Source organism: Coregonus lavaretus, assembly GCF_964263955.1.
Source record: "Coregonus lavaretus genome assembly, chromosome: 24".
Classification (NCBI taxonomy): Eukaryota; Metazoa; Chordata; class Actinopteri; order Salmoniformes; family Salmonidae; genus Coregonus; species Coregonus lavaretus.
Genome location: NC_140011.1, coordinates 46,921,520 through 46,993,608, shown reverse-complemented (window position 1 = coordinate 46,993,608; position 72,089 = coordinate 46,921,520). Strand labels below are relative to the sequence as shown.

The window sequence follows — 72,089 nt, the reverse complement described above, 5'->3', positions numbered from 1 at the left end:
CCCTGATAGAACAAAACTATCTAGTAGATACCCTGATAGTTGTGTCCAACTAGTAGATACCCTGATGGTTGTGTTCTATCCAGTAGATACCCTGATGGTTGTGTTCTATATAGTATATACCCTGATAGTTGTGTTCTATATATTGTAGATACCCTAATAGTTGTGTTCTATTTAGTAGATACCCTGATAGTATAGGTATCTACATTTTACATTTACATTTACGTCATTTAGCAGACACTCTTATCCAGAGCGACTTACAAATGGATGCAGTCACCTTATAGCTAGTGGGATAACCACTTTACAATATGTTTTTTTTTTTTTTTGGGGGGGGGGGGGGGGGGTAGAAGGATTACTTTATCCTATCCCAGGTATTCCTTAAAGAGGTGGAGTTTCAAGTGTCTCCGGAAGGTGGTGATTGACTCCGCTGTCCTGGCGTCGTGAGGGAGCTTGTTCCACCATTGGGGTGCCAGAGCAGCGAACAGTTTTGACTGGGCTGAGCGGGAACTGTGCTTCCGCAGAGGTAGGGGGGCCAGCAGGCCAGAGGTGGATGAACGGAATGCCCTCGTTTGGGTGTAGGGACTGATCAGAGCCTGAAGGTACGGAGGTGCCGTTCCCCTCACAGCTCCGTAGGCAAGCACCATGTCTTGTGGCAGATGTGAGCTTCAACTGGAAGTCAGTGGAGTGTGCGGAGGAGCGGGGTGACGTGAGAGAACTTGAACACCAGACGGGCTGCGGCATTCTGGATGAGTTGTAGGGGTTTAATGGCACAGGCAGGGAGCCCAGCCAACAGCGAGTTGCAGTAATCCAGACGGGAGATGACAAGTGCCTGGATTAGGACCTGTGCCACTTCCTGTGTAAGGCAGGGTCGTACTCTCCGAATGTTGTAGAGCATGAACCTACAGGATCGGGTCACTGCCTTGATGTTAGCGGAGAACGACAAGGTGTTGTCCAGGGTCACGCCAAGGCTCTTCGCACTCTGGGAGGAGGACACAACGGAGTTGTCAACCGTGATGGTCAGATCATGGAACGGGCAGTCCTTCCCCGGGAGGAAGAGCAGCTCCGTCTTGCCGAGGTTCAGCTTGAGGTGGTGATCCGTCATCCACACTGATATGTCTGCCAGATATGCAGAGATGCGATTCGCCACCTGGTTATTTTTTACATTTTACGTCATTTAGCAGACGCTCTTATCCAGAGCGACTTACAGTTAGCATACATTATTCTTTTTTTTTTCATTTTTTTTTTTCATACCCCATGGGAATCGAACCCACAACCCTGGCGTTGCAAACGCCATGCTCTACCAACTGAGCTACCTCCCTGCCGGCCATTCCCTCCCCTACCCTGGACGACGCTGGGCCAATTGTGCGCCACCCCATTGGTCTCCCGGTTGCGGCCGGCTACAGCAGAGTCTGGATTCGAACCAGGATCTCTAGTGGCACAGCTAGCACTGCGATGCAGTGCCTTAGACCACTGCGCCACTCGGGGGAAAGGAGAAGATTAGTTGTGTGTCGTCTGCGTAGCAATGATAGGAGAGGCCATGTGAGGATATGACAGAGCCAAGTGACTTGGTGTATAGCGAGAATAGGAGAGGGCCTAGAACTGAGCCCTGGGGGACACCAGTGGTGAGAGCACGTGGTGCGGAGACAGATTCTCGCCACGCCACTTGGTAGGAGCGACCGGTCAGGTAGGACGCAATCCAAGAGTGAGCCGCGCCGGAGATGCCCAGCTCGGAGAGGGTGGAGAGGAGGATCTGATGGTTCACAGTATCAAAGGCAGCAGACAGGTCTAGAAGGACAAGAGTAGAGGAGAGAGAGTTAGCTTTAGCAGTGCGGAGAGCCTCCGTGACACAGAGAAGAGCAGTCTCAGTTGAATGACCAGTCTTGAAACCTGACTGGTTTGGATCAAGAAGGTCATTCTGAGAGAGATAGCAAGAGAGTTGGCTAAAGACGGCATGGTCAAGAGTTTTGGAGAGAAAAGAAAGAAGGGATACTGGTCTGTAGTTGTTGACATCAGAGGGATCGAGTGTTGGTTTTTTGAGAAGGGGTGCAACTCTCGCTCTCTTGAAGATGGAAGGGACATAGCCAGCGGTCAAGGATGAGTTGATGAGCGAGGTGAGGTAAGGGAGAAGGTCACCGGAGATGGTCTGGAGAAGAGAGGAGGGGATAGGGTCAAGCGGGCAGGTTGTTGGGCGGCCGGCCGTCACAAGTCGCAAGATTTCATCTGGAGAGAGAGGGGAAAAATAAGTCAAAGCACAGGGTAGGGCAGTGTGAGCAGGACCAGCAGTGTCATTTGACTTAACAAACGAGGATCGGATTTCGTCAACCTTCTTTTCAAAATGGTTGACGAAGTCATCCACAGAGAGGGAGGAGGGGGGAGGGGGAGGAGGATTCAGCAGGGAGGAGAAGGTGGCAAAGAGCTTCCTAGGGTTAGAGGCAGATGCTTGGAATTTAGAGTGGTATAAAATGGCTTTAGCAGCAGAAACAGATGAAGAAAATGTAGAGAGGAGGGAATGAAAAGATGCCAGGTCCGCAGGGAGTCTAGTTTTCCTCCATTTCCGCTCGGCTGCCCGGAGCCCTGTTCTGTGAGCTCGCAATGAGTCGTCAAGCCACGGAGCAGGAGGGGAGGACCGAGCCAGCCGAGAGGATAGGGGACATAGAGAGTCAAAGGATGCAGAAAGGGAGGAGAGGAGGGTTGAGGAGGCAGAATCAGGAGATTGGAGGGAGAAGGATTGAGCAGAGGGAAGAGATGATGGGATGGAAGAGGAGAGAGTAGCGGGAGAGAGAGAGTGAAGGTTGCGACGGCGCATTACCATCTGAGTAGGGGCAGAGTGAGTAGTGTTGGAGGAGAGCGAGAGAGAAAAGGATACAAAGTAGTGGTCGGAAACATGGAGGGGAGTTGCAGTGAGATTAGTAGAATAACAGCATCTAGTAAAGATGAGGTCAAGCGTATTGCCTGCCTTGTGAGTAGGTGGGGACGGTGAGAGGGTGAGGTCAAAAGAGGAGAGGAGTGGAAAGAAGGAGGCAGAGAGAAATGAGTCAAAGGTAGACGTAGGGAGGTTGAAATCACCCAGAACTGTGAGGGGTGAGCCATCCTCAGGAAAGGAACTTATCAAGGCGTCAAGCTCATTGATGAACTCTCCAAGGGAACCTGGAGGGCGATAAATGACAAGGATGTTAAGCTTGAAAGGGCTAGTGACTGTGACAGCATGGAATTCAAATGAGGAGATAGACAGATGGGTCAGGGGAAAAAGAGAGAATGTCCACTTGGGAGAGATGAGGATTCCTGTGCCACCGCCGCGCTGACCAGATGCTCTCGGGGTATGCGAGAACACATGGTCAGACGAGGAGAGAGCAGTAGGAGTAGCAGTGTTTTCAGTGGTAATCCATGTCATATCTGTATTCCCAGTCATGTGAAATCCATAGATTAGGGCCTAATGAATTTATTTCAATTGACTGATTTCCTTGTATGAACTGTAACTCAGTAAAATCTTAGAAATTGTTGCATGTTGTATTTATTTTTGTTCAGTGTAGATATTAATATAGTTTTGTTGTTGAAGGAGCAGCGACAGGAAAAAAGGAGTAGTTTCTCTCCATGGAAGCAGGTGGCGGTATTGGGAGCCGGGGAGAGTGTCCACACGCTGGGCAACATGACCCCAACAGACACCTACCAGATACGCATCACAGCTGTCAATCACAGAACTCTCGGACATCCCTCCCCTCCAAAAACACCAGGTGAGTGAAACATATTATTACTGTTATTATTGTTACTAATATTATATTATTATACAGTGAGGGAAAAAAGTATTTGATCCCCTGCTGATTTTGTACGTTTGCCACTGACAAAGAAATGATCAGTCTATATTTTTAATGGTAGGTTTATTTGAACAGTGAGAGACAGAATAACAACAAAATAATCCAGTAAAACGTTATAAATTGATTTGCATTTTAATGAGGGAAATAAGTATTTGAACCCCTCTCAATCAGGGGGTCAAAAAGATTTCTGGCTCCCAGGTGTCTTTTATACAGGTAACGAGCTGAGATTAGGAGCACACTCTTAAAGGGAGTGCTCCTAATCTCAGCTTGTAACCTGTATAAAAGACACCTGTCCACAGAAGCAATCAATCAATCAGATTTCAAGCTCTCCACCATGGCCAAGACCAAAGAGCTCTCCAAGGATGTCAGGGACAAGATTGTAGACCTACACAAGGCTGGAATGGGCTACAAGACCATCGCCAAGCAGCTTGGTGAGAAGGTGACAACAGTTGGTGCGATTATTCTCAAATGGAAGAAACACAAATTATCTGTCAATCTCCCTCGGCCTGGGGCTCCATGCAAGATCTCACCTCGTGGAGTTGCAATGATCATGAGCACGGTGAGAAATCAGCCCAGAACTACACGGGAGGATCTTGTCAATGATCTCAAGGCAGCTGGGACCATAGTCACCAAGAAAACAATTGGTAACACACTACGACGTGAAGGACTGAAATCCTGCAGCGCCTGCAAGGTCCCACTGCTCAAGAAAGAACATATACAGGCCCGTCTAAAGTTGCAGAACTGCTTTAACTCAGTGACGTGTGGGTTTTCAAGCATGAACTGCTCGTTTCAAGTCCTGCCACAACATCTCAATTCGGATTAGGTCTGGACTTTGACTAGGCCATTCCAAAACATCAAATTTGTTGCTTTTTAGCTATTTTCATGTAGACTTGATTGTGTGTTTTGGATCATTGTCTTGCTGCATGACCCAGCTGCGCTTCAGCTTCAGCTCACAGACAGATGGTCTGACATTCTCCTGTAGAATTCTCTGATACAGAGCAGAATTCATGGTTCCTTCTATTAAGGCAAGTCGTCCAGGTCCTGAGGAAGCAAAGCATCCCCAAAGCAACACACCACCACCACCATGCTTGACCTTTGGTATGATGTTCTTACTGTGGAATGCAGTGTTTGGTTTTCGCCAGGCATAATGGGACCCATCTCTTCCAAAAAGTTGACTCAAGTTTGCCAAAAAGCACCTGGATGATCATCAAGACTCTTGGAAGAACGTTCTATGGACAGATGATTCAAAAGTATAACTTTTTGGACGACATGGTTCCAGTAATGCCTGGCGAAAACCAAACTCTGTACTAGTCTGTGGCGACCTAAACGCCAGAACTGGACAAGAACCTGACACTCTTAGCACACAGGGGGACAAACACCTACCTAGAGGTGACAGCATTCCCTCCCAAATATTCCCCCCTAGGCACAACTGTGGCAACCTTACCGTGAAATGCTTACTTTCAAGCCCTTAACAAACAATGCAGTTCAAGAAATAGAGTTAAGAAAATATTTACTAAATAAACTAAAGTAAAAAAGAAAAGAAAAGGTTACACAAACAATGATGAGGCTATATACAGTAGAGAGGCTATATACTGGGGGTACCGGTACCGAGTCAATGTGCGGGGGTACAGGTTAGTCCAGGTAATAACAAGGCTATATACAGGAGGTACCGGTACCGAGTCAATGTGTGGGGGTACAGGTTAGTCGAGGTAGTTTGTACATGTAGGTAGGGGTAAAGTGACTATGCATAGATAATAAACAGCGAGTAGCAGCAGTGTAAAAACAAAAGGGGGGGGGGGTCAATGTAAATAGTCCGGGTGGCCATTTGATTAATTGTTCAGCAGTCTTATGGCTTGGGGGTAGAAGCTGTTAAGGAGCCTTTTGGACCTAGACTTGGTGCTCCGGTACTGATTGCCGTGCGATAGCAGAGAGAACAGTCTATGACTAGGGTCTTTGACAATTTTTTGGGCCTTCCTCTGACACCGCCTGGTATAGAGGTCCTGGATAGCAGGAAGCTTGGCCCCAGTGATGTACTGGGCCATACGCACTATCCACTGTAGCGCCTTACGGTCGGATGCCGAGCAGTTGCCATACCAGGCGGTGATGCAACCGGTCAGGATGCTCTCGATGGTGCAACTGTAGAACTTTTTGAGGATCTGGGGACACATGCCAAATCCTTTCAGTCTCCTGAGGGGGAAAAGGTGTTGTCGTGCCCTCTTCATGACTGTCTTGGTGTGTTTGGACCATGATAGTTTGTTGGTGATGTGGACACCAAGGAACTTCAAACTCTCGACACGCTCCACTACAGCCCCGTCGATGTTAATGGGGGCATGTTCAGCCCTCCTTTTCCTGTAGTCCACGATCATCTCCTTTGTCTTGCTCACATTGAGGGAGAGGTTTTTGTCCTGGCACCACACTGCCAGGTCTCTGACCTCCTCCCTATAGGCTGTCTCATCGTTGTCGGTGAGCAGGCCTACCAGAGTTGTGTCGTCAGCAGACTTAATGATGGTGTTGGAGTCGTGCTTGGCAACGCAGTCGTGGGTGAACAGGGAGTACAGAAGGGAACTAAGCACGCACCCCTTAGGGGCCCCCGTGTTGAGGATCAGTGTGGCAGATGTGTTGTTACCTACCCTTAACACCTGGGGGCGGCCCGTCGGGAAGTCCAGGATCCAGTTGCAGAGGAAGGTGTTTAGACCCAGACTTGTATATTTCCTCAGTGAAAACAATGTACTGAGCAAATGTCAAATTGGCTTTTTACCAAATTACCGTACGACAGACCACGTATTCACCCTGCACACCCTAATTGACAAACAAACAAAACAAAGGAAAGTCATGCTTTGTTGATACTTTATTATTATTATATTATTATTATATTATTTCAAAAAAGCTTTTGACTCAATTTGGCATGAGGGTTGCTATACAAATGATGGAAAGCAGTGTTGGGGGAAAAACATACAACATTATAAAATCCATGTACACAAACAACAAGTGTGCAGATAAAATTGGTAAAAAACACACATTTCTTTCCACGGGGCCGTGGGGTGAGACAGGGATGAAGCTTGAGCTCCACCCTCTTCAACATATATATCAATGAATTGGCGAGGGCACTAGAACAGTCTGCAGCACCCAGCCTCACCCTACTAGAATCTGAAGTCAAATGTCTACTGTTTGCTGATGATCTGGTGCTTCTGTCCCCAACCAAGGAGGGCCTACAGCAGCACCTAGATCTTCTGCACAGATTCTGTCAGACCTGGGCCCTGACAGTAAATCTCAGTAAGACAAAAATAATAGTGTTCCAAAAAAGTTCCAGTTGCCAGGACAACAAATACAAATTCCATCTAGACACCGTTGCCCTAGAGCACACAAAAAACGATACATACCTCGGCTACACATCAGCGCCACAGGTAACTTCCACAAAGCTGTGAACGAATTAGGATATGTCTAAAAATACTTGAATCAGTTATAGAACCCATTGCCCTTTATGGTTGTGAGGTCTGGGGTCCGCTCACCAACCAAGAACTCACAAAATGGGAAAAACACCAACTTGAGACTCTGCATGCAGAATTCTGCAAAAATATCCTCAGTGTACATAGGATAGGAGACTAACCCTAACCCATGATGCAGCTTGTTGACAGACTGATACGAGATTAATCATAACCCATGATGCAGTTTGTTGACAGACTGATACGAGACTAATCCTAACCCATGATGCAGCTTGTTGACAGACTGATACGAGACTAATCCTAACCCATGATGCAGTTTGTTGACAGACTGATGCGAGACTAATCCTAACCCATGATGCAGTTTGTTGACAAACTGATACGAGACTAATCCTAACCCATGATGCAGTTTGTTGACAGACTGATACGAGACTAATCCTAACCCTAACCCATGATGCAGTTTGTTGACAGACTGATACGAGACTAATCCTAACCCTAACCCATGATGCAGTTTGTTGACAGACTGATACGAGACTAATCCTAACCCTAACCCATGATGAAGTTTGTTGACAGACTGATACGAGACTAATCCTAACCCTAACCCATGATGCAGTTTGTTGACAGACTGATACGAGACTAATCCTAACCCTAACCCATGATGCAGTTTGTTGACAGACTGATACGAGACTAATCCTAACCCATGATGAAGTTTGTTGACAGACTGATACGAGACTAATCCTAACCCATGATGCAGCTTGTTGACAGACTGATACAAGACTAATCCTAACCCATGATGCAGTTTGTTGACAGACTGATACGAGACTAATCCTAACCCATGATGCAGTTTGTTGACAGACTGATACGAGACTAATCCTAACCCATGATGCAGTTTGTTGACACACTAATACGAGACTAATCCTAACCCTAACCCATGATGCAGTTTGTTGACAGACTGATACGAGACTAACCCTAACCCATGATGCAGTTTGTTGACAGACTGATACGAGACTAATCCTAACCCTAACCCATGATGAAGTTTGTTGACAGACTGATACGAGACTAATCCTAACCCATGATGAAGTTTGTTGACAGACTGATACGAGACTAATCCTAACCCATGATGCAGCTTGTTGATAGACTGATACGAGACTAATCCTAACCCATGATGCAGTTTGTTGACAGACTGATACGAGACTAATCCTAACCCATGATGCAGTTTGTTGACGAGACTAACACTAACCCTTCTTCTCTTTTTGTTTTTTTCTCTCAGGTGAAACACACACACACACACACACACACACACACACACACACACACACAATAACACAACCACCTTCCAATAACCCTACCCCTCCTTCGTCTCTCCATCCCTTCCTCTCTCCTCCTCTCCCGCTTTGTCCTTCCCTCCCTCTCAGTTGTCCGTCTGTATAGAAACTGTTTTGTCCTGAATAGCTAACCAAATTTCTCAATTGTGATGGCTGACCAATAAGATCTCTCCTGCAGCAAATAGAAAACTCTGATTGGTGTTTCTCATTATTCTCCAGTGTGTAACAGAGAGAATGACAAGGGGAGAAGAGAGGAGAGATATACAAGATGAGAGGAAATATGAGCAGGAGAGGAGAGGAGGAGAGAAACTCCACAAAGAAACCTGGCTTGCTATCAATTAATACGTTAATACCAGTTACATTTCTTCAGTATTTACAGTGAGGGAAAAAAGTATTTGATCCGCTGCTGATTTTGTACGTTTGATCACTGACAAAGAAATGATCAGTCTATAATTTTGACAGAATAACAACAACAAAATCCAGAAAAACGCATGTCAAAAATGTTATAAATTGATTTTTTCATTTTAATAAGGGAAATAAGTATTTGCCCCCTCTCAATCAGAAAGATTTCTGGGTCCCAGGTGTCTTTTATACAGGTACCAAGCTGAGATTAGGAGCACACTCTTAAAGGGAGTGCTCCTAATCTCAGTTTGTTACCTGTATAAAAGACACCTGTCCACAGAAGCAATCAATCAATCAGATTCCAAACTCTCCACCATGGCCAAGACCAAAGAGCTCTCCAAGGATGTCAGGGACAAGATTGTAGACCTACACAAGGCTGGAATGGGCTACAAGACCATTGCCAAGCAGCTTGGTGAGAAGGTGACAACAGTTGGTGCGATTATTCTCAAATGGAAGAAACACAAATTATCTGTCAATCTCCCTCGGCCTGGGGCTCCATGCAAGATCTCACCTCGTGGAGTTGCAATGATCATGAGAACGGTGAGGAATCAGCCCAGAACTACACGGGAGGATCTTGTCAATGATCTCAAGGCAGCTGGGACCATAGTCACCAAGAAAACAATTGGTAACACACTACGCCGTGACGGACTGAAATCCTGCAGCGCCCGCAAGGTCCCCCTGCTCAAGAAAGCACATATACATGCCCGTCTGAAGTTTGCCAATGAACATCTGAATGATTCAGAGGAGAACTGGGTGAAAGTGTTGTGGTCAGATGAGACCAAAATGGAGCTCTTTGGCATCAACTCAACTCACCATGTTTGGAGGAGGAGGAATGCTGCCTATGACCCCAAGAACACCATCCCCACCGTCAAACATGGAGGTGGAAACATTATGCTTTGGGGGTGTTTTTCTGCTAAAGGGACAGGACAACTTCACCGCATCAAAGGGACGATGGACGGGGCCATGTACCGTCAAATCTTGGGTGAGAACCTCCTTCCCTCAGCCAGGGCATTGAAAATGGGTCGTGGAAGGGTATTCCAGCATGACAATGACCCAAAACACATGGCCAAGGCAACAAAGGAGTGGCTCAAGAAGAAGCACATTAAGCTCCTGGAGTGGCCTAGCCAGTCTCCAGACCTTAATCCCATAGAAAATCTGTGGAGGGAGCTGAAGGTTCGAGTTGCCAAACGTCATCCTCGAAACCTTAATGACTTGCAGAGGGGTCAAATACTTATTTCCCTCATTAAAATGCAAATCAATTCATAACATTTTTTACATGTGTTTTTCTGACACAGAGAAGAGCAGTCTCGGTTGAGTGACCCGTCTTGAAGCCTGACTGGTTAGGGTCAAGAAGATCGTTCTGAGAGAGATAATGAGAGAGTTAATCAGAGACAGCATGCTCAAGTGTTTTGGAAGGAAAAGAAAGAAGGGATACAGGTCTGTAGTTTTTGACGTCAAATTGGTCAAGTGTTGGTTTCTTGAGGAGGGGAGCGACTCGGGCCATTTTGAAGTCAGAGAGGACGCAGCAAGTGGATGAGGGAAGTGAGAAGGTCTCCAGAGATGGTCTGAAGTGATGAGGGGATGGTTTCGAGCGGGCAGGTTGTCAGGCGGCCAGACCTCACTAGTCACAGGATGTCATCTGGAGAGAGAGGGGAGAAAGAGGTCAAGGCGTACGGTAGTTCTGTGTGAGTGAGACCAGTGGACTCAATAGGCTGAGTGAATGAGCAGCAGATGTCGTCAACTTTCTTTTCAAAGTGGTTGACAAAGTCGTCCAAGAGAGGGAGGAGGGAGTGGGTGCAGGATTAAGGAGGGAGGAGAAGGTGGAAAGTTTCCTAGGTTTAGAAGCAGAAGCTTGACATGCAGAATGATAGAAAGTGGCTTTAGCAGCAGATACAGAGGAAGACAAGTTAGAGAGGAGGGAGTGGAAGGATGATAGGTCCTCCGGAAGTTAAGTTTTCCTCCATTTTTGCTCAGCCCTGTTCTGTGAGATTGCAGTGAGTCACTCAGCCACAGAGCAGAAGTGGAGGGCCGAGTCAGCCGGGAGGAAAGGGGACAGTGTGAGTCATAGGATGTGTAAAGGGAAGAGAGTAGGATCGAAGAGGCAGAATCAGGAGACAGGAGGGAGAAGGATCGAAGAGGCAGAATCAGGAGACAGGAGGGAGAAGGATTTAGCAGAAGGGAGAGATGATAGGATAGAAGAGGAGAGAGTAGTGGGAGAGAGAGAGAGCAAAGATTGTGATGCCTCATGACCATCTGGGAGGGGCTGAGTGGTTAGGGTTGGAGGAAAGGGAGACAGAAAAGGAAACAAAGTAGTGATCAGAGACCTGGAGGGGGGGTTGCAGTGAGATTAGGAGGCAACAGCCTCTAGTAAAGATGAGGTCAAGTGTATTGCCTGTCTTGTGAGTGGGAGGGGACTGGGAAAGGGTGAGGTCAAAAGAGACAAGGAGGGGAAAGATAGAGTTGGAAAGAAATTAATCGAAGGCAAACGTCGGGAGGTTGAAGTCACCAAGTATGAAGAGCGGTGAGCCATCATCAGGAAATGAGCTTATCAAGATGTCAAGTTCATTGAGGAACTCTCCAAGGGCACCTGGTGCACGATAGATGACAATAATGTTAAGCTTGAGTGGACAAGTGTCAGTGACAGCATGGAATTAAAATGAGATGGACAGGTGATGATGATAAATGAGATGGACAGGTGAGAGAGTGAGAAAAGAGAAAATCTCCACTTAGGAGAAATGAGTAGACCTGTACCACCACCGTGATGACCAGATGCTCTTGGACTATGAGACAAATCGTAGTCAGATGAAGAAAGAGCAGCTGGAAGAACAGTGTTCTCTGGGGTGATCCATGTCTCCGTCAGGGCCAAAAGGTCAAGTGACTGAAGGGCAGCATAGGCTGAGATGAACTCGGCATTCTTGACCACAGATCGGCAGTTCCAAACGCTGCCAGAGACCAGGAATTCCACATGGGTTGTGTGTGCAGGGTACACTAAATTAGAAGGGTTGCAGTCAAGGGGTGGGGAGCATCTGTAAAGCCTACAGGGAGAGGAGCAGCCAAGGGGTGGGGAGCGTCTGTAAAGCCTACAGGGAGAGGAGCAGCCAAGGGGTGGGGAGCGTCTGTAAAGCCTACGGGGAGAGGAGCAGCCAAGGGGTGGGGAGCATCTGTAAAGCCTACAGGGAGAGGAGCATCCAAGGGGTGGGGAGCATCTGTAAAGCCTACAGGGAGAGGAGCAGCCAAGGGGTGGGGAGCGTCTGTAAAGCCTACAGGGAGAGGAGCAGCCAAGGGGTGGGGAGCAGCCAAGGGGTGGGGAGCATCTGTAAAGCCTACAGGGAGAGGAGCAGCCAAGGGGTGGGGAGCATCTGTAAAGCCTACAGGGAGAGGAGCAGCCAAGGGGTGGGGAGCGTCTGTAAAGCCAAGGGGTGGGGAGCGTCTGTAAAGCCTACAGGGAGAGGAGCAGCCAAGGGGTGGGGAGCGTCTGTAAAGCCTACAGGGAGAGGAGCAGCCAAGGGGTGGGGAGCATCTGTAAAGCCAAGGGGTGGGGTGTGAACTAGGATGGAAAACAAACAGATAATGTAGTTGCCAAAGCAACAAAAGAGTAAAAATGAGATAATCAGAAAATAACTAGGTAAGATATTCAAGTGAGAGAGTGGGGTGGAGCCTTCCTCTCTTTCCTTCTTCGAAGAACTCTGCAGAACAACTCGGCAGAACCGTTTTGGCAACGGTCTTAGTTTTGAGACAAAACCGTCGCTTACAGCTGCCGCAGAGAAAACAGGGGAGACTGAAGTACTAATAACAATTGCTAATTGCCTTGCAAAGGTGAAGGGTGAATTAGTACCTCCCAGTACTAATAGGAGAGGAGAAGGACACACCTCCCAGTACTAATAGGAGAGGAGAAGGACACACCTCCCAGTACTAATAGGAGAGGAGAAGGACACACCTCCCAGTACTAATAGGAGAGGAGAGGAGAAGGACACACCTCCCAGTACTAATAGGAGAGGAGAGGAGAAGGACACACCTCCCAGTACTAATAGGAGAGGAGAAGGACACACCTCCCAGTACTAATAGGAGAGGAGAAGGACACACCTCCTAGTACTAATAGGAGAGGAGAGGAGAAGGACACACCTCCCAGTACTAATAGGAGAGGAGAGGAGAAGGACACACCTCCCAGTACTAATAGTAGAGGAGAAGGACACACCTCCCAGTACTAATAGGAGAGGAGAAGGACACACCTCCCAGTACTAATAGGAGAGGAGAAGGACACACCTCCCAGTACTAATAGGATAGGAGAGGAGAAGGACACACCTCCCAGTACTAATAGGAGAGGAGAGGAGAAGGACACACCTCCCAGTACTAATAGGAGAGGAGAAGGACACACCTCCCAGTACTAATAGGAGAGGAGAGGAGAAGGACACACCTCCCAGTACTAATAGGAGAGGAGAGGAGAAGGACACACCTCCCAGTACTAATAGGAGAGGAGAAGGACACACCTCCCAGTACTAATAGGAGAGGAGAAGGACACACCTCCCAGTACTAATAGGAGAGGAGAAGGACACACCTCCCAGTACTAATAGTAGAGGAGAAGGACACACCTCCCAGTACTAATAGGAGAGGAGAGGAGAAGGACACACCTCCCAGTACTAATAGGAGAGGAGAAGGACACACCTCCCAGTACTAATAGTAGAGGAGAAGGACACACCTCCCAGTACTAATAGGAGAGGAGAGGAGAAGGACACACCTCCCAGTACTAATAGGAGAGGAGAGGAGAAGGACACACCTCCCAGTACTAATAGGAGAGGAGAAGGACACACCTCCCAGTACTAATAGGAGAGGAGAAGGACACACCTCCCAGTACTAATAGGAGAGGAGAAGGACACACCTCCCAGTACTAATAGGAGAGGAGAAGGACACACCTCCCAGTACTAATAGGAGAGGAGAAGGACACACCTCCCAGTACTAATAGGAGAGGAGAGGAGAAGGACACACCTCCCAGTACTAATAGGAGAGGAGAAGGACACACCTCCCAGTACTAATAGGAGAGGAGAAGGACACACCTCCCAGTACTAATAGGAGAGGAGAAGGACACACCTCCCAGTACTAATAGGAGAGGATAAGATCACACCTCCCATTACTAATAGGAGAGGAGAAGGACACACCTCCCAGTACTAATAGGAGAGGAGAAGGACACACCTCCCAGTACTAATAGGAGAGGAGAAGGACACACCTCCCAGTACTAATAGGAGAGGAGAAGGACACACCTCCCAGTACTAATAGGAGAGGAGAGGAGAAGGACACACCTCCCAGTACTAATAGGAGAGGAGAAGGACACACCTCCCAGTACTAATAGGAGAGGAGAAGGACACACCTCCCAGTACTAATAGGAGAGGAGAAGGACACACCTCCCAGTACTAATAGGAGAGGAGAAGGACACACCTCCCAGTACTAATAGGAGAGGAGAAGGACACACCTCCCAGTACTAATAGGAGAGGAGAGGAGAAGGACACACCTCCCAGTACTAATAGGAGAGGAGAAGGACACACCTCCCAGTACTAATAGTAGAGGAGAAGGACACACCTCCCAGTACTAATAGGAGAGGAGAAGGACACACCTCCCAGTACTAATAGGAGAGGAGAAGGACACACCTCCCAGTACTAATAGGAGAGGAGAAGGACACACCCCCCAGTACTAATAGGAGAGGAGAGGAGAAGGACACACCTCCCAGTACTAATAGGAGAGGAGAGGAGAAGGACACACCTCCCAGTACTAATAGGAGAGGAGAGGAGGACACACCTCCCAGTACTAATAGGAGAGGAGAGGAGAAGGACACACCTCCCAGTACTAATAGGAGAGGAGAGGAGAAGGACACACCTCCCAGTACTAATAGGAGAGGAGAGGAGAAGGACACACCTCCCAGTACTAATAGTAGAGGAGAAGGACACACCTCCCAGTACTAATAGGAGAGGAGAGGAGAAGGACACACCTCCCAGTACTAATAGGAGAGGAGAAGGACACACCTCCCAGTACTAATAGGAGAGGAGAAGGACACACCTCCCAGTACTAATAGGAGAGGAGAGGAGAAGGACACACCTCCCAGTACTAATAGGAGAGGAGAAGGACACACCTCCCAGTACTAATAGGAGAGGAGAAGGACACACCTCCCAGTACTAATAGGAGAGGAGAAGGACACACCTCCCAGTACTAATAGGAGAGGAGAAGGACACACCTCCCAGTACTAATAGGAGAGGAGAAGGACACACCTCCCAGTACTAATAGGAGAGGAGAAGGACACACCTCCCAGTACTAATAGGAGAGGAGAAGGACACACCTCCCAGTACTAATAGGAGAGGAGAGGAGAAGGACACACCTCCCAGTACTAATAGGAGAGGAGAAGGACACACCTCCCAGTACTAATAGGAGAGGAGAAGGACACACCTCCCAGTACTAATAGGAGAGGAGAAGGACACACCTCCCAGTACTAATAGGAGAGGAGAAGGACACACCTCCCAGTACTAATAGGAGAGGAGAGGAGAAGGACACACCTCCCAGTACTAATAGGAGAGGAGAGGAGAAGGACACACCTCCCAGTACTAATAGGAGAGGAGAAGGACACACCTCCCAGTACTAATTGCCTAGGAGAGGAGAAACCATTCCCCCTCCAATACAGAAACTGATTACCAAAATAACAACAAGTCACAAATTGCCATGCCACTTCATCCTGGTTGATGTGTCAACAATCATCTGCAAGTTAATAGCAGCTAAGTAGGTTACTGGGAAGACAGGCAGCACTTCAAGTAGATGGCCATAGATAGGAAAAAGACAGGACTAGATAAAGTTAACAGGTTCAGAACTAATCTGACAGAATAGATATAGATAACGGGTTCAGAACTAATATCTAACAGAATAGACATAGCTAACGGGTTCAGAACTAATATCTAACAGAATAGACATAGCTAACGGGTTCAGAACTAATATCTAACAGAATAGACATAGCTAACGGGTTCAGAACTAATATCTAACAGAATAGACATAGCTAACGGGTTCAGAACTAATATCTAACAGAATAGACATAGCTAACGGGTTCAGAACTAATATCTAACAGAATAGACATAGCTAACGGGTTCAGAACTAATATCTAACAGAATAGACATAGCTAACGGGTTCAGAACTAATATCTAACAGAATAGACATAGCTAACGGGTTCAGAACTAATATCTAACAGAATAGACAAAGCTAACAGGTTCAGAACTAATATCTAACAGAATAGACATAGCTAACGGGTTCAGAACTAATATCTAACAGAATAGACATTGCTAACGGGTTCAGAACTAATATCTAACAGAATAGACAAAGCTAACGGGTTCAGAACTAATATCTAACAGAATAAACATAGCTAACGGGTTCAGAACTAATATCTAACAGAATAGACATAGCTAACGGGTTCAGAACTAATATCTAACAGAATAGACAGAGCTGCATTCTACAGCTAGAGGACTCCTGATATCTCAAGGAGTGATAAGTATAATTTTTGTCTTTATAAAGACAAAAATTAAACTTCTGTTAGAGATGAGTTCTGAACCCGTTAGCTATGTCTATTCTGTTAGAGATTAGTTCTGAATGTTCATGTTATCAAAGCATCATTGATTCACTAACGTGCTAGCCGACATTAGCCAGGTAGTTTGTATGTTCTGTATGGACATCGTGCACCACAACCCAATGTTGACGATATATCCCACATTTTGTCACAAAACATAGCTAGCTAGTAAAGGCCGGGATCCAATCCAAGCTGTGCTATTGTGTAGGTCACTATGCAGCTAACAATGCACATTTTAAAGGCATTTTCCACAATGTTTGCAGATCCATTAACGTAAAAGTTGCAATGTCGGCTCAATCGGAAATTACCTGTAAATGCCAAGCTCGCTGTAAATGGGAGAGGGAATACAATTCTGACTGTGTGTGTGTGTGTGTGTGTGTGTGTGTGTAAAATGTGTGTGTGTGTGTGTGTAAAATGTGTGTGTGTGTGTGTGTGTGTGTAAAATGTGTGTATTTTGCAGCGGACCCTCCCTTCAGTGCGTACCCTGCTGTGATTGGAGCAGCCATTGGAGGGATGCTCATCGCTGCCATAGCAACCGTTCTGCTGTTCATGTACATCATCCGCAACCGCAACAACAACCCCCGTACGTACACACACCTACACACACACACACACACACACACACACACACACACCTACACACACCTACACACACACCTACACACACACACACACACACACACTACAAACTACATACACACACCTACACACACAAACACTATACACAAACTCAGCTCCATCATTCATTGAATCAGATGGCTAATTCATCATAAAACCCACTGATATTGCCAACTACTTTAATTATTTTTTCATAGGCAAGATTAGCAAATGTAGGATTGACATGCCAGCAACAAACGCTGACACTACACATCCAAGTACATCTGACCAAATTATGAAAGACAAGCATTGTACTTTATAGTACTACATAGAGCCATGACTACATGGAACTATATTCCACATCAGGTAACTGATGCAAGCAGTAGAATAAGATTTAAAAAACAGGTAAAAATACACCTTATGGAACAGTGGGGACTGTGAAGAGACACACACATAGACACATGCAGACACACACACAATAATATACGCACTATACACACACGTACACGTTATTGTATATAACTGCCTTAATGATGCAGGACTCCAGGAAACTCTAACTCTAACCATCCAGTTAATGTCAACTCTAACCCTAACCATCCAGTTAATGTCAACTCTAACCCTAACCATCCAGTTAATGTCAACTCTAACCCTAACCATCCAGTTAATGTCAACTCTAACCCTAACCATCCAGTTAATGTCAACTCTAACCCTAACCATCCAGTTAATGTAAACTCTAACCCTAACCATCCAGTTAATGTCAACTCTAACCCTAACCATCCAGTTAATGTCAACTCTAACCCTAACCATCCAGTTAATGTCAACTCTAACCCTAACCATCCAGTTAATGTCAACTCTAACCCTAACCATCCAGTTAATGTCAACTCTAACCATAACCATCCAGTTAATGTCAACTCTAACCCTAACCATCCAGTTAATGTCAACTCTAACCCTAACCATCCAGTTAATGTCAACTCTAACCCTAACCATCCAGTTAATGTCAACTCTAACCCTAACCATCCAGTTAATGTCAACTCTAACCCTAACCATCCAGTTAATGTCAACTCTAACCCTAACCATCCAGTTAATGTCAACTCTAACCTGACCCTAACTAGCATGCTGACCCTGACTAACATGATGACCCTGACCCTAACTAGCATGATGACCCTGACTAGCATGATGACCCTGACCCTAACTAGCATGATGACCCTGACCCTAACTAGCATGATGACCCTGACCCTAACTAGCATGATGACCCTGACCCTGACTAGCATGCTGACCCTAACTAGCATGCTGACCCTGACTAACATGATGACCCTGACCCTAACTAGCATGATGACCCTGACTAGCATGATGACCCTGACCCTAACTAGCATGATGACCCTGACCTTAACTAACATGCTGACCCTGACCCTAACTAGCATGCTGACCCTGACCCTAACTAGCATGCTGACCCTGACCTTAACTAACATGATGACCCTGACCCTAACTAACATGATGACCCTGACCCTAACTAGCATGATGAACCTGACCCTAACTAGCATGCTGACACTGAACCTAACTAACATGATGACCCTGACCCTAACTAGCATGATGAACCTGACCCTAACTAACATGATGACCCTGACCCTAACTAGCATGATGACCCTGACCCTAACTAACATGATGACCCTGACCCTAACTAGCATGATGACCCTGACCCTAACTAGCATGATGAACCTGACCCTAACTAGTATGATGACCCTGACCCTAACTAGCATGAAGACCCTGACCCTAACCAGCATGATGACCCTGACCCTAACTAACATGATGACCCTGACTCTAACCAGCATGCTGACCCTGACCCTAACTAGTATGCTGACCCTGACCCTAACTAACATGATGACCCTGACCCTAACCAGCATGCTGACCCTGGCCCTAACCAGCATGATGACCTAACCCTAACTAGCATGATGACCCTGGCCCTAACTAGCATGATGACCCTGACCCTAACTAGCATGCTGACCCTGACCCTAACTAGCATGCTGACCCTGACCCTAACTAACATGCTAACCCTGATCCTAACTAGCATGATGACCCTGACCCTAACTAACATGATGACCCTGACCCTAACCAGCATGCTGACCCTGACCCTAACTAGTATGCTGACCCTGACCCTAACTAACATGATGACCCTGACCCTAACCAGTATGCTGACCCTGACCCTAACTAGCATGCTGACCCTGGCCCTAACTAGCATGCTGACCCTGACCATAACTAGCATGATGACCCTGACCCTAACTAGCATGCTAACCCTGACCCTAACTAGCATGATGAGCCTGACCCTAACTAGCATGCTGACCCTGACCAGCATGCTGACCCTGACCCTAACTAGCATGATGACCCTGACCCTAACTAGCATGATGACCCTGACCCTAACTAACATGATGACCCTGACCCTAACTAGAATGCTGACCCTGACCCTAACTAGCATGCTGACCCTAACTAGCATGATGACCCTGACCCTAACTAGCATGATGACCCTGACTAACATGCTGACCCTGACCCTAACCAGCATGCTGACCCTGACCCTAACCAGCATGCTGACCCTGACCCTAACTAGCATGCTGACCCTGACCCTAACTAGCATGCTGACCCTGACCCTAACTAGCATGCTGACCCTGACCCTAACCAGCATGCTGACCCTGACCCTAACCAGCATGCTGACCCTAACTAGCATGATGACCCTAACCCTAACTAACATGATGACCCTGACCCTAACCAGCATGCTGAACAGTTTAATATCTGATCTTAACTCTCCTGTCTCTACATAGGACTCCATGACATGCTGTTTGGAATGTGAGTATATATCATTTGCATATAAAACATGTGTGTATACATGTGTGTATACAGTGCATTCAGACCCTTTCCCTTTTTCCACATTTTGACCCTTTGCCATGAGACTCGAAATTGAGCTCAGGTGCATCCTGTTTCCATTGATCATCCTTGAGATGTTTCTACAAATTGATTGGAGTCCACTTGTGGTAAATTCAATTGATTGGACATGACTTGGAAAGGCACACCCCTGTCTATATAAGGTCCCACAGTTGACAGTGGATGTCAGAGCAAAAACCAAGCCATGAGGTCGAAGGAATTGTCCGTAGAGCTCCGAGACAGGATTGTGTCGAGGCACAGATCTGGGAGAAACTTCCAGAAGGACAACCATCTCTGCAGCACTCCACCAATCAGGCCTTTATGGTAGAGTGGCCAGACAGAAGCCACTCCTCAGTAAAAGGCACATGACAGCCCGCTTGGAGTTTGCCAAAAGGCACCTAAAGACTCTCAGACCATGAGAAACAAGATTCTCTCGTCTGATGAAACCAAGATTGAACTCTTTGGCCTGAATGCCAAGCGTCACATCTGGAGGAAACCTGGCACCATCCCTACGGTGAAGCATGGTGGGGGCAGCATCATGCTGGGGGGATGTTTTGTCATTGTGGGGTATTGTGTGTTGATTTATGAGGAGAAAAAATAATTTAATCAATTTTAGAATAAGGCTGTAACGTAACAAAATGTGGAAAAAGTCAAGGGGTCTGAATACTTTCCCGAATGCACTGTGTGTGTATATATATATATATATATATATATATATATATATATATATATACACAGTACCAGAATAATAGTGAAGACATCAACACTATGAAATAACACATATGGAATCATGTAGTAACCAAAAAAGTGTTAAACAAATCAAAATGTATTTTATATTTGAGATTCTTCAAATAGCCATCCTTTGCCTTGATGACAGCTTTGCACACTCCCTGAAGAATCTCAAATATAAAATGTATTTTGATTTGTTTAACACTTTTCTGGTTACTACATGATTCCATACAGTTGAAGTCGGAAGTTTACATATACTTAGGTTGGAGTCATTAAAACTTGTTTTTCAACCACTCCACAAATGTCTTGTTAACAAACTATAGTTTTGGCAAGTCGGTTAGGACATCTACTTTGTGCATGACACAAGTAATTTTTCCAACAATTGTTTACAGACAGATTATTTCACTGTATCACAATTCCAGTGGGTCAGAAGTTTACATACACTAAGTTGACTGTGCCTTTAAACAGCTTGGAAAATGCCAGAAAATGATGTCATGGCTTTAGAAGCTTCTGATAGGCTAATTGACATCATTTGAGTCAATTGGAGGTGTACCTGTGGATGTATTTCAAGGCCTACCTTCAAACTCTTTGCTTGACATCATGGGAAAATCAAAAGAAATCAGCCAAGACCCCAGAAAGAAGATTGTAGACCTCCACAAGTCTGGTTCATCCTTGGGAGCAATTTCCAAATGCCTGAAGGTACCACGTTCATCTGTACAAACAATAGTACGCAAGTATAAACACCATGGGACCACGCAGCCGTCATACCGCTCAGGAAGGAGACGCTTTCTGTCTCCTTGAGATTAACGTACTTTGGTGCGAAAAGTGCAAATCAATCCCAGAACAACAGCAAAGAACCTTGTGAAGATGCTGGAGGAAACAGGTTCAAAAGTATCTATATCCACAGTAAAACAAGTCCTATATTGACATAACCTGAAAGGCCACTCAGAAAGGAAGAAGCCACTGCTCCAAAACCGCCATAAAAAAGCCAGACTACAGTTTGCAACTGCACATGGGGACAAAGATCGTACTTTTTGAAGAAATGTCCTCTGGTCTGATGAAACAAAAATAGAACTGTTTGGCCATAATGACCATCATTATGTTTGGAGGAAATAGGGGGTTGCTTGAAAGCCGAAGAACACCATCCCAAACGTGAAGCACGGGGGTGGCAGTATCATGCTGTGGGGGTGCTTTGCTGCAGGAGGGACTGGTGCACTTCACAAAATAGATGGCATCATGAAGAAGGAAAAGTATGTGGATATATTGAAGCAACATCTCAAGACATCAGTCAGGAATTTAAAGCTTGGTCGCAAATGGGTCTTCCAAATGGACAATGACCCCAAGCATACTTCCAAAGTTGTGGCAAAATGGTTTAAGGACAACAAAGTCAAGTTATTGGAGTGGCCATCACAAAGCCCTGACCTCAATCCTAGAGAAAATGTGTGGGCAGAACTGAAAAGGCGTGTGCGAGCAAGGAGGCCTACAAACCTGACTCAGTTACACCAGCTCTGTCAGGAGGAATGGGCCAAAATTCACCCAACTTATTGTGGGAAACTTGTGGAAGGCTACCCGAAACGTTTGACCCAAGTTAAACAATTTAAAGGCAATGCTACCAAATACTAATTGAGTGTATGTAAACTTCTGACCCACTGGGAATGTGCTGAAGGAAATAAAAGCTGAAATAAATAATTCTCTCTACTATTATTCTGACATTTCACATTCTTAAAATAAAGTGGTGATCCTAACTGACCTAAAACAGGGAATGTTTACTAGGATTAAATGTCAGGAATTGTGAAAAACTGAGTTTAAATGTATTTGGCTAAGGTGTATGTAAACTTCCGACTTCATCGTTTTGATATCTTCTCTATTATTCTACGATGTAAAAACAAAGAAAAACCCTTGAATGAGTGTCCAAACTTTTGACTGGTACTATATACACTGCTCAAAAAAATAAAGGGAACACTTAAACAACACAATGTAACTCCAAGTCAATCACACTTCTGTGAAATCAAACTGTCCACTTAGGAAGCAACACTGATTGACAATACATTTCACATGCTGTTGTGCAAATGGAATAGACAACAGGTGGAAATTATAGGCAATTAGCAAGACACCCCCAATAAAGGACTGGTTTTGCAGTTGGTGACCACAGACCACTTCTCAGTTCCTATGCTTCCTGATTGATGTTTTGGTCACTTTTGAATGCTGGCGGTGCTTTCACTCTAGTGGTAGCATGAGACGGAGTCTACAACCCACACAATTGGCTCAGGTAATGCTGCTCATCCAGGATGGCACATCAATGCGAGCTGTGGCAAGAAGGTTTGCTGTGTCTGTCAGCGTAGTGTCCAGAGCATGGAGGCGCTACCAGGAGACAGGCCAGTACATCAGGAGACGTGGAGGAGGCCGTAGGAGGGCAACAACCCAGCAGCAGGACTGCTACCTCCGCCTTTGTGCAAGGAGGAGCAAGAGGAGCACTGCCAGAGCCCTGCAAAATGACCTCCAGCAGGCCACAAATGTGCATGTGTCTGCTCAAACGGTCAGAAACAGACTCCATGAGGGTGGTATGAGGGCCCGACGTCCACAGGTGGGTGTTGTGCTTACAGCCCAACACCGTGCAGGACGTTTGGCATTTGCCAGAGAACACCAAGATTGGCAAATTCGCCACTGGCGCCCTGTGCTCTTCACAGATGAAAGCAGGTTCACACTGAGCACGTGACAGACGTGACAGAGTCTGGAGACGCCGTGGAGAACGATCTGCTTCCTGCAACATCCTCCAGCATGACCGGTTTGGCGGTGGGTCAGTCATGGTGTGGGGTGGCATTTCTTTGTGGGGCCGCACAGCCATCCATGTGCTCGCCAGAGGTAGCCTGACTGCCATTAGGTACCGAGATGAGATCCTCAGACCCCTTGTGAGACCATATGCTGGTGCGGTTGGCCCTGGGTTCCTCCTAATGCAAGACAATGCTAGACCTCATGTGGCTGGAGTGTGTCAGCAGTTCCTGCAAGAGGAAGGCATTGATGCTATGGACCGCCCGTTCCCCAGACCTGAATCCAATTGAGCACATCTGGGACATCATGTCTCGCTCCATCCACCAACGCTACGTTGCACCACAGACTGTCCAGGACTTGGCGGATGCTTTAGTCCAGGTCTGGGAGGAGATCCCTCAGGAGACCATCCGCCACCTCATCAGGAGCATGACCAGGCGTTGTAGGGAGGTCATACAGGCACGTGGAGGCCACACACACTACTGAGCCTCATTTTGACTTGTTTTAAGGACATTACATCAAAGGTGGATCAGCCTGTATTGTGGTTTTCCACTTTAATTTTGAGGGTGACTCCAAATCCAGACCTCCATGGGTTGATACATTTGATTTCCATTGATAATTTTTGTGTGATTTTGTTGTCAGCACATTCAACTATGTAAAGAAAAAAGTATTTAATAAGATTATTTCATTCATTCAGATCTAGGATGTGTTATTTTAGTGTTCCCTTTATTTTTTTGAGCAGTGTATATATATATATACACACACACTGTGTATATGTGTGTATAATATGTATATAATGTGTATATAATGTGTGTATAATATGTATATAATATGTATATAATGTGTGTATAATATGTATATAATGTGTATATAATGTGTGTATAATATGTATATAATGTGTGTATAATATGTATATAATGTGTGTATAATGTGTATATAATGTGTGTATAATATGTATATAATGTGTGTATAATATGTATATAATGTGTGTTTGTAGGCAGCACAGCCGGTCCAGGGAGAACATCAACTTCCCTGATGACGAGGTGATGGGAGGAGTTGAGGGAGAGGGAGGAGCCTCAGAACATTTCCCCTCCCCTAGCCCAGGTACGCTAATATCTCATTAACATAATGAGACATAACCTCCCCTCAGGCCCATGTCATTAAAGGAGTAATATGTAGCAATCGCTCCGTGATTGGTTGCCACAATTCTATGTTTGTCTAATTTCAGATTGTGACAAAACAAGTGTGGAATATTTACATTGTAGTCATTTAGCAGATGCTTTTATCCAGAGCATATCATTGTATATCCAAACTGCTGTGAAATATATTTTCAATTAACAAAAAATATTGTGTTTGAAGCCGACGTACAAAACCAAATTGAAGAAAAGGAAGCATATAGAACAGATCTACTGCTTCTTAGACTTGCTTACAATGAGGACGATAGATCTAGAACTCATATTTCTATGTGGATTTTGGTCACGTCACCCAAAAAGTTACATACTGGATCTTTAACATGTTGATAAATGAATCTTCTCTTCTCTAGGTCCGTCCATGTCCTCTCCTAGGGCTGCCTCCCCTGTCTCTCCCCCTCTCCCCACTGAGGACAACGAACCTGTCAACGTCACCATCACCGTCATGGCAACAGGATGAAGAACACACCCATCCATACATACTGGATAATGCTGCATTCATAACCCTAACTCTGAAAATACAATTTGTATTAAAAGTACAGCTATCATGCTCAAAAACAAATTATAGCGTTCAAATACTATACCAATAGATCGTTTTTCATAAATAATGTTTTACTGTTGCATTTAACTTCAGAAAATGCTGTTATCAAGGTAATTTCCTTAGTATGTGATGTCAGTTCAGCATGTGGGAGAAGTCGAAGCTCAGAGATGATAGACGAGTTTCCCACTAGTAATTACCAGTTGAGACGAGTTTCCCACTAGTAATTACCAGTTGAGACAAGTTTCCCACTAGTAATTACCAGTTGAGACGAGTTTCCCACTAGTAATTACCAGTTGAGACGAGTTTCCCACTAGTAATTACCAGTTGAGACGAGTTTCCCACTAGTAATTACCAGTTGAGACGAGTTTCCCACTAGTAATTACCAGTTGGAAGGGCGTGCAAATGTAATTTTCCAAGTCATATGCTGGTATTTAGGAATTTAGGAGATGGTGTGAACGCATCCTAGGCTCCCTCTGTCTGTTCTGGTTTCCAGGTTGAAATAAAGTACAGCTGTTATCACAACTTATTTTATTTGATACACAATAAGAGTTACACACTAACACACAAAACAACACACACTAACACGAGAGAGAGACACACAGACAGACAGACAATCAGAGAGACAGAGACACACAGACAGACAATCAGAGAGACCGACAGACAATCTGAGAGACAGACAGACAATCAGAGAGACAGACAGACAATCAGAGAGACCGACATCTATATCCAGATAAATTGCCTTGAATTGATGAGATAATGATAAAGTATGGATAAGTTTATAACATTGTGCACCACCATTTAAAAAATTATCCTTTAAACTACTACTACTAGTGTGATGGTTGTAGTCATCAATTGTCCCATTGACAATCACCCATATTATCACACTTATTTCATTTCTCTAGTATAGGCTACGTATCATAATGAATCATATCAGCAGAATGCCTGTGATAAGTGATCGGTAAGGTCGGTGTGGATCATCTCCGGTTGATGGTCCCAGCTATAGTTGCTACTACGTCTACACAACACATGTGTTACTATCCTTGTGGGGACCTAAAATGGATTTCCATTCAAAATCCTATTTTCCCTAAACTTAAAATGGTCTGTCTTCCTGGGGACCTGGGAAATGTCCCCACGAGGGAGGATTTTTCTTGTTTTACTGTCCTTGAGGGGACTTTTGGGGATTTGAGGTACCCATGAGGATAGTCACACACACACACACACACACACACACACACACACACACACACACACACACAGACACACACACAAACACACACACACAGCCTGATGTCATCTGGTGTGTGCGTTCCGTGGCGTAGATGGCATCTGATCATGTGACAGGAAGTGGTATTTTCTGGGTGCTGATGATGTCACTTAGCTTCTGTTTGATCTTCAGGAAGAGACGCTTAAACTCCAGACCATCACCCTGTAACACATACGCTATCAGTATCCATGAAAGGTGATGCAGGATACTGCAAAGATCGTCAGAGTCAACTGAGCAGTCCCAGTTGTATTACACACACACGTCCACATCCCTACCTTGGATAGTCTGAAGTCCAGTAAAACTCTCTGGTCCAGCTCCATCAGATGAACCTTAAATATCAACTTATTGTTCCGTCTATCCAGAGTACTGACCGTTACCTGGGAAACAAACACACGCAACAGGGGTCAGAGGAGTGAGCAGCTGGTTAGATGGGATATGAACTAGGGCGGGGCCATATGACCAATATGTCATATAACTGGTGGGATATGAAGTAGGGCGGGGCCATATGACCAACATGTCATATAACTGGTGGGATATGAAGTAGGGCGGGGCCATATGGCCAACATGTCATATAACTGGTGGGATATGAAGTAGGGCGGGGCCATATGACCAACATGTCATATAACTGGTGGGATATGAAGTAGGGCGGGGCCATATGGCCAACATGTCATATAACTGGTGGGATATGAACTAGGGCGGGGCCATATGACCAATATGTCATATAACTGGTGGGATATGAAGTAGGGCGGGGCCATATGGCCAACATGTCATATAACTGGTGGGATATGAAGTAGGGCGGGGCCATATGGCCAACATGTCATATAACTGGTGGGATATGAAGTAGGGCGGGGCCATATGGCCAACATGTCATATAACTGGTGGGATATGAACTAGGGCGGGGCCATATGACCAATATGTCATATAACTGGTGGGATATGAACTAGGGCGGGGCCATATGGCCAACATGTCATATAACTGGTGGGATATGAAGTAGGGCGGGGCCATATGGCCAACATGTCATATAACTGGTGGGATATGAACTAGGGCGGGGCCATATGACCAATATGTCATATAACTGGTGGGATATGAAGTAGGGCTTTACGGTTTGTCCTCATTCAATCACTTCTAGATTAGACTACCGCAATGCTCTACTCTCCGGCTACTCTGAGAAATAAATAAACTTCAGGCTCAGCCTCCAGTATCTATGCTGTACTAGTCTGTGCCGGGGGGTTTGGGTCAGTCTGTCCTCTCTGGTGTTATTCTCCTGTCTTATCTGGTACCCTGTGTGAACTTAAGTATGCTCCCTCTCCTGGAGGACCTGAGCCCTAGGACCATGCCTCAGGACTACCTGGCCTGATGACTCCTGGCTGTCCCCGTCCCCAGTCCACCTGATGACTCCTGGCTGTCCCCGTCCCCAGTCCACCTGATGACTCCTGGCTGTCCCCGTCCCCAGTCCACCTGATGACTCCTGGCTGTCCCCGTCCCCAGTCCACCTGATGACTCCTGGCTGTCCCCGTCCCCAGTCCACCTGTTGACTCCTGGCTGTCCGCGTCCCCAGTCCACCTGATGACTCCTGGCTGTCCCCGTCCCCAGTCCACCTGATGACTCCTGGCTGTCCCCGTCCCCAGTCCACCTGATGACTCCTGGCTGTCCCCGTCCCCAGTCCACCTGATGACTCCTGGCTGTCCCCAGTCCACCTGATGACTCCTGGCTGTCCCCGTCCCCAGTCCACCTGATGACTCCTGGCTGTCCCCGTCCCCAGTCCACCTGATGACTCCTGGCTGTCCCCGTCCCCAGTCCACCTGATGACTCCTGGCTGTCCCCAGTCCACCTGATGACTCCTGGCTGTCCCCAGTCCACCTGATGACTCCTGGCTGTCCCCGTCCCCAGTCCACCTGATGACTCCTGGCTGTCCCCGTCCCCAGTCCACCTGATGACTCCTGGCTGTCCCCGTCCCCAGTCCACCTGATGACTCCTGGCTGTCCCCAGTCCACCTGATGACTCCTGGCTGTCCCCGTCCCCAGTCCACCTGATGACTCCTGGCTGTCCCCAGTCCACCTGGTCGTGTTGCTGCTCCAGTTTCAACTGTTCTGCCTGTGGCTATGGAACCCTGACCTGTTCACCAGACGTGCTACCTTGCCCCGGATCGGCTGTTTTGACCCTCTCTCCCTCCCTCTCCCTACCGCACCTGCTGTCTCAACCTCTGAATGCTCGGCTATGAAAAGCCAACTGACATTTACTCCTGTGGTGCTGACCTGTTGCACCCTCTACAACCACTGTGATTATTATTTCACCCTGCTGGTCATCTATGAACATCTTGAAGAACGATCTGGCGTTAAATGGCCATGTACTCATAAAATCACCCGGCACAGCCAGAAGAGGACTGGCCACCCCTCAGAGCCTGGTTCCTCTCTACCCAGCACAGCCAGTAGAGAACTGGTCACCCCTCAGAGCCTGGTTCCTCTCTACCCAGTACAGCCAGTAGATGACTGGCCACCCCTCAGAGCCTGGTTCCTCTCTACCCAGTACAGCCAGTAGAGGACTGGCCACCCCTCAGAGCCTGGTTCCTCTGGTCTACCCAGTACAGCCAGTAGAGGACTGGCCACCCCTCAGAGCCTGGTTCCTCTGGTCTACCCAGTACAGCCAGTAGAGGACTGGCCACCCCTCAGAGCCTGGTTCCTCTGGTCTACCCAGTACAGCCAGTAGAGGGCTGGCCACCCCTCAGAGCCTGGTTCCTCTCTACCCAGTACAGCCAGTAGAGGACTGGCCACCCCTCAGAGCCTGGTTCCTCTGGTCTACCCAGTACAGCCAGTAGAGGACTGGCCACCCCTCAGAGCCTGGTTCCTCTGGTCTACCCAGTAAAGCCAGTAGAGAACTGGTCACCCCTCAGAGCCTGGTTCCTCTGGTCTACCCAGTACAGCCAGTAGAGGACTGGCCACCCCTCAGAGCCTGGTTCCTCTGGTCTACCCAGTACAGCCAGTAGAGGACTGGTCACCCCTCAGAGCCTGGTTCCTCTGGTCTACCCAGTACAGCCAGTAGAGGACTGGTCACCCCTCAGAGCCTGGTTCCTCTCTACCCAGTACAGCCAGTAGAGGACTGGTCACCCCTCAGAGCCTGGTTCCTCTCTACCCAGTACAGCCAGTAGAGGACTGGCCACCCCTCAGAGCCTGGTTCCTCTCTACCCAGTACAGCCAGTAGAGGACTGGCCACCCCTCAGAGCCTGGTTCCTCTCTACCCAGTACAGCCAGGAGAGGACTGGCCACCCCTCAGAGCCTGGTTCCTCTCTACCCAGTACAGCCAGAAGAGGACTGGCCACCCCTCAGAGCCTGGTTCCTCTGGTCTACCCAGTACAGCCAGTAGAGGACTGGTCACCCCTCAGAGCCTGGTTCCTCTCTACCCAGTACAGCCAGTAGAGGACTGGTCACCCCTCAGAGCCTGGTTCCTCTCTACCCAGTACAGCCAGTAGAGGACTGGCCACCCCTCAGAGCCTGGTTCCTCTCTACCCAGTACAGCCAGTAGAGGACTGGTCACCCCTCAGAGCCTGGTTCCTCTCTACCCAGTACAGCCAGTAGAGGACTGGCCACCCCTCAGAGCCTGGTTCCTCTGGTCTACCCAGTACAGCCAGTAGAGGACTGGCCACCCCTCAGAGCCTGGTTCCTCTGGTCTACCCAGTACAGCCAGTAGAGGACTGGTCACCCCTCAGAGCCTGGTTCCTCTCTACCCAGTACAGCCAGTAGAGGACTGGCCACCCCTCAGAGCCTGGTTCCTCTGGTCTACCCAGTACAGCCAGAAGAGGACTGGTCACCCCTCAGAGCCTGGTTCCTCTGGTCTACCCAGTACAGCCAGTAGAGGACTGGCCACCCCTCAGAGCCTGGTTCCTCTCTACCCAGTACAGCCAGTAGAGGACTGGCCACCCCTCAGAGCCTGGTTCTCTCTACCCAGTACAGCCAGTAGAGGACTGGCCACCCCTCAGAGCCTGGTTCCTCTCTACCCAGTACAGCCAGTAGAGGACTGGCCACCCCTCAGAGCCTGGTTCCTCTCTACCCAGTACAGCCAGGAGAGGACTGGCCACCCCTCAGAGCCTGGTTCCTCTGGTCTACCCAGTACAGCCAGTAGAGGACTGGCCACCCCTCAGAGCCTGGTTCCTCTCTACCCAGTACAGCCAGTAGAGGACTGGCCACCCCTCAGAGCCTGGTTCCTCTCTACCCAGTACAGCCAGTAGAGGACTGGCCACCCCTCAGAGCCTGGTTCCTCTCTACCCAGTACAGCCAGTAGAGGACTGATCACCCCTCAGAGCCTGGTTCCTCTCTACCCAGTACAGCCAGTAGAGAACTGGTCACCCCTCAGAGCCTGGTTCCTCTCTACCCAGTACAGCCAGTAGAGGACTGGCCACCCCTCAGAGCCTGGTTCCTCTCTACCCAGTACAGCCAGTAGAGGACTGGTCACCCCTCAGAGCCTGGTTCCTCTCTACCCAGTACAGCCAGTAGAGGACTGGTCACCCCTCAGAGCCTGGTTCCTCTCTAGGTTTCTCCCTCCACCCCTCAGAGCCCGGTTCCTCCTTAGGTTTCTTCCTGGGTTCCAGCCTTCCTAGAGAGTTTTTCCTAGCCACCATGTGTTTAAATATTTTGCTGTGCGACTTGGAATTTTAATTTGGGAGCATCAGTGGGCCTAGGAAAGAAATCAGTCTGATATTGATTAGGCTTCACTCTACCACTGTTTAATTGCCCAAGAGAAAAAAAACTGTTGAAAAGTTGTAACCCGGAGAGAAAGAATGGAAAAGGGATAGCTTCTTCAGGGGGTTGATTTGTCAATAACAGCTGGTGCGCGATGTCTAATATTAAGGAAGTCTCTAGGTATTGCTCGCCTGAGGTAGAGTATCTTATGATAAGCTGTAGACCACACTATTTACCAAGAGAGTTTTCATCTATATTTTTCATAGCTGTCTATTTACCACCACAAACCGGTGCTGGCACTAAGACCGCACTCAACAAGCTGTATAAGGCTATAAGCAAACAAGAAAATGTTCATCCAGAAGCGGCGCTCCTAGTGGCCGGGAACTTTAATGCAGGCAAACTTAAGTCAGTTTTACCTCATTTCTACCAGCATGTTAAATCTGTGCAACCAGAGGAAAAAAACTCTAGACCACCTTTACTCCACACACAGAGACGCATACAAAGCTCTCCCTCGCCCTCCATTTGGCAAATCTGACCATAATTCTATCCTCCTGATTCCTGTTTACAAGCAAAAACTAAAGCAGGAAGCACCAGTGACTCGCTCAATACGGAAGTGGTCAGATGACGCGGATGCTACGCTACAGGACTGTTTTGCTAGCACAGACTGGAATATATTCCGGGATTCATCCAATGGCATTGAGGAGTATACCACCTCAGTCACCGGCTTCATCAATAAGTGCATCGACTACGTCGTCCCCACAGTGACCGTACGTACATATCCCAACCAGAAGCCATTGATTCCAGGCAACATCCGCACCGAGCTAAAGGCTAGAGCTGCCGCTTTCAAGAAGCGGGACACTCAGACGAACCATCACAGGCAAAGCGTCAATACAGGACTAAGATTGAATCGTACTACACCGGCTCTGACGCTCGTGGGATGTGGCAGGGCTTGAAAACTATTACAGACTACAAAAGGAAACCCAGACACGAACTGCCCCAGACAAGCTAAATGCCTTTTATGATCGCGTCGAGGCAAGCAACACTGAAGCATGCATGAGAGCAACAGCTGTTCCGGACGACTGTGTGATCACGCTCTCCGTAGCCGATGTGAGCAAGACCTTTAAACAGGTCAACATTCACAAGGCCGCAGGGCCAGATGGATTACCAGGACGTGTACTCAAGAGCATGCGCGGACAAACCTGCAAGTCTTCACTGACATTTTCAACCTCTCCCTGACCGAGTCTGTAATACCTACATGTTTCAAGCAGACCACCATAGTCCTTGGGCCCAAGAAAGTGAAGGTAACCTGCGGAAATGACTACCGCCCCGTAGCACTCACATCGGTAGCCATGAAGTGCTTTGAAAGGCTGGTCATGGCTCACGTTAACACCATCATCCCAGAAACCCTGGACCCACTCCAATTTGCATACCGCCCCAACAGATCCACAGATGACGCAATCTCAAATCGCACTCCACACTGCTCTTTCCCATCTGGACAAAAGGAACACCTGTGTGAGAATGCTGTTCATTGACTACAGCTCAGCGTTCAACACCATAGTGCCCACAAAGCTCATCACTAAGCTAAGGACCCTGGGACTAAACACCTCCCTCTGCAACTGGATCCTGGACTTCCAGACGGGCCGCCCCCAGGTGGTAAAGGTAGGCAACAACAAATCTGCCACGCTGATCCTCAACACGGGGGCCCCTCAGGGGTGCGTGCTCAGTCCCCTCATGTACTCCCTGTTCACCCATGACTGCATGGCCAGGTACAACTCCAACACCATCATTAAGTTTTGCTGTGTTTGCAGTGTGGTGCCAGGAAAACAACCTCTCCCTCAACGTGAGCAAGACAAAGGAGATGATTGTGGACTACAGGACAAGGAGGGCTGAACACGCCCCCGTTCTCATCGCTGGGGCTGTAGTGGAGCGGGTCGAGAGTTTCAAGGTCCTTGGTGTCCACATCACCAACAAACTATCATGGTCCAAACAAACCAAGACAGTCGTGATCAGGGCACAACAACACCTTTCCCCCCTCAGGAGACTGAAAAGATTTGGCATGGGTCCTCAGATCCTCAAAAAGGTTCTACAGCTGCACCATCGAGAGCATCCTGACCGGTTGCATCACCGCCTGGTATGGCAACTGCTCGGCCTCCGACCGCAAGGCACTATAGAGGGTAGTGCGTACGGCCCAGTACATCACTGGGGCCAAGCTTCCTGCTATCCAGGACCTCTATACCAGGCGGTGTCAGAGGAAGGCCCAAAAAATTGTCAAAGAATCCAGCCACCCAAGTCATAGACTGTTCTCTCTGCTGCCGCACGGCAAGCGGTACCGGAGAGTCAGGTCTAGGTCCAAAAGGCTCCTTAACAGCTTCTATCCCCAAGCCATAAGACTTCTAAACAATTAATCAAATGGCCACCTGGACTATTTACATTTTTCTAGAGCGTTTTTCCTTGCCATCGTGCTTCTACATCTGCATCGCTTGTTGTTTGGAGTTTTAGGTTGGGTTTCTGTACAAGCACTTTGTGAAATCTGCTGATGTAAAAAGGGCTTCATGAATACATTTGATTGATTCGATTGAAAATACATGTTCAATGGCAGTTCTTACTTTCGCCACAAGGGGTAGTTTGCTGATTCATAAACCCTATTTGGAGCTTGCGATGCCTCCCAGGCACATTTCAGGGCAAACAAAAAGCTACAGACCAAAATGGTGGCATATTTTTCAAACTAATTTTAATTTGGGAGCACCAGTGGGCCTAAAAAAATATTATTAATAATAATAATAATAATAATTTAAAAAACAAATACAAAAATAAAATAGGTCAGATATTGATTAGGCTTCGCTGTACCACTGCTTGATTGCCCAAGAGAAAAAAGCATGCGCAGATTTGTGACCATGGTGATGGCATCATTACTACATGGAAAACCACTAGACCACCCTTAGCCCCGGACTACCCTGATAACAGAGGAGGAGGAGACCACCCTTAGCCCTGGACTACCCTGATAACAGAGGAGGAGGAGACCACCCTTAGCCCCGGACTACCCTGATAACAGAGGAGGAGGAGGAGACCACCCTTAGCCCTGGACTACCCTGATAACAGAGGAGGAGGAGGAGACCACCCTTAGCCCTGGACTACCCTGATAACAGAGGAGGAGGAGACCACCCTTAGCCCTGGACTACCCTGATAACAGAGGAGGAGGAGACCACCCTTAGCCCTGGACTACCCTGATAACAGAGGAGGAGGAGGAGACCACCCTTAGCCCCGGACTACCCTGATAACAGAGGAGGAGACCACCCTTAGCCCCGGACTACCCTGATAACAGAGGAGGAGGAGACCACCCTTAGCCCTGGACTACCCTGATAACAGAGGAGGAGGAGACCACCCTTAGCCCCGGACTACCCTGATAACAGAGGAGGAGGAGGCCACCCTTAGCCCCGGACTACCCTGATAACAGAGGAGGAGGAGACCACCCTTAGCCCTGGACTACCCTGATAACAGAGGAGGAGGAGACCACCCTTAGCCCCGGACTACCCTGATAACAGAGGAGACCACCCTTAGCCCTGGACTACCCTGATAACAGAGGAGGAGGAGACCACCCTTAGCCCCGGACTACCCTGATAACAGAGGAGGAGGAGACCACCCTTAGCCCTGGACTACCCTGATAACAGAGGAGGAGGAGGCCACCCTTAGCCCCGGACTACCCTGATAACAGAGGAGGAGGAGGCCACCCTTAGCCCCGGACTACCCTGATAACAGAGGAGGAGGAGACCACCCTTAGCCCCGGACTACCCTGATAACAGAGGAGGAGGAGACCACCCTTAGCCCCGGACTACCCTGATAACAGAGGAGGAGGAGGCCACCCTTAGCCCCGGACTACCCTGATAACAGAGGAGGAGGAGGAGACCACCCTTAGCCCCGGACTACCCTGATAACAGAGGAGGAGGAGACCACCCTTAGCCCTGGACTACCCTGATAACAGAGGAGGAGGAGACCACCCTTAGCCCTGGACTACCCTGATAACAGAGGAGGAGGAGACCACCCTTAGCCCTGGACTACCCTGATAACAGAGGAGGAGGAGGAGACCACCCTTAGCCCCGGACTACCCTGATAACAGAGGAGGAGGAGACCACCCTTAGCCCCGGACTACCCTGATAACAGAGGAGGAGGAGACCACCCTTAGCCCTGGACTACCCTGATAACAGAGGAGGAGGAGGAGACCACCCTTAGCCCTGGACTACCCTGATAACAGAGGAGGAGGAGACCACCCTTAGCCCTGGACTACCCTGATAACAGAGGAGGAGGAGACCACCCTTAGCCCCGGACTACCCTGATAACAGAGGAGGAGGAGACCACCCTTATCCCTGGACTACCCTGATAACAGAGGAGGAGGAGACCGCCCTGGACTACCCTGATAACAGAGGAGGAGGAGACCACCCTTAGCCCTGGACTACCCTGATAACAGAGGAGGAGGAGACCACCCTTAGCCCCGGACTACCCTGATAACAGAGGAGGAGGAGACCACCCTTAGCCCCGGACTACCCTGATAACAGAGGAGGAGGAGACCACCCTTAGCCCCGGACTACCCTGATAACAGAGGAGGAGGAGACCACCCTTAGCCCCGGACTACCCTGATAACAGAGGAGGAGGAGGAGACCACCCTTAGCCCTGGACTACCCTGATAACAGAGGAGGAGGAGGCCACCCTTAGCCCCGGACTACCCTGATAACAGAGGAGGAGGAGACCACCCTTAGCCCTGGACTACCCTGATAACAGAGGAGGAGGAGACCACCCTTAGCCCCAGACTACCCTGATAACAGAGGAGGAGGAGGCCATCGGTGCGCTCCTGAAGCTCTTGCTAGCAAGTTAGCAGTTCTCAGGTGTTAGCAGTCTTAGTGTGTACCTGGTTGGTGCAGGTGTGTTTGAAGGTGTGTGTGTACCTGGTTGGTGCAGGTGTGTTTGAAGGTGTGGCCCAGGTCGATACAGGTGTCTCTCAGAGCGGAGCAGGAAGCTGAAGAGTCCAGAGTCGTAAAGAACCTTGTCATCCGCCGAACCAGCCGCTGCCACGGGGTCTACAAGGACACAACCATCAATAAAACCTGAACATAAAAACACTTTAAAAACAAATGCTTTCATGTTCCATCTAATGTGGACCTGTGTATCTCAGTAGGTAGAGATGGTTAGTTTACTGTAATGTGGACCTGTGTATCTCAGTAGGTAGAGATGGTTAGTTTACTGTAATGTGGACCTGTGTATCTCAGTAGGTAGAGATGGTTAGTTTACTGTAATGTGGACCTGTGTATCTCAGTAGATAGAGATGGTTAGTTTACTGTAATGTGGACCTGTGTATCTCAGTAGGTAGAGATGGTTAGTTTACTGTAATGTGGACCTGTGTATCTCAGTAGATAGAGATGGTTAGTTTACTGTAATGTGGACCTGTGTATCTCAGTAGGTAGAGATGGTTAGTTTACTGTAATGTGGACCTGTGTATCTCAGTAGGTAGAGATGGTTAGTTTACTGTAATGTGGACCTGTGTATCTCAGTAGGTAGAGATGGTTAGTTTACTGTAATGTGGACCTGTGTATCTCAGTAGATAGAGATGGTTAGTTTACTGTAATGTGGACCTGTGTATCTCAGTAGATAGAGATGGTTAGTTTACTGTAATGTGGACCTGTGTATCTCAGTAGATAGAGATGGTTAGTTTACTGTAATGTGGACCTGTGTATCTCAGTAGGTAGAGATGGTTAGTTTACTGTAATGTGGACCTGTGTATCTCAGTAGATAGAGATGGTTAGTTTACTGTAATGTGGACCTGTGTATCTCAGTAGATAGAGATGGTTAGTTTACTGTAATGTGGACCTGTGTATCTCAGTAGATAGAGATGGTTAGTTTACTGTAATGTGGACCTGTGTATCTCAGTAGGTAGAGATGGTTAGTTTACTGTAATGTGGACCTGTGTATCTCAGTAGATAGAGATGGTTAGTTTACTGTAATGTGGACCTGTGTATCTCAGTAGATAGAGATGGTTAGTTTACTGTAATGTGGACCTGTGTATCTCAGTAGGTAGAGATGGTTAGTTTACTGTAATGTGGACCTGTGTATCTCAGTAGGTAGAGATGGTTAGTTTACTGTAATGTGGACCTGTGTATCTCAGTAGGTAGAGATGGTTAGTTTACTGTAATGTGGACCTGTGTATCTCAGTAGGTAGAGATGGTTAGTTTACTGTAATGTGGACCTGTGTATCTCAGTAGATAGAGATGGTTAGTTTACTGTAATGTGGACCTGTGTATCTCAGTAGATAGAGATGGTTAGTTTACTGTAATGTGGACCTGTGTATCTCAGTAGGTAGAGATGGTTAGTTTACTGTAATGTGGACCTGTGTATCTCAGTAGGTAGAGATGGTTAGTTTACTGTAATGTGGACCTGTGTATCTCAGTAGGTAGAGATGGTTAGTTTACTGTAATGTGGACCTGTGTATCTCAGTAGGTAGAGATGGTTAGTTTACTGTAATGTGGACCTGTGTATCTCAGTAGGTAGAGATGGTTAGTTTACTGTAATGTGGACCTGTGTATCTCAGTAGATAGAGATGGTTAGTTTACTGTAATGTGGACCTGTGTATCTCAGTAGATAGAGATGGTTAGTTTACTGTAATGTGGACCTGTGTATCTCAGTAGATAGAGATGGTTAGTTTACTGTAATGTGGACCTGTGTATCTCAGTAGGTAGAGATGGTTAGTTTACTGTAATGTGGACCTGTGTATCTCAGTAGGTAGAGATGGTTAGTTTACTGTAATGTGGACCTGTGTATCTCAGTAGGTAGAGATGGTTAGTTTACTGTAATGTGGACCTGTGTATCTCAGTAGGTAGAGATGGTTAGTTTACTGTAATGTGGACCTGTGTATCTCAGTAGGTAGAGATGGTTAGTTTACTGTAATGTGGACCTGTGTATCTCAGTAGGTAGAGATGGTTAGTTTACTGTAATGTGGACCTGTGTATCTCAGTAGGTAGAGATGGTTAGTTTACTGTAATGTGGACCTGTGTATCTCAGTAGGTAGAGATGGTTAGTTTACTGTAATGTGGACCTGTGTATCTCAGTAGGTAGAGATGGTTAGTTTACTGTAATGTGGACCTGTGTATCTCAGTAGATAGAGATGGTTAGTTTACTGTAATGTGGACCTGTGTATCTCAGTAGGTAGAGATGGTTAGTTTACTGTAATGTGGACCTGTGTATCTCAGTAGGTAGAGATGGTTAGTTTACTGTAATGTGGACCTGTGTATCTCAGTAGGTAGCGATGGTTAGTTTACTGTAATGTGGACCTGTGTATCTCAGTAGGTAGAGATGGTTAGTTTACTGTAATGTGGACCTGTGTATCTCAGTAGGTAGAGATGGTTAGTTTACTGTAATGTGGACCTGTGTATCTCAGTAGGTAGAGATGGTTAGTTTACTGTCATGTGGACCTGTGTATCTCAGTAGGTAGAGATGGTTAGTTTACTGTCATGTGAGTTCTACATTATGAATACAGCTATTACGCGTGTGTGTGTGTGGTGTGTGTGTGTGTGTGTGTCACGATACCAGAATTTTGCCTTCGATAGCGATACAAGGTTTAGTATCACGATACTTAATACCATCACAATCCTCGATACCAAAACGATATCAAGGCAAAAAAAAGCGTATTAGCCAAAGTCCCAGAATGCCACTTGATCCAGACAGATAAACTCAGCTACTGCTCTGTTTAATCGTTGGGCATCTTTTGAGTTAAACTCAGCTACTGCTCTGTTCAATCGTTGGGCATCTTTTGAGTTAAATATCATTACATGTATTCATTCTGTGCAGCGTGAGCGGGAAGCTAACGTGATGCAGCCCAGACTCCCAGGGGTTCCTCCGGCCAGGCCAAACAGTTACCTCAACCAACCTTTACCCCTGCACATTGACTCGGTACCGGTACCACCTGTATATAGCCTCCTGCACATTGACTCGGTACCGGTACCTCCTGTATATAGCCTCCCGCACATTGACTCGGTACCGGTACCACCTGTATATCGGTCCCTCCTGTATATCGGTCCCTCCTGTATATCGCCTCCTGCACATTGACTCGGTGTGTGTGTGTGTATATGTGTGTGTGTATACAGCGTGTGTGTGTGTGTGTGTGTGTGTGTGTATACAGTGTGTGTGTTACCTGGCTGGCTCCAGTTGTGTGTGTGTGTTACCTGGCTGGCTCCAGGTGTGTGTGTGTGTTACCTGGCTGGCTCCAGGTGTGTGTGTGTGTTACCTGGCTGGCTCCAGGTGTGTGTGTGTGTTACCTGGCTGGCTCCAGGTGTGTGTGTGTGTTACCTGGCTGGCTCCAGGTGTGTGTGTGTGTTACCTGGCTGGCTCCAGGTGTGTGTGTGTGTTACCTGGCTGGCTCCAGGTGTGTGTGTGTGTTACCTGGCTGGCTCCAGGTGTGTGTGTGTTACCTGGCTGGCTCCAGGTGTGTGTGTGTGTTACCTGGCTGGCTCCAGGTGTGTGTGTGTGTTACCTGGCTGGCTCCAGGTGTGTGTGTGTGTTACCTGGCTGGCTCCAGGTGTGTGTGTGTTACCTGGCTGGCTCCAGGTGTGTGTGTGTTACCTGGCTGGCTCCAGGTGTGTGTGTGTTACCTGGCTGGCTCCAGGTGTGTGTGTGTTACCTGGCTGGCTCCAGGTGTGTGTGTGTTACCTGGCTGGCTCCAGGTGTGTGTGTGTTACCTGGCTGGCTCCAGGTGTGTGTGTGTTACCTGGCTGGCTCCAGGTGTGTGTGTGTTACCTGGCTGGCTCCAGGTGTGTGTGTGTTACCTGGCTGGCTCCAGGTGTGTGTGTGTTACCTGGCTGGCTCCAGGTGTGCCCAGTAGTTGACTCCCCAGCAGCATGTTGTCTGGTCTGGCCGGCTGAGAGAAGCTGACCTGGACTGCCCCTCCGACACAAACACTTCCTTCCCACACACACACACCCAGCGCTGGGTCTGGCTGGGAGCTGGAGAACTGCACCCTGTCACTACACACACACACACACACACACACGCACACACACACACGCACACACACCATTAATCCGCTGCTCCCAACTCCCCGAGACACCCTCGGAGAGTGGGGTCACGGCCAGGGTCTGCCATCAACGGCGACCCTGGAGAAATGAGGGTTAAGTGTCTTGCTCAAGGGCACATCGGTAGTTGTTGTACATTGTCGGCTCTGGGATTCGAACTAGCAACCGTTCAGTGACTGTAATCGCTAGGTTACCTGCCGCCCTTAGCAACATTAGACAAACACCATAACATAGTTGTAACATAACCCACCTGTTGTTCCTGTGTAGTTGTGTGTCGGAGCACAGTAGTTTATTGTGAGAGGATGAGGATGTGAGGGTCTAACCCACCTGTTGTTCCTGTGTAGTTGTGTGTCGGAGCACAGTAGTTTATTGTGAGAGGATGAGGATGTGAGGGTCTAACCCACCTGTTGTTCCTGTGTAGTTGTGTGTCGGAGCACAGTAGTTTGTTGTGAGAGGATGAGGATGTGAGGGTCTAACCCACCTGTTGTTCCTGTGTAGTTGTGTGTCGGAGCACAGTAGTTTGTTGTGAGAGGATGAGGATGTGAGGGTCTAACCCACCTGTTGTTCCTGTGTAGTTGTGTGTCGGAGCACAGTAGTTTATTGTGAGAGGATGAGGATGTGAGGGTCTAACCCACCTGTTGTTCCTGTGTAGTTGTGTGTCGGAGCACAGTAGTTTATTGTGAGAGGATGAGGATGTGAGGGTCTAACCCACCTGTTGTTCCTGTGTAGTTGTGTGTCGGAGCACAGTAGTTTATTGTGAGAGGATGAGGATGTGAGGGTCTAACCCACCTGTTGTTCCTGTGTAGTTGTGTGTCGGAGCACAGTAGTTTGTTGTGAGAGGATGAGGATGTGAGGGTCTAACCCACCTGTTGTTCCTGTGTAGTTGTGTGTCGGAGCACAGTAGTTTATTGTGAGAGGATGAGGATGTGAGGGTCTGACCCACCTGTTGTTCCTGTGTAGTTGTGTGTCGGAGCACAGTAGTTTGTTGTGAGAGGATGAGGATGTGAGGGTCTAACCCACCTGTTGTTCCTGTGTAGTTGTGTGTCGGAGCACAGTAGTTTGTTGTGAGAGGATGAGGATGTGAGGGTCTGACCCACCTGTTGTTCCTGTGTAGTTGTGTGTCGGAGCACAGTAGTTTGTTGTGAGAGGATGAGGATGTGAGGGTCTAACCCACCTGTTGTTCCTGTGTAGTTGTGTGTCGGAGCACAGTAGTTTGCTGTGAGAGGATGAGGATGTGAGGGTCTAACCCACCTGTTGTTCCTGTGTAGTTGTGTGTCGGAGCACAGTAGTTTATTGTGAGAGGATGAGGATGTGAGGGTCTAACCCACCTGTTGTTCCTGTGTAGTTGTGTGTCGGAGCACAGTAGTTTATTGTGAGAGGATGAGGATGTGAGGGTCTAACCCACCTGTTGTTCCTGTGTAGTTGTGTGTCGGAGCACAGTAGTTTATTGTGAGAGGATGAGGATGTGAGGGTCTAACCCACCTGTTGTTCCTGTGTAGTTGTGTGTCGGAGCACAGTAGTTTGTTGTGAGAGGATGAGGATGTGAGGGTCTAACCCACCTGTTGTTCCTGTGTAGTTGTGTGTCGGAGCACAGTAGTTTGCTGTGAGAGGATGAGGATGTGAGGGTCTAACCCACCTGTTGTTCCTGTGTAGTTGTGTGTCGGAGCACAGTAGTTTATTGTGAGAGGATGAGGATGTGAGGGTCTAACCCACCTGTTGTTCCTGTGTAGTTGTGTGTCGGAGCACAGTAGTTTGCTGTGAGAGGATGAGGATGTGAGGGTCTAACCCACCTGTTGTTCCTGTGTAGTTGTGTGTCGGAGCACAGTAGTTTGTTGTGAGAGGATGAGGATGTGAGGGTCTAACCCACCTGTTGTTCCTGTGTAGTTGTGTGTCGGAGCACAGTAGTTTGTTGTGAGAGGATGAGGATGTGAGGGTCTAACCCACCTGTTGTTCCTGTGTAGTTGTGTGTCGGAGCGCAGTAGTTTGTTGTGAGAGGATGAGGATGTGAGGGTCTAACCCACCTGTTGTTCCTGTGTAGTTGTGTGTCGGAGCACAGTAGTTTATTGTGAGAGGATGAGGATGTGAGGGTCTAACCCACCTGTTGTTCCTGTGTAGTTGTGTGTCGGAGCACAGTAGTTTGTTGTGAGAGGATGAGGATGTGAGGGTCTAACCCACCTGTTGTTCCTGTGTAGTTGTGTGTCGGAGCGCAGTAGTTTGTTGTGAGAGGATGAGGATGTGAGGGTCTAACCCACCTGTTGTTCCTGTGTAGTTGTGTGTCGGAGCACAGTAGTTTGTTGTGAGAGGATGAGGATGTGAGGGTCTAACCCACCTGTTGTTCCTGTGTAGTTGTGTGTCGGAGCACAGTAGTTTGTTGTGAGAGGATGAGGATGTGAGGGTCTAACCCACCTGTTGTTCCTGTGTAGTTGTGTGTCGGAGCACAGTAGTTTATTGTGAGAGGATGAGGATGTGAGGGTCTAACCCACCTGTTGTTCCTGTGTAGTTGTGTGTCGGAGCACAGTAGTTTGTTGTGAGAGGATGAGGATGTGAGGGTCTAACCCACCTGTTGTTCCTGTGTAGTTGTGTGTCGGAGCACAGTAGTTTATTGTGAGAGGATGAGGATGTGAGGGTCTAACCCACCTGTTGTTCCTGTGTAGTTGTGTGTCGGAGCACAGTAGTTTATTGTGAGAGGATGAGGATGTGAGGGTCTAACCCACCTGTTGTTCCTGTGTAGTTGTGTGTCGGAGCACAGTAGTTTATTGTGAGAGGATGAGGATGTGAGGGTCTAACCCACCTGTTGTTCCTGTGTAGTTGTGTGTCGGAGCACAGTAGTTTGTTGTGAGAGGATGAGGATGTGAGGGTCTAACCCACCTGTTGTTCCTGTGTAGTTGTGTGTCGGAGCACAGTAGTTTATTGTGAGAGGATGAGGATGTGAGGGTCTAACCCACCTGTTGTTCCTGTGTAGTTGTGTGTCGGAGCACAGTAGTTTATTGTGAGAGGATGAGGATGTGAGGGTCTAACCCACCTGTTGTTCCTGTGTAGTTGTGTGTCGGAGCACAGTAGTTTATTGTGAGAGGATGAGGATGTGAGGGTCTAACCCACCTGTTGTTCCTGTGTAGTTGTGTGTCGGAGCACAGTAGTTTATTATGAGAGGATGAGGATGTGAGGGTCTAACCCACCTGTTGTTCCTGTGTAGTTGTGTGTCGGAGCACAGTAGTTTGCTGTGAGAGGATGAGGATGTGAGGGTCTAACCCACCTGTTGTTCCTGTGTAGTTGTGTGTCGGAGCACAGTAGTTTGTTGTGAGAGGATGAGGATGTGAGGGTGTGACTGAACCATGGATCGGTCTTGAGTTCAGATATAGACAGCCTCTCTTCTGGCAAGGCCCGGAGCAGCTTAGATAGCAGACCTAAAGAGACACACATCCAAAAAAGAAATAAAATATATATATATACACACACAAAGTGGGGGGGGGGAAAGTATTTAGTCAGCCACCAATTGTGCAAGTTCTCCCACTTAAAAAGATGAGAGAGGCCTGTAATTTTCATCATAGGTACACGTCAACTATGACAGACAAAATGATTTTTAAAAATCCAGAAAATCACATTGTAGGATTTTTAATGAATTTATTTGCAAATTATGGTGGAAAATAAGTATTTGGTCAATCACAAACGTTTCTCAATACTTTGTTATATACCCTTTGTTGGCAATGACACAGGTCAAACGTTTTCTGTAAGTCTTCACAAGGTTTTCACACACTGTTGTTGGTATTTTGGCCCATTCCTCCACGCAGATCTCCTCTAGAGCAGTGATGTTTTGGGGCTGTCGCTGGGCAACACAGACTTTCAACTCCCTCCAAAGATTTTCTATGGGGTTGAGATCTGGAGACTGGCTAGGCCACTCCAGGACCTTGAAATGCTTCTTACGAAGCCACTCCTTCGTTGCCCGGGCGGTGTGTTTGGGATCATTGTCATGCTGAAAGACCCAGCCACGTTTCATCTTCAATGCCCTTGCTGATGGAAGGAGGTTTTCACTCAAAATCTCACGATACATGGCCCCATTCATTCTTTCCTTTACACGGATCAGTTGTCCTGGTCCCTTTGCAGAAAAACAGCCCCAAAGCATGATGTTTCCACCCCCATGCTTCACAGTAGGTATGGTGTTCTTTGGATGCAACTCAGCATTCTTTGTCCTCCAAACACGACGAGTTGAGTTTTTACCAAAAAGTTATATTTTGGTTTCATCTGACCATATGACATTCTCCCAATCCTCTTTTGGATCATCCAAATGCACTCTAGCAAACTTCAGACGGGCCTGGACATGTACTGGCTTAAGCAGGGGGACACGTCTGGCACTGTAGGATTTGAGTCCCTGGCGGCGTAGTGTGTTACTGATGGTAGGCTTTGTTACTTTGGTCCCAGCTCTCTGCAGGTCATTCACTAGGTCCCCCTGTGTGGTTCTGGGATTTTTGCTCACCGTTCTTGTGATCATTTTGACCCAACGGGGTGAGATCTTGCGTGGAGCCCCAGATCGAGGGAGATTATCAGTGGTCTTGTATGTCTTCCATTTCCTAATAATTGCTCCCACAGTTGATTTCTTCAAACCAAGCTGCTTACCTATTGCAGATTCAGTCTTCCCAGCCTGGTGCAGGTCTACAATTTTGTTTCTGGTGTCCTTTGACAGCTCTTTGGTCTTGGCCATAGTGGAGTTTGGAGTGTGACTGTTTGAGGTTGTGGACAGGTGTCTTTTATACTGATAACAAGTTCAAACAGGTGCCATTAATACAGGTAACGAGTGGAGGACAGAGGAGCCTCTTAAAGAAGTTGTTACAGGTCTGTGAGAGCCAGAAATCTTGCTTGTTTGTAGGTGACCAAATACTTATTTTCCACCATAATTTGCAAATAAATTCATTAAAAATCCTACAATGTGATTTTCTGGATTTTTTTCTCCTCAATTTGTCTGTCATAGTTGACATGTACCTATGATGAAAATTACAGGCCTCTCTCATCTTTTTAAATGGGAGAACTTGCACAATTGGTGGCTGACTAAATACTTTTTTCCCCCACTGTGTGTGTGTGTGTATATATGTGTGTGTGTGTGTGTATATATATATATATATATATACACACATATATACACACACACACACACACACATGCTGTTCAGTACCAGTCAAAAGTTAAGGTTTTTCTTTATTTTTACAATTTTTTACATTGTAGAATAATAGTGAAGACATCAAAACTATGAAATAACACATATGGAATCATGTAGTAAACAAAAAAAGTGTTTAAAATATATTTTGATTTGTTATATTTGAGATTCTTCAAATAGCCACTCTTTGCCTTGATGACAGCTTTGCACACTCTTGGCATTCTCTCAACCAGCTTCACCTGGAACGCTTTTCCAACAGTCTTGAAAGAGTTCCCACATATGCTGAGCACTTGTTGGCTGCTTTTCCTTCACTCTGCAGTCCAACTCATCCCAAACCATCTCAATTGGGTTGAGGTTGGGGGATTGTGGAGGCCAGGTCATCTGATGCAGCACTCCATCACTCTCCTTCGTGGTAAAATAGCCCTTATACAGCCTGGAGGTGTGTTGGGTCATTGTCCTGTTGAAAAACAAATGATAGTCCCACTAAGCCCAAACCAGATGGGATAGAGTATCGCTGCAGAATGCTGTGGTAGCCATGCTGGTTAAGTGGGCCTTGAATTCTAAATAAATCACAGACAGTGTCACCAGCAAAGCACCCCCACACCATAACACCTCCTCCTCCATGCTTCACGGTGGGAACTACACATGCGGAGATCATCCGTTCACCCACACCGCGTCTCACAAAATACCAATTTGGACTCCACCGGTCTAATGTCCATTGCTCATGTTTCTTGGCTCAAGCAGGTCCCTTCTTATTGGAGTCCTTTAGTAGTGGTTTCTTTGCAGCAATTCGACCATGAAGGCCTGATTCACACAGTCTCCTCTGAACAGTTGATGTTGAGATGTGTCTGTTACTTGAACTCTGTGAAGCATTTATTTGGGCTGCAATTTCTGAGGCTGGTAACTCTAATGAACTTATCCTCTGCAGCAGAGGTAACTCTGGGTCTTCCTTTCCTGTGGCGGTCCTCATGAGAGCCAGTTTCATCATAGCGCTTGATGGTTTTTGCGACTGCACTTGAAGAAACTTTCAAAGTTCTTGAAATGTTCTGTATTGACTGACCTTCATGTCTTAAAGTAATGATGGACTGTCATTTCTCTTTGCTTATTTGAGCTGTTCTTGCAATAATATGGACTTAGTCTTTTACCAAATAGGGCTATCTTCTGTATACCCACCCTACCTTGTCACAACACAACTGATTGGCTCAAACGCATTAAGAAATTCCACAAATTAACTTTTAACAAGGCACACCTGTTAATTGAAATGCATTCCAGGTGACTACCTCATGAAGCTGGTTGAGAGAATGCCAAGAGTGTGCAAAGCTGTCATCAAGGCAAAGGGTGGCTACTTTGAAGAATCTCAAATATATTTTGATTTGTTTAACACTTTTTTGGTTACTACATGATTCCATATGTGTTATTTCATAGTTTGGATGTCTTCACTATTATTCTACAATGTAAAAAATTGTAAAAATAAAGAAAAACCCTTGAATGAGTAGGTGTGTCCAAACTTTTGACACACTACCGTTCAAAGGTTTGGGTCACTTAGAAATGTCCTTGTTTTTGAAAGAAAAGCACTTTTTTCATCCAATAACATCATATTGATCAGAAATACAGTGTAGACATTGTTAATGTTGTAAATGGCTATTGTAGCTGGAAACGGCTGTTTTTTTATGGAATATAGGCGTACAGAGGCCCATTATCAGCAACCATCAGTCCTGTGTTCCAATGGCACGTTGTGTTTGCTAATCCAAGTTTATCATTTTAAAAGGCTAATTGATCATTAGAAAACCATTTTGCAATTATGTTAGCACAGCTGAAAACTGTTGTGCTGATTAAAGAAGCAATAAAACTGGCCTTCTTGAGACTAGTTGAGTATCTGGAGCATCAGCAATTGTGGGTTCGATTACAGGCTCAAAATGGCCAGAAACAAATAACTTTCTTCTGAAACTCGTCAGTCTATTCTTGTTCTGAGAAATGAAGGCTATTCCATGCGAGAAATTGCCAAGAAACTGAAGATCTCGTACAACGCTATGTACTACTCCCTTCACAGAACAGCGCATACTGGCTCTAACCAGAATAGAAAGAGGAGTGGGAGGCCCCGGTGCACAACTGAGCAAGAGGACAAATACATTAGAGTTTAGTTTGAGAAACAGACGCCTCACAGGTCCTCAACTGGCAGCTTCATTAACTAGTACCCGCAAGACACCAGTCTCAACGTCAACAGTGAAGAGACGACTCCGGGATGCTGACCTTCTAGGCAGAGTTGCAAAGAAAAAGCCATATCTCAGACTGGCCAATAAAAAGAAAAGATTAAGATGGGCAAAAGAACACAGACACTGGACAGAGGAAGATTGGAAAAAAGTGTTATGGACAGACGAACCGAAGTTTGAGGTGTTCGGATCACAAAGAAGAACATTTGTGAGACACAGACCAAATGAAAAGATGCTGGAGGAGTGCTTGATGCCATCTGTCAAGCATGGTGGAGGCAATGTGATGGTCTGGGGGTGCTTTGGTGGTGGTAAAGTGGGAGATTTGTACAGGGTAAAAGGGATCTTGAAGAAGGAAGGCTATCACTCCATTTTGCAACGCCATACCCTGTGGACGGCGCTTGATTGGAGCCAATTTCCTCCTACAACAGGACAATGACCCAAAGCACAGCTCCAAACTATGCAATAACTATTTCGGGAAGAAGCAGTCAGCTGGTATTCTGTCTATAATGGAGTGGCCAGCACAGTCACCGGATCTCAACCCTATTGAGCTGTTGTGGGAGCAGCTTGACCGTATGGTACGTAAGAAGTGCCCATCAGGATTATTTGATGAAAGCAAAGTTTGAAGGACACAATTATTATTTCAATTAAAAATCATTATTTCTAACCTTGTCAATGACTACATTTCAAACTCATTTCATGTATGTTTACATGGAAAACAAGGACATTTCTAAGTGACCCCAAACTTTTGAACAGTAGAATGTGTGTAATATATATATATATATACATAGAACCATGGAGTTTAGACTGAGACACTGTTCTGGACTGGCCTATAGTAGTTACAGTGTCTTACTGAGGGGGGGGTGTCTTACTGAGGGGGGGTGGTGTCTTACTGAGGGGGTGTGTCTTACTGAGGGGGTGTGTCTTACTGAGGGGGGTGTGTCTTACTGAGGGGGGTGTGTCTTACTGAGGGGGGTGTGTCTTACTGAGGGGGGTGTGTCTTACTGAGGGGGGTGTGTCTTACTGAGGGGGGTGTGTCTTACTGAGGGGGGTGTGTGTAACCTTCTTCCAGGGGGAGAGGTAGGTCTTCTTCTGCAGCCAATCAGAATACTCCTGGCAGCTCTCGCTGGGCTGGTCCCATGGCAACTCTGTAACCATAGCAACTCTGTCACACACACACACACACACAGAGGTTCCAGAGCAACTCTACAACCTTCCAATGACAACGTCACACACACACACACACACACACACCACCCCTACCGCCAGCCAACATGGCAGTGAGGACGATGCCACAGGCCCAGACGTCAGCTGGTTGAGCGCTGAACTCTAATTTGCTGAGCAGCTCAGGCGCGACGTACGGCAGCGTTCCACAAAGCCTGTTCAGACGCCGCTCTCGCCCACGGTGACGGAACATCGTAGCGAGACCGAAGTCTGACAACTTTAGGTTATCTACACACAACAGAACACAGAACACAGAACACAGAACACACAACAGAACACAGAACACAGTATACACCATTATGTCAAAATAAAATTAGCACAACTTCCAGCACACACTCAGTCAAACACACACACACCTTTATCGTCCAGTAGAATGTTCTCAGGCTTGATGTCTCTGTGGGTGATACCTACACTGTGGAGATACTCCTAGAGAGGGGGGAGGGAGAAGGAGAGAGGGGGGAGGGAGAAGGAGAGAGGGGGGAGGGAGAAGGAGAGAGGGGGGAGGGAGAAGGAGAGAGGGGGGAGGGGGGAGGGAGAAGGGGGGAGGGGAGAGGGGAGGGGGAAGGAGAGAGGGGGGAGGGAGAAGGAGAGAGGGGGAGGGAGATGGAGAGAGGGGGGAGGGAGATGGAGAGAGGGGGGAGGGAGAAGGAGAGAGGGGGGAGGGAGAAGGGGAGAGGGGAAGGATAGAGGGGGGAGGGAGAAGGAGAGAGGGGGGAGGGAGAAGGAGAGAGGGGAGAGGGAGAAGGAGAGAGGGGAGAGGGAGAAGGAGAGAGGGGGGAGGGAGAAGGAGAGAGGGGGGAGGGAGAAGGAGAGAAGGGGAGGGAGAAGGAGAGAAGGGGGAGGGAGAAGGAGAGAGGGGGGAGGGAGAAGGAGAGAGGGGGGAGGGGGGAGGGAGAAGGGGGAGGGAGAGGGGAGGGGGAAGGAGAGAGGGGGGAGGGAGAAGGAGAGAGGGGGGAGGGAGAAGGAGAGAGGGGGGAGGGAGAAGGAGAGAGGGGGGAGGGAGAAGGAGAGAAGGGGAGGGAGAAGGAGAGAAGGGGAGGGAGAAGGAGAGAGGGGGGAGGGAGAAGGAGATTAAATCTAGTATATCCACCAAACCAACTCCGCGCTACGCTCCGTAGACCCCTTCACTCCGACCTCTAACCCTCCTCGGTAACTGTCACTCACCACAGCTGCTATCAACTGCTGGAAAAACCTGTGAGCTTCTCTCTCTGGCATCCCCAAATCAGGCTCTGAGAGGGAGAGGAGAGAGAGAGAGAGAGTTGTTTCAGTGTGAGATGGCCCCCAGCCTGTGATTGGCTGATTGAATCCTCTCTCAGTGTTGTGATTGGCTGCTGGCACTGTCAGTCTCACCAATCCTGTCGAATAGCTCTCCTCCACTGCAGTACTCCAGGAACAGATAGACAGTCGGCCCCTCCCTCCGGTGGCCGAAGAAACGCACTATGTTAGGGTGGGACAGAACCTGTAACACACAACCAGAAGTCCATGAGAAAGCAAAAAATAATAATCGATGACCAATATATAATTTTTAAATATCATAAATAAAGGACAAAGACATAGGTCAGACAGACAGACCTACCAGACAGACAGGCAGACAGGTATACCAGACAGGGAGACAGGCCAGACCAGACCAGACCAGACAGGCAGGCAGGCAGGTATACCAGACAGGGAGACAGGCCAGACCAGACCAGACCAGACAGGCAGGCAGGTATACCAGACAGGGAGACAGGCATAAGACAGAGATAGGTACCTTGTTGATGCAGATCTCTTTCTTGACGTTCTCAGAACACTCCTTCCCCTGAGACGTATCAATGACCTTCACCGCTACAGCTTCTCCTGTCTGTCGGTTCACTAACAGCCTCACCCTGAGACACACACACACACACACCATGAATACCACACCGCTACAGCCTCTCCTGTCTGTCGGTTCACTAACAGCCTCACCCTGAGACACACACACACACCATGAATACCACACCGCTACAGCCTCTCCTGTCTGTCGGTTCACCAACAGCCTCACCCTGAGACACACACACACACACACCATGAATACCACACCGCTACAGCCTCTCCTGTCTGTTGGTTCACTAACAGCCTCACCCTGAGACACACACACACACACACACACACACACACACACACCATGAATACCACACACACACACACACACCATGAATACCACACACACACCATGAATACCACACACACACCATGAATACCACACACAACATGAATACCACACACAACATGAATACCACACACACACACACACACACACCATGAATACCACACACACACACACACACACCATGAATACCACACACCATGAATACCACACACACCATGAATACCACACACACACACACCATGAATACCACACACACCATGAATACCACACACACACACCATGAATACCACACACACACACACACACACACACACACCATGAATACCACACACACACACCATGAATACCACACACACACCATGAATACCACACACACACACACACCATGAATACCACACACACACCATGAATACCACACACACACACACACACACACACCATGAATACCACACACACACACACACACCATGAATACCACACACACACCATGAATACCACACACACACACACACACCATGAATACCACACACACACACACACCATGAATACCACACACACACACACACACACACCATGAATACCACACACACACACACACACCATGAATACCACACACACACACACCCACACACACCATGAATACCACACACACACACACACACACCATGAATACCACACACACACACACACACCATGAATACCACACACACACACACACACACCATGAATACCACACACACACACCATGAATACCACACCGCTACAGCCTCTCCTGTCTGTCGGTTCACTAACAGCCTCACCCTGAGACACACACACACACCATGAATACCACACCGCTACAGCCTCTCCTGTCTGTCGGTTCACCAACAGCCTCACCCTGAGACACACACACACACACACCATGAATACCACACCGCTACAGCCTCTCCTGTCTGTTGGTTCACTAACAGCCTCACCCTGAGACACACACACACACACACACACACACCATGAATACCACACACACACACACACCATGAATACCACACACACACCATGAATACCACACACACACATACCATGAATACCACACACACACATACCATGAATACCACACACACACACCATGAATACCACACACACACCATGAATACCACACACAACATGAATACCACACACACACACACACACACCATGAATACCACACACACACACACACACACCATGAATACCACACACCATGAATACCACACACACCATGAATACCACACACACACACACCATGAATACCACACACACACACACACACCATGAATACCACACACACACACACACACCATGAATACCACACACACACACACACACACCATGAATACCACACACACACACACCATGAATACCACACACACACCATGAATACCACACACACACACACACACCATGAATACCACACACACACACACACACCATGAATACCACACACACACCATGAATACCACACACACACACACACACCATGAATACCACACACACACACACACCATGAATACCACACACACACACACACACCATGAATACCACACACACACACACACCATGAATACCACACACACACACACACACACACACCATGAATACCACACACACACACACACACACACACCATGAATACCACACACACACACACACACCATGAATACCACACACACACACACACACCATGAATACCACACACACACACACACACCATGAATACCACACACACACACACACACACCATGAATACCACACACACTAGGGATGTGACAAACGGACAAAATCAGCGTTCCATTAAAACGATGGAGAACAGTGCAGAATACGGTCCTATTGAGTACGACCACTAGGGGGCAATCATAGGCTCCATCTCAAACTGAACCTGTGGGCCCTGAGCCCTTCATGGAGTGGCCACTTGCTGATGTGTTCGATAGTGATCACTCGAGGCCGTAAGTGTTTCCGACAAAATGAGCATTAAGACGATGCCCACTCTACCTCCCAACTGACGCTTATCAATATTTCAAATGTATTTACCATTTGTGAGCATTGTCTACCTGGGGCAGACAGACTCACTGCGGACCTGGGGCAGACAGAGACTCACTGCGGACCTGGGGCAGACAGACTGATAGACAGGTAGAAGGTTAGAAGAACTAAACGACATCTCTCTACATAATCCCTCTCCATTGATTTCATCAGCTGATATAGCTTGTCATGTACTTCTCGAGCAGTACATGAGGCGATGCCGTCATACAGCACGTGAGCTGTCCAAAGCAAAAATAATCAATCTACTGGCTGAGACCTTCAATAGTGAACATATCAGCAACATGCTGGCTACTGTTGATAGTCTGCAAAAAGAGAACTAGCATTGAGTTGGCTAGGGCAGTCTGACCAAAAAATTTAACGTTTGGGTTGACCGAGAGCAGTCTTCATTTGACCAATCAAGTTTTCAAAAGGCGTATTTTTCCATATATAGACACACCCTGTGTTTGAATAAAAAAAAAAAATATATATATATATATATATATATATATATACACACACACACACACACATATACATACATACACACACAAAGAACCAGTCAAACGTTTGGACACACCTACTCATTAAAGGGTTTTTCTATATTTGTACTATTTTCTACATTGTAGAATAATAGTGAAGACATCAAAACTATGAAATAACACATATGGAATCATGTAGTAGCCAAAAAAGTGTTTAAAATATATTTTAGATTCTTCAAAGTAGCAACCCTTTGCCTTGACGACAGCTTTGCACACTCTTGGTATTCTCTCAACCAGCTTCATGAGGTAGTCACCTGGAATACATTTAAATTAAGAGGTGTGCCTTCTTAAAAGTTAATTTGTGGAATTTCTTTCCTTCTTAATGTGTTCGAGCCAATCAGTTGTGTTGTGACAAGGTAGGTGGGGTATACAGAAGATAGCCCTATTTGGTAAAAGACCAAGTCCATATTATGGCAAGAACAGCTCAAATAAGCAAAGAGAAACAACAGTCCATCATTACTTTAAGACATGAAGGTCAGTCAATACGGAACATTTCAAGAACTTTAAAAGTTTCTTCAAGTGCAGTCGCAAAAACCATCAAGCGCTATGATGAAACTGGCTCTCATGAGGACCGCCACAGGAAAGGAAGACCCAGAGTTACCTCTGCTGCAGAGGATAAGTTCATTAGAGTTACCAGCCTCAGAAATTGCAGCCCAAATAAATGCTTCACAGAGTTCAAGTAACAGACACATCTCAACATCAACTGTTCAGAGGAGACTGTGTGAATCAGGCCTTCATGGTCGAATTGCTGCAAAGAAACAACTACTAAAGGACACCAATAATAAGAAGAGACCTGCTTGGGCCAAGAAACACGAGCAAAGCAAAGATATGGCATATAGAAGTAAACCAGATGGACATCATGAAAATGATCAGAGAGGTTGAGGAAGTTCAGGAGTAAAAACAAACAGCGGCTGACCAAAACATCGCTGGTGGAAGATAGGCACTCGGAGAGGCCTGCTGGTTCGACATAGGAGGCGCGCTCACGACCCACCGCTTCCAAGTATACTACAAGCTAATGTTCAGTCTTTGGATAACAAAGTCGACGAGCTCCGTGCAAGGATTTCCTTCCAGATAGAAATCAGGGCCTGTAACATATTCTGTTTCACTGAAACATGGCTCTTTGGGGATATTCTGTCCAAATCGGTCCAGCCAGATGGGTTCTCAGGTCATTGCGCAGACAGAAATAAATCTCTCTCCGGGAAGCAGAAGGGCGGAGGTGTGTGTTTCATGATTAATAACTCATGGTGTAATTGTAGTAACATACAGGAACTCGAGTCCTTCTGTTCACCCGACCTAAAATATCTCAATCAAATGGCGACCGTATTATTTTTACATTTTAGTCATTTAGCAGACGCTCTTATCCAGAGCGACTACATATATTATTATTGATTTTTTTCGTACTGGCGATGCAGTGCCTTAGACCACTGCGCCACTCTTGGAGACGTATTATCTCCCAAGATAATTTTCTTCGGTTATAGTCACGGCCGTGTATATCCCCCCTCAAGCAGATACCACGACAGCCCTCAAAGAACTTCACTGGACCTTATGCAGACTGGAAACCACATATCCTGAGGCCACATTTATTGTAGCCGGGGATTTTAACAAAGCAAATTTGAGGACTAGGCTGCCGAAGTTCTATCCAAAATCTAAAATCCTCGACCATTGCTATTCAAACTTCCGGGATGGTTATAAGGCCCTCCCCCGCCCTCCTTTCAGCAAATCTGACCACGACTCCATTTTGCTCCTCCCTTTCTATAGGCAGAAACTCAAAACAGGAAGTACCCGTGATATGGACTATTCAACGCTGGTCTGACCAACCGGAATCCACGCTTCAAGATTGTTTTGATCACGCGGACTGGGATATGTTCCGGGTAGCTTGCGAAAATAACTTTGACGAATACACTGAAACGGTGACTGAGTTTATCAGGAAGTGTATAGGAGAGGTTGTGCCCACTGTGACTATTAAAACCTAACCAGAAACCGTGGATAGATGGCAGCCTTCGTGCAAAACTGAAAGAGCGAACCACCGCATTTAACCATGGCAAGGTGACTGGGAATATGGCAGAATACAAACAGTGTAGCTACTCACTCCGCAAGGCAATTAAACTGCCAAAACATCAGTATAGAGACAAAGTCGGCTCAGACACGAGACGTATGTGGCAGGGTCTACAGACAATCACGGACTACAAAAGGAAAATCAGCCAAGTCGCCGACACCTCGCTTCCAGACAAGCTAAACACCTTCATTGTCCGCTTTGAGGATAACAGTGCCACTGACGTGGCCCACTACCAAGGACTGTGGGCTCTCCTTCTCCGTAGCCTACACGAATAAGACATTTAAGCATGTTAACCCCCGCAAGGCTGCCGGCCCAGAAGGCATCCCTAGCCGCATCCTCAGAGCATGCGCAGACCAGCTGGCTGGTGTGTTCACGGACATATTCAATCTCTCCCTTTCCCAGTCTGCTGTCCCCACATGCTTCAAGATGGCCACCATTGTTCCTGAACCTAAGAAAGCAAAGGTAACTGAACTAAATTACTATCGCCCGTAGCACTCACCTCTGACATCATGAAGTGCTTTGAGAGACTAGTCAAGGATCATATCACCTCTACCTAACCTGTCACCCTAGACCCACTTGGTCTGAACCCCGCCCTGTGCAACTGGATCCTGGACTTCCTGACGGGCCGCCCCCAGGTGGTGAATGTAGGAAACAACATCTCCACTTCGCTGATCCTAAACACTGGGGCCCCAGAAGGGTGTGTGCTCAGCCCCCTCCTGTACTCCCTGTTCACACATGACTGCGTGGCCAAGCATGCCTCCAACCCAATCATCAAGTTTGCAGACGACACAACAGTAGTAGGCTTGATTACCAACAATGACGAGACCACCTACAGGGAGGAGGTGAGGGCTCTGGGAGTGTGGTGCCAGGAAAATAACCTCTCACTCAACGTCAACAAAACAAAGGAGATGATCGTGGACTTCAGGAAACAGCAGAGGGTGCACCCCCCTATCCACATCGACGGGACCGCAGTGGAGAAGGTGGAAAGCTTCAAGTTCCTTGGCGTACACATCACTGACAAATTGAAATGGTCCACCCACGCAGGCAGTGTGGTGAAGAAGGCACAACAGAGCCTCTTCAAGCTCAGGAGTCTGAAGAAATTTGGTTTGGCACCTAAAACCCTGTATCACCGCCTTGTACTGCAACTGCACCGCCCGCAACCGCAGGGCTCTCCAGAGGGTGGTGCGGTCTGCCGAACGCATTACCGGGGACAAACTACCCGCCCTCCAGGACACCTACAGCACCCAATGTCACAGGAATGCTAAAAAGATCATCAAGGACATCAACCACCCGAGCCACTGCCTGTTCACCCCGCTATCATCCAGAAGGCGAGGTCGGTACAGGTGCATCAAAGCTGGGACCAAGAGAATGAAAAACAGCTTCTATTTCAAGGCCATCAGACTGTTAAATAGCCATCACTAGCACATTAGAGGCTGCTGCTGCCTATTGAAATCACTGGCCACTTTAAGAAATGGAACACTAGTCACTTTAATCATGTTTACATATCTTGCATTATTCATCTCATATGTATATACTGTATTCTATAATATTCTACTGTATCTTAGTCCATGCCGCTCTGTCATTGCGTGTCCATATATGTATATATTCTTAAATTCCATTCCTTAATTAGATTTGTGTGCATTGGGTATATGTTGTGAAATTGTTAGATATTACTTGTTAGATATTACTGCACTGTCGGAGCTAGAAGCACAAGCATTTCGCTACACCCGCAATAACATCTGCTAAACACGTGTATGTGTAAACATTTTTTTGATTTGATTGGTCAGCTATTTGAGCCAGTAAAGGGGGCTTTACTGTTCTTGGGTAGCGGAATGACTTTTGCTTCCCTCCAGGCCTGAGGGCACACACTTTCTAGTAGGCTTAGAATGAAGATATGACAAATAGGAGTGGCAATATCGTCCGCTATTATCCTCAGTAATTTTCCATCCATGTTGTCAGACCCCGGTGGCTTGTCATTGTTGATAGACAACAGCAAAAAATACACCTCTTCCAATGCTTGTCTTTCATAATTTGGTCAGATATACTTGGATGTGTACTGTCAGTGTGTGTTGCTGGCATCTCATGCCTAAGTTTGCTAATCTTGCCAATTAAAAAATAATTAAAGTAATTGACAATATCAGTGGGTTTTGTGATGAATGAGCCATCTGATTCAATTAATGATTGAGCTGAGTTTGCCTTTTTGCCCAAAATGTCATTTAAGGTGCTCCAAAGCTTCTTACTATCATTCTTTATATAATTTATAATTTGATTTATAGTGTAGTTTCTTCTTTTTATTCAGTTTAGTCACATGATTTCTCAATTTGCAGTACGTTTGCCAATCGGCTGTGCAGCCAGACTTAAATGCCATTCCTTTTGCCTCATCCATACAATTTTTGCTTGTACTCACTCTCCATATGCTCCTTCTCCCAGCGTCTGGATCAGGTCCCAGTCCTGCACAAAAGGTACCGCCATGCTGCATGTGCACACACACACACGTTAAACAGTATGTCTGACAGCTAGTCCTGAGCTGTGTTTGAATACCCATACTAACATACTGTATACTAAATACTATTAGTACATTTTAGTATACTGTAAACTAACGTTATCCTTTCAGCTTCACCTGTCTACCGGAAGTTGATGCTGTTGCCATGCAACCTATTGCTAGCATAACTAATTACTTGCTATACGTCATACGATTTCATGTGTGTTGGTAAATTCAATCTGGAGTGCCAGAGTGCGCTCTTGTGGTTCGTAAATTCAGAGCATTTCGCTTTCGGAGCGCACACTGGTCGCTCTGGTCGAGGAGTAGGGTTGATCCAAGCACCAAAAGCTAACTAGGTCAACGTTGGCTACATTGCTAGTTACTTCCAGACACAAATGAGAGAACACCTCACTCTGACCATTTTACTCGCCCTAGCAGAGCTGGTTAGGCTGTTTTCATGTTATCCAGAGCGTTGGTGACTAACTGTGCTGCTGGCAACAATATAATAACGTTTTTTTGCAGACGTTTACTGACACCGGTTAATATTCAACGGGTGTTGAGCGTTAGTAAATCCATCAGTTATTCTGCCCTCTGGAACACTCTGAAGTCGGAGTGAATAGCCATTGAGAATTAACAATGTCCATTTGGAACGCAGATAGACTATACCACTTAGCTAAGAATGACGTGAATAATTAGGTCAATACACGTTGGGTAGTTAGATAGCATATAGTTAATATATTGGCAAGTCCGATGTATTAGTAGCCAACTAACATTACGTTAGATAGCTAACTAACATACCGGTACATACTGCTGTAATGATATGCTATGTGGTTCGTAAGGATAGCATAGCTAACAAATTGTCAGCCAACTTAACGTAACTTATTTGAAAAGTCATTACTTTATTACATTGTTCAACATTTTCTTAACATTTGTCATAATTAGTTAAAGCAATCAATTTGTATCCTCTCTCCGACTTCAGCTGCATATTTTCCGCCATTTACTTCAAATCTGAAAACGTTGTGAAGCCAGACAGTCAGTAAGAACTGAGTTTTCAGTCCAACCCTAATTATAAGACACCTGATTCCACTTATTAGCTGAATCAGATATGCTAAATTAGGGTTGGACTGAAAACCTACGGGACAGTAGATCTCCAGGAAGAGTGTTGGGCAGCCCTGCTCTAAAAGCACGGAAATAGTGTCCTCTGCTTGTATACTTCGTATTAGGCGAATTTAGTACGACATCCGGGAACTTTTGGCATACTAACCATATCCATACTACGACCAATAAGCATACTACATACTCAATTTACGTCACAAATAGTAAGGTTAAGTATGAGTATTCGAACACAACTCTGAGTTTCTCTGTACCAATCCATCCAAGGCCGTGACTGTAAAGAATCTGTTTTTACTGACTGTCTGGCTAACTAAAGACATATAGCTAAACCAAGCTAACGTTACTAGCTAACTAGTCCTCAAACCAACACTAACGTTAACATGACTAACTATAATAGGACGCAATATCATAATCAATTTAGTTAACTAACGTTCGCTAGTAATTTAGCCAGCTTGGCTATATGACAGGTAACGTTACTGTGAACCAGAATAAGAGGTTCTCCTCAGTCACTCATACTCTCCTCTGTGCACAGATTCTGGTTCAGTTATACAGTATCTTAAATTTACTGTTGCCGCGTTCAGCTACTAGTCGGAACTAGGACATTTCCGACTTGCTAACTGGTTGAACGCGGCACGTGTATAACTACAACCAATTAGCCAGTCGGAAATGTCCGAGTTTCCTAGTTCCGACTAGTACGTGAACACGGCAAGTCATTCAATATCTAACCTAAGTATTGAACTATACAATATCGACAATAATTATAATTCACATGTCAGCTAGCTAAAATACGTGTTGCCAAACATGCTAGCTAGTTACTTTAACAAAACCACACATTGGCTAAATCTTACTGACGTTAAGTTTAATAGCTAACCCCAGTTCCTGTCAGGCAAGAGCAAACTAGTCTGTGTTGTTTACCTTGAGTCTTTCAGCAGTCCTGCTTCCTTATCAGCATATATATATTTTATCTAAAATCTTCAACGCGAAGTTCACTCCAACGCAGCTGCACAACAAATTTGGCGCGCTCCATGGACTTCCGTTCCGGTGGTATTTACTACAGCGTCACTTCCTGTAAACGGGATGTTTGCGGAAGTAAAAGAGAGAAGCCAGAGGCTACAATCACAGAGTTCGTACCAAAGACACCTCTAAAGACAGTACAGTATGAAGATAGGCTAAAACAGCTTCTCCAATAGAAATCCCCGGTCACACTTGTAGGCAATGTCATGGCGAAGTTGCTAGCTAAGCTCATGTGTAAAACACGTCATCGGGTTTAACGGTCGTCTCACTCTTACTGCGCATGTGCAGGCCGTCAAATCTTCTTCTTCGATGAGGATTAACGGCGTTTGGCATCCAATAAATGTTGCATTACCTCCACCTACTAGGCTGGAGTATAACTCCCTTATACTTTGCTTGAAAAAATAAATAAATAATAATAAATAAACAAATACTCTACTATCTAACCCTACTCCACTATTTTAATCTATTTAGTCCTACCTCATGCCAACAGCCTGAAAGGATGGGACACCACCACTTAACACACCCTGTAACTATTCTGACGTCAAGTCTCACACACCTAAATACCTCTCTGCAGCTGCCACCACCACCTCCATTTTCTGTGACTTAAGTTCCATCCCTGCAGTACAGTTGACAACCATTGCTATAAGTGCTAAAAATCTTACTGAAACATATATCAGTCACCCAAGTCATAGACCGTTCTCTCTGCTACAGCACAGCAAGCGGTACCGGAGCGCCAAGTCCTAGGTCCAAAAGGCTCCTTAACAGCTTCTACCCCCAAGCCATAAGACTGCTGAACAATTAATCAAATGGCCCCCGGACTATTTACATTGACACCCCCCTTTGTTTTTACACTGCTGCTACTCGCTGTTTTTTACACTGCTACTACCCCTACCTACATGTACAAATTACCTCGACTAACCTGTACCCCTGCACATTGACTCGGTACCGGTACCCCCTGTATATAGCCTCATTATAGTTATTTTATAACTTTTTTTTTTTAATATTTTTTTTTACTTTAGTTTATTTATTAAATATTTTCTTAACTCTATTTCTTGAACTGCATTGTCGGTTAAGGGCTTGTAAGTAAGCATTTCACGGTAAGGTCTACACCTGTTGGATTCGGCGCATGTGACAAATACAATTTGATTTGATTTGATTTTTTGTTGGCCTATCAGTCTGTACTGGTACAGATCTACAGCTCACACCACTCCTCTCAGGATCCTCCCCCTTGACCCATCTTCCTCTACAGCTCCCACCACACCTCTCAGGATCCTCCCCCTTGACCCATCTTCCTCTATAGCTCACACCACTCCTCTCAGGATCCCTCCCCCTTGACCTATCTTCCTCTACAGCTCACACCACTCCTCTCAGGATCCCTCCCCCTTGACCCATCTTCCCCTACAGCTCACACCACTCCTCTCAGGATCCTCCCCCTTGACCCATCTTCCTCTACAGCTCACACCACTCCTCTCAGGACCTCCCCCTTGACCCATCTTCCTCTACAGCTCACACCACTCCTCTCAGGATCCCTCCCCCTTGACCTATCTTCCTCTACAGCTCACACCACTCCTCTCAGGATCCCTCCCCCTTGACCCATCTTCCTCTACAGCTCACACCACTCCTCTCAGGATCCTCCCCCTTGACCCCATCTTCCTCTATAGCTCTCACCACTCCTCTCAGGATCCCTCCCCCTTGACCCATCTTCCTCTACAGCTCACACCACTCCTCTCAGGATCCTCCCCCTTGACCCATCTTCCTCTATAGCTCACACCACTCCTCTCAGGACCCCCCCCCCTCCCCCTTGACCCATCTTCCTCTACAGCTCACACCACTCCTCTCACCACTCCTCTCAGGATCCTCCCCCTTGACCTATCTTCCTCTACTTTCTTCACTGCCTCAACATATGACAACTTCTTCACTACTGTAACCCTGGAAACCTCATCCTTCCTCCCTCGCACGGGACATGTCTGATCCCCAGCCCCATGGCCACCCCTACAATTAACACATACCACTACTTTCCCCAATGTTACACATTCCTTTGTCTCATGCCCTTCTGCACACTTCTCACTCCTTGGAACCTCCCTCCTACACACTGCTGCCACATGCCCATAAGCTTGACACCTGTACCAACGTAATGTATTCGGCACAAAAGCTTGTATGTGATAACTTATATATCCTAACATCACTTTGTTGGGCAAAGACTCAACATCAAAACTCAAAAGGACAGACAACGACTCTTCTGTTTCACCACTCACGCCACCCTGTTTGCGTCGCACCAAACGACGAGCATCACAAACACCGGGAATCTTCCCCTTCAGTTGGTCAACTTTTACATTTTGGCGTCCTTTTCTTGAGAGCAAAACAATTCACATCTCTTGCCCCCATTCGTTTAACGCGGAGCGCCTGCTCCCTCTAACCAGCAAAAACAAAAGAATGCTTACACCATTCTTCTTTAACAAATCTTCTCCCTTTTTTCCGCCATTTTTAACCGACTCAAGCTCACCCTCTTCCTCCCTCTCTCTCTTAGACCTCATTTCCCCTCTATTCCTCCTCCGTATTCCAATTATACATCTCCTTATGATAATAATGCACTTATCTCGACATACATCTTGTTCTTGCCCTCTCAAGGGATGCCATTTAACCGGCTGTCACAATCTCCTTACAATCAGCATGAACCCCTGGGGATGCAACGCTCAACAGTGCATCCCAAAGCAGCCCAAATCCCTGGGGATGCAACGCTCAACAGTGCATCCCAAAGCAGCCCAAATCCCTGGGGATGCAGCCCAAAGCAGCTGCTTCCTCTTGATGTTCTTCTTTGTGAGAAGCTACCGAGAAGCTTTTCCATTTCAAAGAGGCTCTTCTTGTTCCCCAAAGCCACCTCAAATGACTAGGGCAGAGTACCACATAGGTCTTCTAACCACAAGAGAGTGAATACAGACGTATAGCCGTATGCAGTCAGAATTCGGAGCATCGCCGGCCACACTGCCTCTTCAATTCTCCCTACAACCTCCCTCCCATGCTACCAGACCAGACACCCTCAAAACAGCTCAACCAGACCTGGCCCATCACAGCTCAACCAGACCTGGCCCATCACAGCTCAACCAGACCTGGCCCAGCACAGCTCAACCAGACCTGGCCCATCACAGCACAGCTCAACCAGACCTGGCCCATCACAGCTCAACCAGACCTGGCCCATCACAGCACAGCTCAACCAGACCTGGCCCACCTCAACTCAGCCCAGCTCTACACAGCACCGACCACTACCCTAGGGTCTGGAAAAACACTGTTGAGGGTAGTGCACCACATGATGCAGTCCACACTATGTACAGTGGGGAAAAAAGTATTTAGTCAGCCACCAATTGTGCAAGTTCTCCCACTTAAAAAGATGAGAGAGGCCTGTAATTTTCATCATAGGTACACATCAACTATGACAGACAAATTGAGAAAATAATTTCCAGAAAATCACATTGTAGGATTTTTAATGAATTTATTTGCAAATTATGGTGGAAAATAAGTATTTGGTCACCTACAAACAAGCAAGATTTCTGGCTCTCACAGACCTGTAACTTCTTCTTTAAGAGGCTCCTCTGTCCTCCACTCGTTACCTGTATTAATGGCACCTGTTTGAACTTATCAGTATAAAAGACACCTGTCCACAACCTCAAACAGTCACACTCCAAACTCCACTATGGCCAAGACCAAAGAGCTGTCAAAGGACACCAGAAACAAAATTGTAGACCTGCACCAGGCTGGGAAGACTGAATCTGCAATAGGTAAGCAGCTTGGTTTGAAGAAATCAATTGTGGGAGCAATTATTAGGAAATGGAAGACATACAAGACCACTGATAATCTCCCTCGATCTGGGGCTCCACGCAAGATCTCACCCCGTGATCACAAGAACGGTGAGCAAAAATCCCAGAACCACATGGGGGGACCTAGTGAATGACCTGCAGAGAGCTGGGACCAAAGTAACAAAGCCTACCATCAGTAACACACTACGCCGCCAGGGACTCAAATCCTGCAGTGCCAGACGTGTCCCCTGCTTAAGCCAGTATATGTCCAGGCCCGTCTGAAGTTTGCTAGAGTGCATTTGGATGATCCAGAAGAGGATTGGGAGAATGTCATATGGTCAGATGAAACCAAAATATAACTTTTTGGTAAAAACTCAACTCGTCGTGTTTGGAGGACAAAGAATGCTGAGTTGCATCCAAAGAACACCATACCTACTGTGAAGCATGGGGTGGAAACATCATGCTTTGGGGCTGTTTTTCTGCAAAGGGACCAGGACAACTGATCCGTGTAAAGGAAAGAATGAATGGGGCCATGTATCGTGAGATTTTGAGTGAAAACCTCCTTCCATCAGCAAGGGCATTGAAGATGAAACGTGGCTGGGTCTTTCAGCATGACAATGATCCCAAACACACCGCCCGGGCAACGAAGGAGTGGCTTCGTAAGAAGCATTTCAAGGTCCTGGAGTGGCCTAGCCAGTCTCTAGATCTCAACCCCATAGAAAATCTTTGGAGGGAGTTGAAAGTCCGTGTTGCCCAGCGACAGCCCCAAAACATCACTGCTCTAGAGGAGATCTGCATGGAGGAATGGGCCAAAATACCAGCAACAGTGTGTGAAAACCTTGTGAAGACTTACAGAAAACGTTTGACCTGTGTCATTGCCAACAAAGGGTATATAACAAAGTATTGACAAACTTTTGTTATTGACCAAATACTTATTTTCCACCATAATTTGCAAATAAATTCATTAAAAATCCTACAATGTGATTTTCTGGATTTTTTTTCTCATTTTGTCTGTCATAGTTGACATGTACCTATGATGAAAATTACAGGCCTCTCTCATCTTTTTAAGTGGGAGAACTTGCACAATTGGTGGCTGACTAAATACTTTTTTCCCCCACTGTATCATTCACATCATCAGCCATCATATGCTGAGAGTTTGGAGCCTTGCCGGCCACACTGCCCTCCACACCTCCCTCCCAAGCTAATGTTGGTTACCCTCCCTACTCCCATCCCCAGGACAGGCCTGGGGCACTCCTGCCCCCCATGGCAGCCCCATCCCTGCAACAGGAGCCACACCAAGGCCTCCTGTGCACACCCTGAATGGAGCATTGGCAGCCACTCTGGTCCCCTGCAGCAGCTCCACTCCTTTGGCGGGAGCTTCATCAGGGTGGACTGAGCTCTGCCAACACTGCTCTCCCAGTTCCCACCCCAGCCCCTGCATCCAGCAACTTGAGGGAGGTCTGTCAAATGCTCAGTCTGCTCTGCTCTCACGTGGTTGGCCAGGGACCTTGGCAAAGTCTCAGCTCACTCAACAAATAGCTCCAGATGACCCTATGCCTGTCAGCTCTGATGGGAATGAGCTGAATACCCCCTCCGATTTTAAATCTCGTAGGGGGCTTGGGCTAATGCACCTAACTGTGACAAGTATGATTAAAAAAATGGACACAATTGACATTTGGGTACAGGACTCATGTACTGACATGGTTAAATGGTTCTGTCTCTGATAAAAAACATTATAATGTATTTAGATGTGACAGATTACAGAAAGGAGGAGTGGCCATATGTAAAATCTAATTTCATGGCATCCCAATATTTAAATATTTCAGTTCCCAATAAATTTGAGCTCCTGGTTGTAGATGTGTCCATAAACCAGAATACATATTTATTTCTTGCTGGGATTTACCGCCCCCCTGCTGCTATGGTGATGCTAATGGTGCTACACTACATGGCCAAAAATATGTGGACACATGCTCGTAGTAGTAGTAGCTACTCTACATGACCAAAAGTATGTGGACACCCCCCCGAGAACGCTTTTCCACTGCTCCAGAGTCCAATGGCGGTGAGCTTTACACCACTCCAGGCGACGCTTGGCATTGTGCATGGTGATCTTAGGCTTGTGTGCGGCTGCTCGGCCATGGAAACCCATTTCAGGAAGCTCCTGACGAACAGTTATTGTGCTGCTGTTGCTTCCAGAGGCAGTTCGGAACTCTGTAGTGAGTGTTGCAACCGAGGACAGACAACCTTTACGCGCTTCAGCAATCGGCGGTCCCGTACTGTGAGCTTGTGTGGCCTACCACTTCGCTGCTGAGCCGTTGTTGCTCCTCGACGTTTCCACTTCACAATAACACCACTTACAGTTGACCGGGGCAGCTCTAGCAGGGCAGACATTTGACGAACTGACTTGTTGGAAAGGTGGCATCCTATGACGGTGCAACGTTGAAAGTCACTGAGGCCATTCTACTCTGATTTAGCCTCTGTCTCCTGTATTCTTGACCCTGCGTTCGCTCTAGAAAATGTATCCTCCATATTTCTTCCTCTGGTAGATAAATACGCCCCTTCTAAACAATTCAGAGTCAAAGATAACTCAGAAGTTAGATCTCTCTGAGCTCATTCTCATGAGAAATCAGGCCTGTGTCAAAGCAAGGAAAACTGACTCAGTAGTGGACTGGCAGTCTTTCAGACAATTGAGAAACAGATGTACCATCTCCATTCAGAAAGCTAAATCAAGATACTTTTTAAGCTCTCTCTCTGACTCTGCTGGTGATCCTTCTACATGTTGGAAGCGTACAAATCCCTCTTCTTCCCTGCCTAAGCAAGTTCCATCTGACTCTAGCATCATAACTGAGAAGAATGGGATAAGTGATGCTTTTAATCATCATTTTATCTCGACAGGCTTTTTATTTGAGAGAAAAGGTGATTTAATTGACCCTGGTCAGTCAATCGACTACTCTTCCCTCTGCCAGCCTCTAGCTGACTCGACGGTTAACCCATCAACATCTAGTGAATCTTTGTTTTCATTTCAACAATTTACCATCTGTGATGTACTAGATGTCTTGCTTAAGATTGATGTAAAAAAAGAAATCAACTGGGGCTGATATGCTTGATCCATTGTTGCTGCAGCTCTCTGCCCCCCTGATTGCTGAATCATTAACCATATGTTTAACCTGACGGTTATATCTGGTACTATCCCCAAGGTTTGGAAGGCGGCCCATGTACTCCCCCTTCTTATGCCTGTACCATTACCCATAGGGCACTCTGTTCACAACGTTGACATCAGCAAACCACTTGCCCACACGACACCATACACGTGGTCTGTGGTTGTGAGGCCGGTTGGACGTACTGCCAAATTCTCTAAAATGACGGAGGCTTATGGTAGAGAAATGAACATAAAATTATCTGGCAACAGCTCTGGTGGACATTCCTGCAGTCAGCATGCCAATTGCACACTCCCTCAAAACCTGTGGCATTGTGTTGTGACAAAACTGCACATTTGGCCTTTTGTCCCCAGCACAAGGTGCACCTGTGTAATGATCATGCTGTTTAATCAGCTTCTTGAAATGCCACACCTGTCAGGTGGATGGATTATCTGGGCAAAGGAGAAATGCTCACTAACAGGGATGGAAACCAACATTTTAGAGAAATAAGCTTTTAATGCGTATGGAACATTTCTGGGATCTTTTATTTCAGCTCATGAAACATGGTATAAACGCGTTAAAATTTTTGTTCAGTGTATAATATATATTAATATAGGACTCTCCACAACAGCACCATAGTAGCTCATTTTGACTCAATTTATTCAGCAATAATTCCCATGGCAACGGTACATCCAGCTTCAGTTCTTTGTGCGTTTCACTTGTTTAAAGATGAGGTCATGTAAATACACAACATTTCCTGTTTAGTGTGAAAATAATAACATGTCCCGGGGAAGAAGGGGATTGGCCGAGTGCTTAGTCAGGGGTGATGTCATAAATTAAGCCCCTCCCACTATGTAAATCAAGACTCCACCCATCCTAGATTAGCTGATCATAGAGCAGGGGTCTCCAACCTCTTCTAGCATGAGAGCTACTCAGCTAGCTTTCAAATAGGCCCATTCTCATCTCCCCAGCAGCTCTTCCCCGGGTCCTTAGTGGACAAGAGAAAGTAGTGCACTATGTTGTCAGCTCTTCCCCGGGTCCTTAGTGGACAAGAGAAAGTAGTGCACTATGTTGTCAGCTCTTCCCCGGGTCCTTAGTGGACAAGAGAAAGTAGTGCACTATGTTGTCAGCTCTTCCCCGGGTCCTTAGTGGACAAGAGAAAGTAGTGCACTATGTTGTCAGCTCTTCCCCGGGTCCTTAGTGGACAAGAGAAAGTAGTGCACTATGTTGTCAGCTCTTCCCCGGGTCCTTAGTGGACAAGAGAAAGTAGTGCACTATGTTGTCAGCTCTTCCCCGGGTCCTTAGTGGACAAGAGAAAGTAGTGCACTATGTTGTCAGCTCTTCCCCGGGTCCTTAGTGGACAAGAGAAAGTAGTGCACTATGTTGTCAGCTCTTCCCCGGGTCCTTAGTGGACAAGAGAAAGTAGTGCACTGTGTGTTCTGTCAATAAACCTGGTCCAATAATGGTTCATAAACAGCTAAGGGGGAGGGGCTATAAAATCCTGCTTTTAGATTATTATTATGTTTCACTCAATACTACAATTATTCAAAGAGAAACAACGAAATGACATGTTCTGGGTCGATGTCAATGCTTAAATCACATCCATTTTATGGGGGTCTGGAAGAAAACGAACATTTCAACTTTATAGTGTAATTCCCCTTTAATTGTGCATCTGGCCCTTTAATTGTGCATCTGGCCCTTTAATTGGGCATCTGGCCCTTTAATTGGGCATCTGGCCCTTTAATTGGGCATCTGGCCCTTTAATTGCTCGTCTAGCCAGTGAGGAATGGGCCATCTGATGTGCTGGTCTAGTGATGGTTCTGTACTGCTGCCGCTCAGTTCATGGCAAAGTTAGAAAATAACAAATGATATACTTCCTCATGACATACTTCTGCCAGGTAAGACTACTCTGCAGTTAACATTTAATTGAGAAGGTTCTGGGGAAAGTATTTCTGCCAACCCACAGGGCGGTTATCAGATCAACTGGCTACACACGGAGTGACAGGCAAACGTCTGCACCACACAGACGGACTGGGGTAATGTTGCTAGAAATTAATTGGCAGATATTCTGTTAGGTTTGGCTTTTTAATCAATACTTTTTAATTCAATAGTGGCTAAACAGGGGTGGGATAATGTCAATGTTGCAGTGATTAGATAGTAGCTGAGAGCTTGCGGTTCTTTCAGAATAGTTTGGCGAGCTACTCATAGGTTGGCTGGTAGCTAGTGGTAGATTGACCTGTTGGAGACCCCTGATCATAGAGCATGATAAGGTAGATCAGCTGATCATAGAGCATGACAAGGTAGATCAGCTGATCATAAAGCATCACAAGGTAGATCAGCTTATCATAGAGCATCACAAGGTAGATCAGCTGATCATTATAAGGTACGTATAGATCAGCTGTTCTCAGCAGCACGGCTAGTTGTCATCCTTCCTCTGTAATCAGGGACTGATTCAGACCTGATACAGGTGACTGAACTCTCTGGCCAATCAGTGACATTCATCAATCAATCAATTACCTACCATGGAGAGAAGACAACCAGCAGAGCTGTAGAGCTCCTGTCATTGTATTTACATACACAACACCCACTGGTTCTACATAGCAGGCTGATCAGAGGGCTGGTGTGTGTCTATACTGGTTCTACATAGCAGGCTGATCAGAGGGCTAGTGTGTGTCTATACTGGTTCTACATAGCAGGCTGATCAGAGGGCTGGTGTGTGTCTATACTGGTTCTACATAGCAGGCTGATCAGAGGGCTGGTGTGTGTCTATACTGGTTCTACATAGCAGGCTGATCAGAGGGGTTGGGCTAGTGTGTGTGTCTATACTGGTTCTACATAGCAGGCTGATCAGAGGGCTGGTGTGTGTCTATACTGGTTCTACATAGCAGGCTGATCAGAGGGGTTGGGCTAGTGTGTGTGTCTATACTGGTTCTACATAGCAGGCTGATCAGAGGGCTGGTGTGTGTCTATACTGGTTCTACATAGCAGGCTGATCAGAGGGCTGGTGTGTGTCTATACTGGTTCTACATAGCAGGCTGATCAGAGGGCTGGTGTGTGTCTATACTGGTTCTACATAGCAGGCTGATCAGAGGGCTGGTGTGTGTCTATACTGGTTCTACATAGCAGGCTGATCAGAGGGCTAGTGTGTGTCTTCAGGTCTCTCTCTTTGCTAACGTGCGCTTAGCGCCATTCTCCATCTTCTCCCAACTGTAACAGTTCCCTTTATAAACAACATGTTATAGTGACATCACAGCCTCTGGGGTTAACTGTAACTACGGCAATAAATACAGTATGGGGGGGGGGGGACAAGTGTCTTATACTCTGAGGGGAGTGAGTCCTGCCTCACCCCTTTAAGGGGGAGTGGAAGTGTCCTTGTGGTGGGCCAGCCAATCACAGAAACATGATGAAAGGTTTCCTCCAATCAGCTTGGCGACGGCTCTAGCCAACCACAGTGTGGCCTGGTGAGGGTGTTATCCAATCAGAGCAGCATGGTGACAGGCTTCTCCAGGAACTTCCTGAACTCTGCGAGCCACTGAGCTCCGACCGCTCCGTCCACCACGCGATGGTCACAACTCAACGTCACCGACATCATGCTGGCCACGTCAAACCTACACACACACACACACACACAGTAAATTACAGAACAAAGTAGAATCAACCTATAGTAGTAGTATAGTATAGTATAGTGTAGTTATAGTATTATAGTGTAGTTATAGTAGTAGTATAGTATAGTATAGTGTAGTTATAGTAGTAGTACAGCATAGTATAGTGGTAGTTATAGTAGTAGTATAGTATAGTGTAGTTATAGTAGTAGTATAGTATAGTGTAGTTATAGTAGTAGTACAGCATAGTATAGTGGTAGTTATAGTAGTAGTATAGTGTAGTTATAGTAGTAGTATAGTATAGTGTAGTTATAGTAGTATAGTATAGTATAGTGTAGTTATAGTAGTAGTATAGTATAGTGTAGTTATAGTGGTAGTATAGTATAGTGTAGTTATAGTAGTAGTATAGTATAGTGTAGTTATAGTAGTATAGTATAGTATAGTGTAGTGTAGTTATAGTAGTAGTATAGTATAGTGTAGTTATAGTGGTAGTATAGTATAGTGTAGTTATAGTATAGTGGTAGTGTAGTTATAGTAGTAGTATAGTATAGTGTAGTTATAGTAGTAGTATAGTATAGTGGTAGTGTAGTTATAGTAGTAGTATAGTATAGTGGTAGTGTAGTTATAGTAGTAGTATAGTATAGTGTAGTTATATTAGTAGTATAGTATAGTGTAGTTATATTAGTAGTATAGTATAGTGTAGTTATAGTAGTAGTATAGTATAGTATAGTAGTAGTATAGTGATAGTGTAGTTATAGTAGTAGTATAGTATAGTGTAGTTATAGTAGCAGTATAGTATAGTGCAGTTATAGTAACAGTATAGTACAGTGTAGTTATTGTAGTAGTATAGTATAGTTATAGTAGTAGTATAGTATGGTGTAGTTATAGTAGTATAGTATAGTGTAGTTATAGTAGTAGTATAGTATAGTGTAGCTATAGTAGTAGTATAGTGTAGTTATAGTAGTAGTATAGTATAGTGTAGTTATAGTAGTAGTATAGTATAGTGTAGTTATAGTAGTAGTATAGTGATAGTGTAGTTATAGTAGTAGTATAGGATATTATAGTGTAGTTATAGTAGTAGTATAGTATAGTGTAGTTATAGTAGTGGTATAGTATAGTGTAGTTATAGTAGTAGTATAGTATAGTGTGGTTATAGTAGTAGTATAGTATAGTGCAGTTATAGTAGTAGTATAGTATAGTGTAGTTATATTAGTAGTATAGTATAGTGTAGTTATAGTAGTAGTATAGTATAGTGTAGTTATAGTAGTAGTATAGTATAGTGCAGTTATAGTAGTAGTATAGTATAGTGTAGTTATATTAGTAGTATAGTATAGTGCA

General features: G+C 46.5%; 2 protein-coding genes across 2 annotated transcripts in view; both read right to left on the bottom strand.

Annotated features, from left to right (window-relative positions):
- Positions 1-25,812: 25,812 nt before the first annotated feature.
- On the bottom strand, positions 25,813-60,234 carry LOC311099578 (serine/threonine-protein kinase Chk1-like). The gene is made up of 13 exons (XM_084140273.1): positions 60,126-60,234; positions 58,023-58,088; positions 50,609-50,723; positions 50,212-50,320; positions 50,026-50,090; positions 49,218-49,287; positions 48,901-49,089; positions 48,681-48,785; positions 43,538-43,688; positions 40,068-40,236; positions 36,172-36,303; positions 26,837-26,938; positions 25,813-26,723 (listed from the first exon to the last, which is right to left on the bottom strand). The coding sequence occupies exons 2-13, from the start codon at positions 58,085-58,087 to the stop codon at positions 26,628-26,630; spliced, it is 1,368 nt and encodes a 455-aa protein (XP_083996399.1). The 5' UTR covers position 58,088; positions 60,126-60,234; the 3' UTR covers positions 25,813-26,627.
- A 7,441-nt stretch (positions 60,235-67,675) lies between these two features.
- The window catches only part of LOC311100333 (dihydrolipoyllysine-residue acetyltransferase component of pyruvate dehydrogenase complex, mitochondrial-like), a 49,500-nt gene continuing 45,086 nt past the window's right edge, over positions 67,676-72,089 (bottom strand). The window contains exon 14 of the mRNA XM_084141219.1: positions 67,676-70,757. Within this exon, the coding sequence (XP_083997345.1) occupies positions 70,628-70,757 (130 nt within the window). The 3' untranslated portion in view covers positions 67,676-70,627. The remainder of the gene's footprint in view (positions 70,758-72,089) is intronic.

Coding starts and splice junctions, on each gene's coding strand:
- LOC311099578 (XM_084140273.1), bottom strand. CDS start 58,087: ATGGCGGTACCTTTTGTGCAGGACTGGGACCTGATCCAGACGCTGGGA. Junction 50,321..50,608: donor AAGAGATCTGCATCAACAAG/GTACCTATCTCT, acceptor TGTGTGTTACAG/GTTCTGTCCCACCCTAACAT. Junction 49,090..49,217: donor CATTCTACTGGACGATAAAG/GTGTGTGTGTGT, acceptor TGTTGTGTGTAG/ATAACCTAAAGTTGTCAGAC.